General features: G+C 45.9%; 1 protein-coding gene across 1 annotated transcript; it reads left to right on the plus strand.

Annotated features, from left to right (window-relative positions):
* Window positions 1–15256: 15256 nt before the first annotated feature.
* Window positions 15257–24372, plus strand: LOC116969259 (SUN domain-containing protein 2-like). Its single transcript, XM_033016145.1, has 4 exons — window positions 15257–15352; window positions 17701–17913; window positions 19074–19158; window positions 24335–24372. The coding sequence occupies exons 1-4, from the start codon at window positions 15257–15259 to the stop codon at window positions 24370–24372; spliced, it is 432 nt and encodes a 143-aa protein (XP_032872036.1).
* Window positions 24373–72089: the final 47717 nt, after the last annotated feature.

Here is a 72089-nt window from a genome sequence, read left to right on the forward strand (position 1 = left end):
TGCCTCTGCAGGTGTTGGCCTCTTGATGTCATCCAGAGGTATCTGGTCTCGTCCCGAGAAGCTGGACGCGCTGGAGAGCACTCAGGTGAGCCCCTGACCGTCCCATCCTCGTGCACTCTCGCTCTTCCTCCTGGAGCCGTCACCTCCGCAGGTCATGGCTGCCCGTGAGCAGTCCGGGTGTCTGGGGTTATGGGGAGAAGGCAGGAGAATGGGGTTAGGATGGAGAGATAGATCAGCCATGATTGAATGGCGGAGTAGATGGGCCGAATGGCCTAATTCTGCTCCTATCACTTATGGCCTTGCCAAGCAAGTTGGCAAACTGGGCTCATGTGGCCCACAGTCCTCTAAACCCTTTGTCAATATTTCTGTCCAATTGTCTTTTCAGAGTGTCAGAAACCAGTGAGTACCTGGTGGATTTTGGCATTCACTGAAACTCTTCCACAGAGCTTCTAATGCATATTTAAAATTCCATGTGTGGGTTTTAGTAGATTAGAAGTTGTTCATCGTCCTTCCGCGGCCAAGTCTGACTTAATCGGCCATCCTGTCGATCAGAATTGGCTGTCCTCCCTGCCAATACACTATAATAGACCATCCCTCTTGCCAATCACAAAACCAAATACATTTTGCTGACCCTCCCTCCTTATTGTGCATGGGCTTCAATCAGCCATCCATCCCGGCTTCTCACTGTGCCTTTGTCTAGTTGCCCGTTCACTTACACTGGAGGCCTGTCCTCTTGATGCAGCTGATGCTTGCAGTGGGAATGGCATGTGAATTGGCTGCAGCACTAGTGCAGCTAGTGTCATGTGCTTCGCAGATCTGAAAGGGAAGGGTGGGAGAGAGAATGGGAGGAAATCCCGTGGGGGTGGGGGGCACAGCCCCCATGTTTTGAGAGGTGGGGGGCAATCACCCACCCCCATGTTTTGTCATTTGGATTTTGAAATTCGGTTAAAAAAAATCTAAAAAATCTCTGCTTTCCACGAGACAGTGGGGATTGTTAATTGTCTCTAATAACATCGTATTAACACGATGTGTTACCAATTGTGTTTTGACCTTCAAGTATTACTGAAGGTATTCACGGGGAATTTCTTAAAGCTGTCTGATGCGGGTACAGTTACCATTTGAACTAATTGGATGTATTGGTGGATGGGAAAGATTTAAACGGTTCGAACGGGTTTCCTGGCTCGCTTGGAAGTAGGTCCTTCATTCAGGTAACTAACGTTATTTAGTATTTTTTTCCCATATCTCTCTCTCTTTCCCCCTCCGAGGTCGGTTCTGTTTGCCTTTATTTGCTTCAGTTTTATTTGTTTAAGTGTTATTTATCACATTGTAGCTTTTGAAAGATTCAAGCGGGTATCAGACGTTTTCTCAGGGCTGAATTGGCCGATTCGTGGGGCCTTTCATCGCCCGGCTCGGCTTAAAATCAATCTGCTGCATCAAGGCGATTGAGGCTCCTGCAGGCCGATTTTAAACCATGCCGGGCAATGAAAGGCCCTGCAAACGGGCCAATTCAAGCCCCACGATTCGGGGTGGATGAAGCTGCTGTTCTGCTGCTGGACTTCGGAGTCGGTCACCAACCAGGTCAGCTCCCAATGTTACCGTCCACATGGCCCACGGCCAAAGCCTTGCATGTGTGTGTGTGTGTGCGTGCATGCACGTGGCTACCAAGGAATTGTGTCCCCGCCCCCCTTGTTTTCATCGCGATTTCCGCCCCTGGGAGAGAGAGAGAGAGAGAGTACCCAAGAATGACAGCGGGGCAGTGCACCTCCTTGAATTCACCCTCTGAATCCCACTCCAGCCTGCCCTAACTGATTTCTGAATGAAGTACAAAGCTGCCGGTTCAGTTTAGTTTAGAGATAGAGCATGGAAGCCGCCCCTTTGGCCCACCGAGTCCGCACTGACCAGAGATGCTCGCACATTAACACTACTCGACACACACCAGGGACAATGTTACATTTATACCAAGCCAATTAACCAACAAACCTGTACGTCTTTGGAGTGTGGCAGGAAATCAAAGATCTTGGAGTAAACCCATGCAGATCACGGGGAGAAGGTACAAACTCTGTACAGACAGCACCCGTAGTCAGGATCGAAACCAGGTCTCTGGCGCCCCTCAGATGTGGGAGGAAACCAGAGCAACCGGAGGAAACTCCCACGGTCATAGGGAGAATATACACAAGAGAGCACCCAAGGTCTGGGTCAAACCCAGATCTCTGGCACTGTGAGGTAACTTGGTCGGCTTCGATGTTGGGCGGAAGGGCCTGTCTCCGTGTTGTATGATTCTGCAGACCTGAGACCTGTGCTTCCAGATCAGCAGCAAGGACCCATACTGCAGTCGTCCAGGTTCCCAACACCACTGAACCGACCACTGTGCACAACTGCACAGACTTGCTACACATTAAATGCTGGAGTAACTCAGCATATCAGGCTGATTCACTGGAGAAAAGGAATAGGTGATATTTCTGGAAGGTCTCGTCCCGAAACATCACCTATTCTTTCTCTCCGGAGATGCTATTGACTCGCTGAGTTACTCCAGTTTTTGTGTCTATCTTCGGTTTAAACCAGCATCTGTAGTTCCCTCCTATGCATTCTGACAGCTTGCTAGCTGGTTTCTCCACATTAGCTATGCTGTGCAGCTTTGAGCTCCACGTCCGTGTGTGTGGTTTGCACACCCTTCGTTAGCTGCCCGCTTCTGTGTGGCCAGCTCACCTCCCTCGTGAGAAAAATCCATGGGCCAACATACTTATTTAGATCTAAAGCATTCTCGGGGTAATCTTTGTCATTTGACGGTTACCGCACATGGTATAGATGTCTGCTCCGGTCAATAAATGTGGAATCAAGGACGGCACAGTGGCATAGTGGTAGAGCTACTGCCTTAGAGCGCTTGCAGCACCAGAGACCAGGGTTCAATGCAGATTACGGGTGTGACTGTACGAAGTTTGTAAATCAGAGCATTGAGTATAGAAGTTGGGATGTAATGTTAAAATTGTACAAGGCATTGGTGAGGCCAATTCTGGAGTATGGTGTACAATTTTGGTCGCCTAATTATAGGAAGGATGTCAACAAAATAGAGAGAGTACAGAGGAGATTTACTAGAATGTTGCCTGGGTTTCAGCAACTAAGTTACAGAGAAAGGTTGAACAAGTTAGGGCTTTATTCTTTGGAGCGCAGAAGGTTAAGGGGGGACTTGATAGAGGTTTTTAAAATGATGAGAGGGATAGACAGAGTTGACGTGGAAAAGCTTTTCCCACTGAGAGTAGGGAAGATTCAAACAAGGGGACATGACTTGAGAATTAAGGGACTGAAGTTTAGGGGTAACATGAGGGGGAACTTCTTTACTCAGAGAGTGGTAGCTGTGTGGAATGAGCTTCCAGTGAAGGTGGTGGAGGCAGGTTCGTTTTTATCATTTAAAAATAAATTGGATAGTTATATGGATGGGAATGGAATGGAGGGTTATGGTCTGAGCGCAGGTATATGGGACTAGGGGAGATTATGTGTTCGGCACGGACTAGAAGGGTCGAGATGGCCTGTTTCCGTGCTGTAATTGTTATATGGTTATATGGTTATGGTTATTTCTCTTCGAGACCACATGGGATTTCTCCGAAATCTTCGGTTTCCTCCCACATTCCAAAGACATACAGCTTTGTTGGTTAATTGGCTTGGTAAAATTGTCCCTAGTGTGTCTGGGACAGTTAGTGCATGGGGATCGCTGGTCGGTGTGGACCGGGTGGGCCAAAGGGCCTGTTTCCTTGCTGTATCTCTAAACTAAACTAAACTGCACAAAATCCCCAGGCAGAAAGAGCAGTGAGACTTGCAGCTTTGTGGCTGTGGTTGGGAGGTGTTGCCCAGAGCTGCCACCTAGGGACAAGGCAGCGTTTAATTTCACACCTGAGAGGTGTCGCACGCACACACACACACACACACACACACACACACACACACACACACACACACACACACACACACACACACACACACACACACACACACACACACACACACACACACACACACACACACACCCACACAAACTCACGCCCAAGGTGGGATTTGACCTTCCTGTCGCCCGTAAGTGTTGTTGCTGGGACGACTTGAACCTGAGCAGTCACTGGAGAAATGTTGATCAAAGCTTTCCCATGGGGGAATGGGTGAGCAGACATGAAAGGCAGAGGAGTGCTGGAAATGTGGGTGAGAGGAAGGAGCAGCAGGGGAATAGCCTTTCAGCTTCCAATGTCAATGTGGAACATGATGCAAAGATGACTAATCTTGCTTACCTGCACACAATCCATATCCCGCCATTCCGTGCATGTCCATACGACTATCAAAATGCCTCTATCGTATCTGCCTCCACCGCCTATCCTGGCAGAGCCTGTTCCAGGCATCCACCTGGTATAAAAAATCAATCACTTTTATACTTTATCCCTCTCATCGTAAAGCTATGCCTCTGGTCTTTGACATTTCCACCCTGCTACCACTGCGCCACCATACTGCCCAAGCTGACTGTCTTGCTCTGTTCCTAGGCTGGCCTGCAGGTGCGTGTGCAGAGAATGTAGAAGGAGCTGGAGTTGCTGACCGCTGACCGGGCTTGGCTGGACTGGGGCGGTGGACCGTCTGAAACCATATGCCTCCCTCCCCCACTGACACCAGCCCACATCATCAAGCTGCTGGGCAAGGTAACCCTTCAGAGACTGGATGAGCTTCGGAACATGCTGCCCTTCGAGTCGCTGGAGTCGCAGATGAGTGTCAGATGCTGGCAGCTTGGCTTCTTCCTCCACCCCTGCCTGGCCGTGATGTGTAGAGTCTGTACGTAGCGGGGTGAGCAGAGCCTTGATTGACGTATTGATGTATTGCCTTTCTGCTGACTGGATAGCATGCCACAAAAGATTTTCACTGTACATGTGACAATAAACTAAACTGAACTGAACTTTATTCTTTCCATATTGTCTTCAATCCCCTCGCCCCCCAGATTCTCCACGTGCCGACATGGAAGAGGCAATTTACAATGGCCAATTAACCTACGAATCTGCACACATTTGGTTTTCTCTGTCTACAAAGGCTCTCACTCTGTGTTGGACAGGGGTGGGGTGGGTGCGTGCCCCTGGTGAGACTGTAACGCTGCGTGTGTTTGCTTCCAGGCTGACATCACCGCCATCCAGCAGATGCATGAGGAGCGGACGGAGCCGGCGCTGCGGGCAGTTGGTTGCAATACCAAGGTGGGTGCGGGGAGAGAGAGCTGGTGCTGGTGTGGGAGAAGGGGTAGAGAGGGCACAGGGAGTCATGGTTCATAAGTGATAGTAGCTGAATTAGGCCTTTCGGCTCATCAAGTCTACTCCGCCATTCAATCATGGCTGATCTATCTCAACCTCTTAACCCCATTCCTCTGCCTTCTCTCCATAACCTCTGACACCACCATATGACACTCTGACACTAACCAATAATCTATCTACCTTTTCCTTAAAAAGATCCACAGCCTATTGTGGCAGCGAATTCCACAGATTCACCACATTCTGATTAAACAAATTCCTCCTCATCTCCTTCCTAAAGGAACGTCCTTTTATTCTGAGGTTAAGGCCTCTGGTCCTAGCACGGCAAGCTTTCCTTCACATTCTGCCTGAAATGGCCGCTTTTAGTCTTTTTTAAAATTTGTTTTAGCGATACAGCATGGAAAGTCTGCGCTGACTAGCGATCCACACACACGACCATCATCGTGCACATACTAGGGACAATTTACAATTTTACTAAGCTATTTAGACTACAAACCTGTACGTATTTGGAGTGTGGGTGGAAGCTGGAGCACCTGGAGAAAATCCATGCAGGTCAAGGGGAGAACGTACAAACTCTGTACAGACAGCACCCATAGTCGGAATCGAACCTGGGCCTCTGGAGCTGTGAGGACTGGCCTCCGTAACCACTTGGGCAGAGAATTCCCTGCATTTCCCATCCTCTGGGTGTTAAGCTGCTACAGTTCAGTGAAGTTTGCTTTATATTGAATGGTGGATTCTGCGGGCAATTGATGGGAGTTTGTGAGGAACTAGTTTCAAGGAAAATTCGTGAAGGACTGGGATTCTCTGAGAGCTGGCATTGATTTGATGGGCTGAAATGGCCTATATCATTAGGAAATATGAAGTATGGAAAAGTGACTTCTGCTTTACATATTTGTAAATTTGCCTTATGTTGTGAAAAAAGTCGCTGCGAGTAGAATTAAAAAGCCTCCGAACTTGAAAATAAACTTTTTTATAATTTTATTCTTAGATGTTGTTGCAGAAGGTGAAGGAAATGGAATCTGCTGTGGGAAAGGTACAGAGTGTTTCCAGCCAGGAGTGAAACAGCAGAAGACCCTTGGGGGGGGGGGGGGGGGAGGGGGGGAGGGAGGGGGGGGGGGAGGAGGGCTTCGTCGGTTGCTGCGTGAAACAGGTCAACGTCGTTTTAGTTTAGAGGTACAGCGTGGAAACAAGCCCTTCGGCCCACCGAGTCCTTACACCAGTATTGAACCCAAGTCTCTCGCGCTGGTAAGGCCGTAGCTCTACTGCTGCACCACCATGCCGCGTCTGTTCCTGTATAGGGAAGGGATTATTTGTTTTATTCAACGGTGCATAAACATACTCACGAATAGACTATTTTCTTGTGGATACAAAATTAATTCCGCACACTATGAACCCTAAATACCACACTAATGCGATCTCAGACCACTCTCCGTTAACTTTTGTTTTAAAACTAGAAGGAATGTCTATGAATAAATCGTTCTGGAGGTTTAACTCGCAAATTTAAAAGACCCACAAGGGAGTATATATCTAAAAAAAACAGATGGACCTATTTTTTGAGATAAATGATACACCAGATATATCCCCCACGCTATTATGGGAATCCTTCAAAGCATTTATTAGAGGAGTCATTATTTCATTTCAAGCTTATCAAAATAAAAAGAATAAAAATGAACAAAGACATTAGAAGAACAAATAAACAATTAGATACAGATAATGCTAAGATCCAACTATGGATAAACATAATAAAATCCTACTATTGAAATTCAAGCTAAATAAATTACTGTCAGAGAAAGTTATAACATTATTTCAAATCACAAAACAAGAACACTTCGAATTCGGGGACAAACCCCACAAACTTCTAGCACGCCAACTGAAAAAACGGGAAAAAGAGAATGCAATATTAAAGATTAAATCAGACAGAGGGGAATTATTAACATTACCCAAGGATATCAATAAAAGATTTGCTCAATTTTACCAGAATCTATACACATCTAAAACGTTAATAGACAATAATAAAATGTCAGAATTTCTAGATAACTGTAACCTACCACAATTAGAACTGAGGGAACAAGAGGAACTGGGAGCACAAATTACTTGACACAATAAAAACACTAAAGAATGGAAAAACACCAGGACCAGACGGATTTAGTAATGAATTTTATAAATCTTTTTACGACATAGTTACTCCATGATTACAAAAAATGTATACATATGCCTTCAAAGAGCAAAGCTTACCTGAAACACTAGCAGAATCAACTATCATATTAATACTTAAAAAAGATAAAAATATAGAAGAACCAGGATCATATAGAGCTATCGCTTTGTTAAATACGGATCAAAAAATAATAGCGAAAACACTAGCCAGTAGACTAAGCAGATATGTTAGTAGACTAATAAATGAGGATCAAACAGGATTTATACCTAAGAGACATTCATTCAATAACTTGAGACGTTTGCTTAACACAATGCACTCACATAAATCTCATGACCAAGAGTTATCTATCATCTCACTGGACGCAGAAAAAGCGTTTGATCAAGTAGATTGGGATTTTACTTCGGAGTCACGTGAGTGACTACGTGAAGAACCCGCTTCCAACGCATGCGTGCCATATCGCTACACGCATTGCACGAGTCAACAGAAGGGTGGAGGACATCCACCAGTAACGGGAGAAGGAACAAAGGACCAGCAAAAGGCAGGTAAGGACTCTGCATTTTTATTGACAGAAAAATGGACAGAGTGAAAAGGAAGCGGTCTGCAAAAAAGCTGCCCGAGAAACGCGTTGTAAACGTGGATGAACGGCAGAGACAGCAGCCGTCGGCTCTAGAGGCCTCGGTAGAGGAATCAGCTGTGCCAGAAATCATTCTGGCACCGACGAAACTTACTCACCGGCCGGGAGGCAAAGTTCAAACAAAAAACGCACCATCTAGCAGAGCCCGACTTGGAGCAGCAGCGGGCGACCAGCCCGTATCAATATCGGACCAGGGCTGAAAGGGTGCGGCAGACGGAACAAACCCGCTATGAGTGGCTGCATACGGAGCAGCCAGGAGAAACGGCTGACCGGGAACAGACGTGGACCGACAGTCAGGACTCTATAAGAAACGGCTGACCGGGAACAGACGTGGACCGACAGTCAGGACCGGTGTGGCCAGCGGCGGGACGAGGAAAGCCCGCAAACCAGCACCCGTGAGTACCGGGGACGGGAACAGCTGGGATACAAAGAGCAGCACACTGCTGAAAGGCTGCAGGAATGGGAGCAGCCAAAAATAGCAAGTGCAGCTCACCGTCTAAAGGAGCTGCTGGAGGAGCTCATTCACAGTGGCAGTCCCATGAATGTGGAGACTAGCCACAGTGGGCAGACAAGCCCCATATGGGTACCCCGCGAGGGACCCCCTGAAATCTCGACCTCTTCGGAGGAGAGTGGGCAGGACCCTGATGGGCCAGACCCTGATCACACAGCTTCCCATGATCCTGAATCTGCAGAAAAACATACACTGCTGGACATGGTGGCTGATTACTTCAAACCAAGTCAAACAGGGGCAGACTTGGATTCCAGGATGGCAGCCAGTATTAACTACATGTCTGGCCATCAACTCCAACAACAAATATTCACAGAGACACTGGCCAGACATATGCCACCTGGTAACTGTGATGTATTACAAATCCCCAGTGTCAACCAATGCATTTGGAAGCATATGGGGAAGGAAATCAGGAACCATGATCTCAAAATCCAGAAAGCCTTAAAGGGGCTTACGGCAGGGATCACAGCTTACATCCGCACCCTGGACAAAACAGAGCAAACTAAAGGCCACCAAGACGCACTAGCCCTGTTCTGTAATGTACAATATGAGCTGAATAGCATGCGGAGGGCGGCTATTCAGCCAGCACTGGATCCTAAATATGCAACAATTTGCAAACAAAGAGCCGTTAAAACCCCAACCCTTTTGTTTGGGGAAGCCAAGACACTGGGGCTCATCAAAACCAGCGCAAAGGCTTATTTTGGATCACGGTACCAGCCACATGGAAGACCGAAAAGTGTGGCTTATATCAGTGGCAGTGCCAGAACCCAATATAACCTGCAGCAGCCTTCTTTTAGGGTATGGCCAGGGACGGCCACCCTGGAAGATGCGGAAGCCTAAACCTCCAGTACAACCACGAATAAAAACAAAACCCCCTTTTTTTCAAAAAACAAAGAAAATAATACAACCACCAGTAACCATGGAGGTAGGTGGGTGTGGTTCTTTTGTAAAAAAGGGACCCACGACGGTGGGAGGGAGGTTGCAATACTACAGTGACGAATGGTGTAAAATCACTACAGACTCGTATGTTCTAAGCAGTATTCAGGGTTATCTGATAGAATTTACTCATCCCAATAACCCCCCAGTACAACATACACCAGAAAGGCATTTCGTCCTTACAAAAACCGAACAATCTAAAGCCCACATGGAGCTACAACGATTGTATACAAAAGGTGTGATTGAGCATACTACTCATGAACAATTAAAATTTGTATCAAACATATTTATTAAAAATAAAAAAGATGGGGGTTGCAGGATTATCATTGACCTTTCAACCCTAAACACATTCGTTCAATATGTTCATTTTAAGATGGATACCTTTATCACTGCTAAAGAATTAGTATCAGCTGGTTTCTATATGACAAGCATTGACTTAAAAGATGCATACTATACAGTACCCATCAAAGGGGAACACAGACGGTAGTTAAGTGTAAATTGATACCAGAAACGAATATGGATTATCTAGGATTCACCATTAACACGGTCAATATGTTAGTAATTACCAATAAATAAAGCCGCAGCCCTACAGGAGGATTGCAGCGAGCTTCTTAACGCCAACAGACCCTCCATTAGACGGGTAGGCGGATAATTGGGAAGATTGTGGCTACATTCCCGGCCACACATTTTGGGCCATTACATTATCAAAATTTGCAAAGAGCAAAAATTAGAGCACTCAAATTTAACAAAGGTCATTTTGATAGACCTATGGAGCTGCCTACGGAAGCTATAATTGAACTACAGTGGTGGGAACATAGCATTAGGTATTGCTCCAACCCCATCATTATTGACAACTCGTCTATGGTATTACAAAATGGTGTATCCAAAGAAACATTTGGATATCGGCAACATAAAGGTAAGCTAAATTCAGTGGCAGACACCAGGTCACGTAAATTTAATGAAAACACGGAATGGATGTTAAATAAAATGTATTTGCTGTAATTTCAGCAAATATGGTAGACCAGATATTGATATTTTTGCGTCCAGGTTGAATCACCAATTACCAAGGTATGTGTCCTGGGAACCAGACCCTGGGGCAGAAGCTACAGATGCTTTCTCACTGCATTGGGGGAAATGGCGTTTTTTATGCTTTTCCCCCATTCTGCATCATCAATCGGGTACAAAGGAAAATTCAACAATATTCGGCATCTGGGATTCTCATAGTACCCGATTGGCCTACTCAAACCGTGGTATTCGGTCATACAGGGGATGGTGTTAGAACCATGTTCCATTATTGGACATAGCCCGAATTTATTAATTCATCCAGTAACTGGAGGGGGGCAGTCACCCATGCCATAAGACTATGGATTTGTTGATTTGTAGAGTCTGAAAGACCCACTACACGGCATGGGGCTGTCAGACAGGACGATGAATCTCATCACATCCACACAAAGACTGTCAACACGGAAGCAGTACCTCGGACACATCAAGAAATGGGGCATATACTGCTTTGACAACAACCTAGACCAAAGGGCCAAGAATATTCCGGCCGTATTGGAATTCTTAACAAACCTCCATTATGATAAACGATTGGGCTACAGTGCCATCAATAGTGCCAGAAGTGCACTCTCCAATTACCTATCACAAGGAACGGAGTGGCACACGGTGGGAACGCACCCCCTGGTAACAAAACTTATGAGGGGCATATTCAATGCAAATCCCCTAAAACCAGGTACTACAAAATCTGGGATGTGGGTGTCGTTTTAAACATGCTGAGGAGCTGGTAGCCCATAAACAGCATTATCACTGCAGAAACTGACCATGAAGATGGTTATGCTCATGGCGTTAGTTACTGCACAACGAGTCCAGTCATTAAGCAAACTGAGCCTGGACTCCTTGATCATCTCACGAGAGAAACTGGTGTTTGTCATACATGAGTTAATAAAACAAACAGACCAGGTTCATCGGGTCAAGTGATTGAATTTATGGCATATCCATATGACGAACGTCTGTGTATAGCAAGACATATCCAATTATACATGGAATATACTAAGAGCATTCGAGGCCAGGAAATGGCTTTGTTAATTTCTTACAAGAAACCGCACAAAAGGGTCACGACCCAAACTATCTCAAGGTGGCTCAAATGTGTCCTAAAGATGGCAGGAATAAACACTAATGGTTTTAAATCTCATTCCACCAGGGCTGCAGCAAAATCCGCAGCAAAATTCTGAGGTACCCACGGACCAAATCCTCAGAATAGCAGGATGGTCATCCGAAAGGACTTTCCAAAGGTTTTATAATAAACCAGTTTTTGGAGCCATCATCATTTTCGGAAAGCATTTTACGTTCAATATTATAATTTGCCCGAAGGGTTACAGGGCTATGATTTCAATTAATAAATGTATTTACTCGTTATATCACACAAGTCTTTGTATAAGTGTGTCTAAAATTGCTAATGATACTCTCTCCCGATACCCAAGGCAGTTGTGAAGCATGGACTCGTTCCACGGCATGAGGTCACAGAGCTTTGAAATCTTCACGTAGTCACTCACGTGACTCCGAAGTAAAATAGTAAGATTAAACGAGAACTTACCAGTTTGAAGTTTGATCTGTATTTTATGAGGAGGAACGTTGAGGGAATACGTGCCCTCCGCTCCCACCCTCCTATGATCATATCAAAACTGGTATCTCTTTGATAATCTTACTATGTTAGGTCATTATAGTTTCTGTGACCTCACACCGCTGCTTTGAAGAATGGCACGCATGCGTTGGAAGCGGGTTCTTCACGTATTCCCTCAACGTTCCTCCTCATAAAATACAGATCAAACTTCAAACTGGTAAGTTCTCGTTTAATCTTACTATTATATGATTAAAGTATTGCAAAAATTCCAATTGGGAGAGAACTTCATTGCATGGATAAAACTATTATATAACAAACCTACGGCTAGAATACTAATTAATAATATATTATCCTCGAAATTTGAACTATCAAGGGGCAATAGACAAGGTTGTTCATTATCTCCGCTGTTATTTGCTTTGGTAATTGAACCCCTTGCTGAAAAAATAAGAACACACCTGGATATTTACGGTTATAATACAAAATATTCAAATAACAAAATATACCTATATGCCGATGATGTACTACTGTACATCACAAAACCACAAATTAGTATACCGAATATATTAAATTTAATTGAGGACTTTGGATCCTTCTCAGGATATAGAATAAATTGGAACAAAAGTGAAATTATGTCGATAAAACCAAAAGACTCAACACACCTCAGGAAATTCCCCTTTAAAATAGCTACAGAAAAATTTAAATATTTGGGAATTGAAATTACTAGAAATTACCAGGATATGTTTAAAGCCAATTATAATCCCTTACTTAAGAAATTAAATAATTTGATTAAATTCTGGAAAACACTTCCGATGTCCTTAATAGGCAGAATAAACGCTATAAAAATGATTTTCTTACCACAAATTCTATACCTATTTCAATCAATACCTATATATCTCCCAAAAAAGTTTTTCAAAAAATTGGACTCAGACATTACAAATTTTATATGGGATTATAAATCCCATAGAATACAAAGAACACACCTTAATAAACGAAAAGAGTTGGGGGGTCTAGCGCTCCCTAACTTTATGTATTATAATTGGGCAGTAAATATTAAAAATATGATTCACCTGCTGGACAACTCTACCCAGCAGGCGGACTGGATTGTAATGGAAAAAGGGGACTGCTCCCCGAGTAATATAGGAGCGATTATCCTCTCACCAATAAATCTGAATAATAAAAATTATAATAAAAACCCAATTATACATAGCACAATTAGAACATGGAATCAAATAAAACAGAATCTAAAATTAAGAAACCTATTTCTCTCAATACCAATTGCCAATAACCCATCGTTTAAACCATCAATCATAGACAAATCATTTATACAATGGGAAAGAATGGGAATCAAAACGCTCGAAGATCTGTATGAATTGGGAAAATTACTATCATTTCAACAACTACAACTGAAATATAATTTGAAAAATAACCAATATTTTAAATATCTTCAAATTCGTGATTATCTGAAAAAATACACAAAAGACTTACATAATATGCCTTCCGACTTACTGGATGAAGCAATGAAGACAAAGGCGGAATCAGCTAATCTAATATCGTACTTATATAATATCATTTTAAACATAGAAATACCCACAACAGATGGAATTAGAAGAGACTGGGAACAAGAATTAGCTATAAAAATTTCAAAAGAGAGCTGGGATAATCATTTACTACAGGTGCATAAATGCTCGATCAATGTACGACATACGCTTATCCAATTCAAAACATTACATAGACTATATTATTCAAAAACTAAATTAAATAAAATCTTTCCTAATGTTTCACCAATCTGTGATAAATGTCTGTGTCAAGCAGCTACCATAGCGCATTTTTTAGTTTTTTGTACAAAAATCCAAAAATTCTGGTATGGAATATTTGATATTTTTTCAAAATTAATTAAAATAAAACTGGTACCAAAACCAGAATGGATAATTTTTGGAATATCGGAAGGGATCCCTGAATTAAACGTGTATTAGAAGAATTTATTTAATTACGGGTTAATAATGGGAAAAAAGCTCATACTTAAATTTTGGAAAAATGCGCCCACACCAACAATAAAAATGTGGACATCAAATATGTTTGAAACATTACATCTGGAAGAGATGAGATTCCTCTTAGCAGGTAAAGCAGACCAATTCCAAAAGACGTGGTCTACGTTTATGGACCTATTACAAGCATGAGGTGCAATAGTAATTTTAAAAATAAATAAATAAATATATGGTATCAGGACCTGGTAATGGGAGGTAAAACAACAAAAACAGACTTGGTTGGTAGTCCCCTTTCTGCGGAGTTTAATGTTATAATAGAGCGATTGTTCCTACTTTCTTTTTCTTTCTTTTCTAGGGTCTACTTTCTTACTTTACTTCTAAGGGGCTTTCTTTTCCCAACACTCTCTTGCACTTCACGACTCTTGCGCACTTTCTTTACTTTCCTTACTTCTATCTTTTTCTTAAAGCTCAAAAAAATGAAGCGGTACAAAAAATGTATTAAGATATATGTGTTGTGTATTATTGTAATTTACCGTACTTCTAATAAAAATAAAAATAAATAAAAACAGTATTTTGCCATAAGCAGTAGCTCTACTCAACAGCCAAAAGTCTGCAGGCTCTTTTTACTCTGGTACTTTATTTCCACGTGTTTAAATTATAATGTTTTATTTTTAATTGTCTACTGTATATCACATTTTTATCCTTGCAAGCAAAGCACCAAGGCAGGTTCCTTGTATGTATACACACTTGGCGAATAAAATTATATTTATTATTATTATTATAGGTTAACAGATGAACTGAAGCAGCTACTGACTGCACTGGCGCTGCTGGAGGAGCAGCTCAGCCAGACACGGCTGGAGTTGCAGGCTGCACGTGCGGCAAACAAGGACATGGACTCCAGCATGCGAGTGTGAAAAGTATAACCGATGTAAGTTTTCCCAAATAGTTTGTATTTAACTGTAAAAGGCCAAAACTTAGCACTTCTCCTGCCTTGGAGATGATCAAAGAGATTGAGGTGAAGTGGAAAGTAACTTCCCCTCTTCCCTCCCCTTCTCTAACACACAACTCTCACTCTCTCCCTCCCTCTCTACTGCCTTCTTCCCTTTCTCTCACTGTCTCTCCTTTTCCACCTCTGCTCCTTTCCCTGTGTTTACGACATGGTATCCTCTACATTGGAGAAACCAAACAGGCATTGGGTTTCTACTTTTGCAGAGCACCTGTGTTCAATCCATGGGGCACTCCTGAGCTTCTTGGTATCTCATTCTGACTCTTGGATGTGGGAGTGACCGAACAGTCTGTGACTTCCTGAGCTGTTGCAATGAGGCTCAAGTAATCTTGAGGAATGGCATCTCATCTTCCATTTGGGCTCATGGCAGTCGTCTGGGCTAAAACAAAATTTGATAATCTTGGGTGACTTGATTCCTCTGTTAGTATCAGTTGTCCATTTGTGATAATAGGGTTGGCTTGTTTAAAAAAATATCCAATAGTGGAGGGCATGTGCATGCTGACCTGCCAGACATGTCTTGTCTGAAAAGCGTCTCCACCTGAAACGTCACCCATTCCTTCTCTCCAGAGATGCAGCCTGTCCCGTTATCTATCTTCGGTTGAATCCAGCTTCTGCCGTTCCTTCCTAGACATGTCTTCTTGCTCTGTATTTTGCAACTGCTATGATCTTTTGTCTATTTTTATTATTACCCAACCGCTCTTATTCACTCCTTGACCAGATATCTTTGCTTGCAGCTTATCCCCATGGTCACCTGGTTTTACACTATCAGAGCCATCCACCCACCTGTGCAGCTTTACAGGTTTATTTTGTCGCCTCCCCAGTGCTGACGAAGGGTCTTTGACTTGAAACATGATTTCTGTTTCTCTGGCTACAGATGCAGCCTGACCCGAGTGCTCCCAGCATTTTGTTTATCAGATATATTCCATCAGTAGTTTTCATGCATTTATTCTAAATTGTTTTCCTATATGACTGCCACCTTTCAGTCCATGTTTGCACGCTTCCTCCAAAATCTTGGGCTCTTAATTTTTTTGCAGCAGCCTCATATGTGGTAAATGCCTTTTGGAGATCAAAATACACACTACATTTACAGGAGATAGACACTAAAAGCTGGAGTAACTCAGCGGGTCAGATATAGAACAAATAGAAAATTACTTTTCTCCAGAGATGCTATCTGACTCGCTAAGTTACTGCAGTGTATTGTATCTATCTTTGGTTTAAACCAGCATTTACAGTTCCTTCCTACTACATTTACAGTTCCTTCCTACTACATTTACACGTTTCCCTTATCAACTCCCTATCACATCCTGTCAAGTTTTGTCAAACATGATTTTCATTAAACCATGTTGGCTGCATTTGATTAGATTCAGCTTACCAAATGATTGGTTATTTCCTCTTGCGAACTATGAGTGCTGGATGAATTAGAATCATGGTGATACAGTGTGGAAACAGACCCTTCGGCCCAAATCGCCCACACCCGCCAACATGTCCCAGCTGCACTAGTCCCACTGCCTGCGTTTGGCCCATATATACCTCAAAACCTGTCCTATCCATGTACCTGTCAATTGACCTATAGTTCCCAGCTTCTGTTTTACGTGCTGGGAGGCCAGGTGAATCTCTGCTGGTCCAGGTGCCCAGTAAATGTGAGTTCTGCTTCCAACAACCATTCAGGCAGTGAACCCTTGGCCCAATGTACTAATTGCATCAAACCTTTGTGCCAAACGAATTACATTTCCAATTTTGTGTAGGAAAGATGGTTACCTTGTTTACTCTGAATGGACCAGTCAGAATATCATAATATTATGTGTAGGAAGGAATTGCAGATGCTGGTTTACACCACAGATAGACATCAGCGAGACAGGCAGCATCTCTAGCGGGGGAGGAATGGATGACATTTCGGGATCAGACGTCTGAAGAAGGATCTCAATCCAAAACATGATCCATTCCTTCTCTCCAGAGATGCTGCCTGTCCCGCTGAGTTACTCCAGCATTTTGTCTCTTTTTCTATAATATTATAACCACTCAAACTTTCTACCTGCTGCAGTTCCTGGCGACTCTCTCCTTGCAACCTTTCTTCTCCAGTCCTGCCAATGTCGTAAACCTTTCTTGTGCCTCTCTAGTGTACTCCCATCAATCCTGTATAGAGGCAACCAGAATACACACAATGTTACTGGTACTGAGCTACCAATTTCCACAGTTCCAAGATGACTGTTCCACTACTTTCAAAGACCCATGAACAAGCTCTCCAAAGATAGACAAAGATAGACACAAAATGCTGGAGTAACTCAGTGGGACGAGAAGCATCTCTGGAGCATTAAATGCTGCCTGGTCCGCTGAGTAACTCCAGCATTTTGTGTCTATCTTCAGTGTAAACCAGCATCTGCATTTCCTTCCTACACAACATTCTCTCCAAGATATTTCTGTTCCCCACCACGGTTCAATATCCTTTCAGCTATAATGTATTCCCTTGCCTTGTCTCCCTCACCAAAGGATCAACAACTGTAAAATCATGTTTTTTTACGATGACAAAAATACTGCTGTGCATTGATTTCAATGTTACAAGGAGGAGTACTGACTATCCTGCTCTTGTGTGTTTAGAAGGAGACGGTGTTGCTCCCACTTGTCAACAAGCTGCTGTTTGGTTCATCACAAGACAGCACAGGGGAACCTCTGACAGCACAGCTGGTACCAAGCAAGGAACTTGAGGCCCTCCTTGCTGGCTTGGAGAAGAAGATCCGCTCAGATGCTTCACTATATCCTGGTCTGGCAATGGAGGCACACTCGGCAACTGTCAGAGCAGGGATTCTTAAGGTACAAGCATGCAAGCAGCCAGTGGCTCTAACTCTGGAACACACTATTGTATTTCAGAAAAGTAATTTATTCATAATATATACAGTTAATGAAATTGGGGCATGTCTTGCTCTACGTTCCATCAATTCAGCACTTTCGCTTGCAATGTGTCAATGAACACCACATCCTTAAACAGTGCTCCCATGAAGTGTCTGAGAGTCCCTCAGTGTCTAGTGATGGCTGGACCTTAGACCAAGGCCACTCCCCCACAGCATCTGCGGTGACTGCACTGAGCTTCAGTGTGTCCCACACACCCACATACTCTCGCACCCTGGAATGTGCCAGTCGGCAGCAATTCATTTACCGACATCTTATGCAGGAAGATCAATTTTTGGGCACACCAAAGCGAGTCTTCCGCTGAGATAATGATCTTCCAGCAGCAGTTGATATTTATCTTGTTGTGAATCCGAGATCACTGATGCACAACTGCTCAGGATGAACCATGACAAGAGCCCTTGCATTCTTCTTCTGACCTTCCTGTCAAACACCCAGTGCATAAGGAGGTGAATATTGTCCACACCACAACCATCTCAATGGCAGCGTGCAGTGGGGTGCTTTTCTGACCGAGCAGGCAGGGTCTGACTGGGAAGGCGCCTCACATTACTGTTGGCGAGTTCCTCTGTCTGCTTGGGGAACCATCTGATGGGATCCATCGAGTCCTTCTCCCACAGTGCCTGTAGCTTGTTCTACTATGCTCACTTGTGGTCAAAGGTAGTTTTCTTCAGGAACCTTTCTGTGAAGGACAGGTAGTAAGGCAATGTCAAACTGAATGGAACATTGTATAAGTCTACATCGGCCAACAGCTACACTAGTCCCACCTGCCTGCGTTTGACCCATATCCCTCCAAAGCTGTCCTATCCATGACAATGTACTTTAATAATTATTGACCTAATCACATGATCCTGCCGCCTTCTATGCAGTATACTTGGGCTCTCCATTTCTCACTTTTATTACACCTTGCTAATTCCAGATTATGGGAAAGGATAAGAGTGAACATTTTGTGGGAACTGTTGAAGGGAACATTGCACGTCTGGTTTCTGTACGTGTGTGGGCTCTGCACTCTATTGCACTCTACTGCCCACTTCTTATCCCAGATTATTGTTATTTTTTTCCTTTGGTAGGAAGTGGAAAGCATTGTGGAGCAAGCCCTGAAACTGTACAGCGCTGACAGGGTTGGATTGGTGGATTATGCACTGGAATCTGCTGGTAAGTATCAGATAAAAGCCGGGCCAAGTAAAACTGTGAATGTAACAGACTGAAAGCGTGTTGTGTGGGCTAGCACTTTAGTCATGTCTGACTTACTCCCAAGGAATGGGGTGCTCTTTCACACTGGGCGATATGTCCCGAATAGGCAAGTACAAATCTATGTTCACAGTACACGTTTCCCCAGACCTGCTGAGGTTCACACTGCAGAATGTTAATTTAACTTGTAACTGTTTGATGTTGCACCAGCCACAACTCATTTAAAGGCTGAGCCATCGGTTGGATGGCATTGCCCTGGGGCACCATCGGTCATCTTCATTCTGTCCACTGCTCCACCATCCCTGCAAACACATTGGTTAATCTCTTGTGCACTCTCTCCAAAGCTTCATGCCTTTCTGAGGGCAAGGCAGCCAGGACTGGATGCACTACTCCAGCTGTGGCCAGGACTGGATGCACTACTCCAGCTGCAGCCAAGCCTGTGTTTTACAAAGTTCCCCCGTCACTTCTTTGCTCTTGTACCCTGAGCCGTTATTTATAAAGTACAGGAGTTTTTAAACAACATCCTAAACTTCCTTCTTTCAGTAAACTAGGCACATATATCACCCACGTGTGTAAGAAGATATGAAGGTCTGATGAAGCGTCTCAACCCGAAACGTCACCCATTCCTGAGACACTGTTGTTTCTTCACTCCTTTTAGAATTGTGCCCTCTAGTTTACATTGCCTTATTCCTCCTCCCAAAATGAAATATTTCACATTTGAATTAGAGCTGTAACCAGCCTGTTCAAACCCTAGTCTGTATTTGCCTCGAATTCCATTAATATCCCCAGCTCGCAGTATTATCTGCAAATCTGGAACTCAAAGTCATTTAAATGCGCATGAAGAAAAGGTGCATCTTATTCTGCCCGCTGGCCAATTTTACAACTTACAATTAACCTACAAACATGTACATCTTTGGAGTGTGGAAGGAAATGGGAGAAAACCCATGCGGTCACAGCGAGAATGTACAAACTCCGTACAGGCAGCACCCATAGTCAGGATCAAACCCAAATCTGTGGTGTTGTCAGGCAGGAGATCTACCGATCCATCACTTTGCTTCCCTATGCTGTGCTCTTCTGTTGGTTAGCCAGTTTTATTCCTTGAAGCAAAGTTTAAGTTGCAGAGAAAGTGAGAACAAAATAGATAGGCTGGAGACCAGGAGACATTTGAGATGAACGTCGATACCAGCTGGATCGGTGGAGATGCAACTAGTGGCAGACGAATGAAATCTTAAACACCTGTAGAAGTGCAAGAAAAGAAGACAAGCTCATGGTTTGAAATGTGGATAGAAGCTTGGGTCTTCTCAAGCTAACATTGGATTTAATTGGAATTGTGTAGAAAGCTGAAGATCTACTTTAGGTTTCAGCCATCTGCAGAATGACCAGGATACTGCCTGGATTAGACAGAATGCTAGAATAGAATGTTAGCTATAAGGGGAGGTTGGACAAACGGAATGTTTTTGCTGGAGTGTCAAAGGCTGAGACGAGTTAGAAGTATATAAAATTATGAGAGATATATAGATGGAGTCGGCAGTCTTTTCCCCATGGTGGAAATGTCAAATACGTGAGGGCATCGAGTTAAGGTGAGAGGGGGAGATGTTTAAAGGAGATGTGTGAGGCAAGTTTTTCTTGCACAGCTGAAGGTGTGCTGTCAGGGGAGGTGGTGGAAGCAGATACAATAGTAATCTTTAAAAGGCATTTGGACAGATACATGTACAGACAGGGGGTAGAAGGATGCAGACCATGTCAGATGGGATGCGTTAGGCTGACATCATGGTCGGTGCAGACACAGTGGGCCAAAAGGGCCTGTTCCTGCGATGTAAATATATGTTCTACAATATATAAATATATATGTTCTACAATATAAATTGTCCTTTCTGGTAAGTCTCTAAACTAGGTCAGATGTAATGCTATATGGCTTTATATAATTGAGAAAATAACCTATGCAGCCAGCAGTCATTTGTTGCACATGTTCCCAGCTAACTGCCCACAAATAACAATATTTTTATACCTTGGTCAGCTGGTGGAAGTATTGCTTCCATTTTATGTTATAGAAATCTTTCTCATTGTACTTAATATTTTGCAAAAGTAGCTCCTTGTTTATTATAGTTGTATTGAATGAAAAAATTATGAGTGCAAGTAAATGGTTAAGATTTGGGAGGGTACTTATCCAACTACTGCCACCTGGTGGCCATTCAGCTGTACATTTAAAGTTTCAGCTGGATTCTGTGCAACCTGTTGGACATTGTATGAAAATTAGCTTTCAGGTTTAATTAAACAATTGCGATTGTAACATTAAATTATTTCTGCAGTTGTGCTGGATGTGTTGAGTTCTTGGACACATTGGTAAGTTCTTCTTAACAGGTGGGGGACCAGCATTCTGGCAGGCAGGTTTGCCACTGCTACACGGGTGGTTTTAAACTGAATAAGGGGGGGGGGGTGTAAAATGGGATAGTCAAGGACGGATTTAAAGGGAAAGAGAGTAAAGGGATAGTTGGATGCTGGGGTACAGCATTAATGGGAAAGAAAGCTAACTAAGGGATAGGAGAATATGGCCAAGTATAAGAAGTAAAGTAGATGAGCTTGAGGCTCAGTTAGAGGTTGGTAGATATGACATTGTGGGGATTACTGAGGTGGCTGCAGGAGGATCGGGCTGGGAACTTAATACACAGGGTTATACATCCTATAGAAAGGACATGTAGGTGGGCAGAGGTGGGGGGGGGGTAGCTCTGCTGGTGAGGGATGGAATTCAGTCCCTTGTGAGGGAAGACATAGGGACTGATGAGGTAGAGTCACTGTGGATTGTGTTGAGGAACTGTAAAGGCAAGAAGACACTAATTGGTGTTATCTACAGACCCCCAAATAGTAGCCCGGATGTAGGGTGTAAGTTGCAGCAGGAGTTAAAACTGGCATGTAACAAAGGTAAGGCCACTGTGGTGATGGGGGATTTCAATATGCACGTAGACTGGGAAAATCAGGTCGGTTCAGGACCCCAAGAAAGAGAGTTTGTAGAGTGCCTCCGAGATGGATTCTAAGAGCAGCTTGTAATGGAGCCGACCAGAGAAAAGGCAATTCTGGATTTAATGTTGTCCAATGAACCAGATTTGATAAGAGAACTCGAGGTAAAGGAACCGCTTGGAAGTAGTGATCATAATATGATTAGTTTTAATCTGCAATTTGAGAAGGAGAAGGTTAAATCGGAACTGCCAGTGATGCAGTTGAACAAAGGGGACTATGAAGGCATGAGAGAGGAGCTGGCCAAGGTAGACTGGAAAGGGATCCTAGCAGGAATGACGGTGGAACAGCAATGGCAGGAATTTCTGGGCATAATCTGGAAAACGCAGGATCATTTCATTCCAAAGAGGAAGAAAGATTCTAAAGGGAGTAGGAGGTAACCGTGGCTGACAAGAGAAGTTAAGGACAGAATAAAACTAAAAGAAAAGATGTATAACACAGCAAAGAGTAGCCGGAAGCCACAGGATTGGGAAACTTTCATAGAACAGAAGGAAACAAAATGGGCAATACGGGCTGAAAAGATCAAGTACGAGGGGAGGCTGGCCAGGAATATAAAGAAGGACAGTAAATGCTTCTTTAGATACATTAAGGGGAAAAGAGTAGCAACGTCAAATGTGGGTCCCTTGAAGGCAGACACAGGACAAATTATTTTTTATGTTTAAGAAGGAACTGCAGATGCTGGAAAACAAAGGTAGACAAAAATGCTGGAGAAACTCAGCGGGTGCGGCAGCATCTATGAAGGAAGGATTATTTGTTGTACATGATGGCTGATAGGGTGGAAGGTGAGGACCAGGGGGACTGCCCTTGTTACGAGTGGGGGGATGGGGAGAGAGAGTAAATGTGACGGGGTATGGAAGAATTCCTGGTGAGAACCTCATCTATGGTAGAAGATGGGAACCCCCGTTCCCTGAAGAATGAGGACACCTCCGATGCCCTGGTGTGGGTAACAAGGAAATGGCAGAAGAGTTGAACAGGTACTTCGGATCTGTCTTCACAAAGGAAGACACAAACAATCTCCCAGATGTACTGGAGGACAGAGGATCTAAGGGGGTAGAGGAACTGAACAAAGTTTTCATTGGGCGAGAAATAGTATTGGGTAGGCTAATGGGACTGAAGGATGATAAATCCCCTGGGCCTGATGGTCTGTATCCCAGGATCCTCAGGGAGGCGGCTCTAGAAATAGTATTGGTGATCAAAACCTTTGATAAGGTCCCGCACGGGAGTGGTGACTAAAATTAGAGCGCATGGTATTCGGGTAAGTTTTTAACATGGATAGAACATTGGTTGGCAGACAGGGAGCAAACAATAGGAGTGAACGGGTCCTTTTCAGAATGGCAGTCAGTGGCGAGTGGAGTGCCGCAAAGCTCGGTGTTGGGGCCGCAACTGTTTACCATATATATTAATGATTTGGAAGAGGGAATTAGGAGCAACACTAGCAAGTTTGCAGATGACCCAAAGCTGGGTGGCAGTGTGAACTGTGAAGAGGATGTTAGGAGGTTGCAGGGTGACCTGGACAGGTTGAGTGAGTGGGCAGATGCATTGCAGATGCAGTATAATATGGATAAATGTGATGTTATCCTCTTTGGCGGCAAAAACAAGGGGGCAGAATATAATCTCAATGGCAGGTAAGGTGGAGGTGCAGCGAGACCTGGACGTCCTAGTGCACTAGTCACTGAAAGTTGGCTTACAGGTACAGCAGTGAAGAAAGCTAATGGAATGTTGGCCTTTATAACAAGAGGATTTCAGAATAGGAGTAAAGAGGCCCTTCTGCAGTTGTATAGGGCTCTGGTGGGACCACATCTGGAGTATTGTGTACAGTTTTGGTCTAATTTGAGGAAGGACATCCTTGTGATTGAGGCGAGATTATTCCCTGGGATGGCGGGACTGTCATATTAGGAAAGATTGAAAAAACTTGGCTTGTATTCACTGGAGTTGAGAAGGATGAGGGGAGATCTTATGCAAACATATAAAATTATAAAAGGACTGGAGAAGCTAGAAGCAGGAAAAATGTTCCCAATGTTGGACGAGTCCAGAACCAGTTCACTGCAAACCTGCATATTTCTTGAAGGATTCATGATTAACTTTGTCCATTCAGTGATATGATTATAATTATTTTTTATCTTGTTAGGTGGCACTGTGATCCACACGCGCTGCACAGAGACGTAGAGACCAAGACTATTCATAGTCTGTTTGGCATTCCACTGTGGTACCAATCTCACTCACCCAGAGCTGTCATTCAGGTATATAATCCTTGTACTGCTGCTCCCTACTGTCTTGAAAGCAGTGACCTTCGAATCCTCTCCTAGAGGCAGAAAGGTACAGGGACGCTATATGTCCACAACTTCAAGATTTGCTGTTGGGGGCACCACAACTAGTATGTGTCTTCTGCTTTCCCCAGGTTTATGTCAAACATACTATGTCTGCATAACAGTTCTTCCCAGTCAGAAGAATGCAAGGTATTGATATATATGTCAAAAAAAGTCATGTATTGGCCCATCATGCGTGCTTGTTCAGTACCACAGTTCTGGGATATGGAATAGAAACATGGAAATTATGAACAGGAGTAAGCAATGTGGCCCTTCAAGCCCACTCAACCCCTCAGTGTGATCATGGCTGATCATCCAAATTGATTCCCAGTTGGGGGACTCCCCATATCTTTCTCCCCATACCTCTTGGTCCCTCTAGCTACAAAAACAATATTTAACATGAGTATATTCAACGATCTGATTTCAATTGCATTCCATGATAGAGAATTCTTGGTTCTTGGTTTCTTGGTCCTCCAAAATATTCCAAATGGAATTTAAACTGGAGGTGGTAGTTCACTACTCTGGATGAAGAGATTTCTCCCCCTCTGAGTTCTACATGACCTCGCCTTATCCTTGCACTGTGAAACTGGTCCTGAATCTCCCCAGAATCAGGAACATCTCACCTCTAATCTTCCCAGTCCTGTTAGAAACATAGAAACATAGAAATTAGGTGCAGGAGTAGGCCATTCGGCCCTTCGAGCCTGCACCGCCATTCAATATGATCATGGCTGATCATCCAACTCAGTATCCCGTACCTGCCTTCTCTCCATACCCTCTGATCTCTTTAGCCACAAGGGCCACATCTAACTCCCTCTTAAATATAGCCAATGAACTGGCCTCAACTACCCTCTGCGGCAGAGAGTTCCAGAGATTCACCACTCTCTGTGTGAAAAAAGTTTTTCTCATCTCGGTTTTAAAGGATTCCCCCCTTATCCTTAAGTTGTGACCCCTTGTCCTGGACTTCCCCAACATTGGGAACAATCTTCCTGCATCTAGAACTTCTAAATTGTGTAGGTTTCTCTAAAATGATCATTCCTTCCAAACCCCAGTGAATATTGACCAGATTGCTCTTCAGACGTCAGCCCTGCCATCCCTACAGTTAATCTGCTGCACTTTTGATGTGATCCCTCCGTAGCAAAAATATCCTTCCTGAAGGAAAAGTGGGCTCCTTCCATCTGCTTTAACCAAACTACAATGCTTTATGCTCCCCATTCCTCTCACCTGAATGTTGATTGTCAGTGTGTTTGTCAAATCTGCAATTGAGTTTAGATTTTAAAAATCTACTTATGGAGTCATATAGCAGAGAAACAGGCCCTTTGGGCCCAACACGTCCACGTCAGCCATCAAGTACCCGTACAACTAATCCCATTTGCCAGCTTTTGCCTGTAGCTACAGAGGTGCCTAAATCCAGAGGGTATAGGTTTTTAAGAAAAGCATCAGGCCTGGAGCTAAAGCTCCAGAAGTTGTTGTTGACGTACAAAGTCACACCTCAAGAAATGACTGGAAAGTCACGCAGTGAACTGATGTTCAGATGAAAGATCCGCACTAAACTAGACAGTCTGCGACCCGATCTCAGCAAATCTGTCCGAAGGAAGCAAGCTTCAATGAAACAGGCAGCAGATCGAGGAAGCAAAGAACGAGTCTTTGAGGTGAATGATCATGTCATGGTCAAGAACTTCACATCAGGTCCTACTTGGCTTTACTGAATGATAGCAGAAGTCATCCGTGAAGTCATGTACAATGTAAAGTTGAGGGAGGGAAGAGTTGTGCGTCGTCATGTCGATCAAATTAGAGCAAATTTGCCAAAAGGTGACGAGCACAACAACCTCCAGCAAAGAGAAGTGGTTCAACCAAGTGAGGAGCCAATGATAGTTCTGCCTACTCCAACCGAACGTGTAGATTCTGAAAGAACTTCAGAGAATGACGAACCTCTAGCCCATAGTGATAACACAACATCACAACCAGACCCTGATATCTCAGGTCACATGCAAAGTCCAACACAGACAGAGACGCATGTCTAATAGAACTAAAAGAATACCTAAAAGATATGAGGACTTTGTGCTTTATAAGTGAAAACACATAAAGCAACGTGTCATTTATTTGGTTTGCTGCATCATGTTTATGGAAGATGGGTGGAATATTATGAAAAAATCATAAATGCCAAGTTTAGTTTATGCATGTTTATTACAGCTATGATGATCTAATTGTAAGATGACTTTCATAATACGACTTGGAGAACAGTGTATTATTCAATTATAATTGTGTAAAAGATCATATACTTGCCTCCAAGTTCAAGTTCAAATTCAAGCGAGTTTATTGTCATGTGTCCCTGTATAGGACAATGAAACTATTGCTTTGCTTAAGCACACAGAAAAAAAATAGTAGGCATTTACTACAATAGAGATAAATGTGTCCATACACCATGATATAAATATATACACACATGAATAATTAAACTGGTAAAGTGCAAATAACAGATAATGGGTCATTAATAATCAGAGTTTTGTCCGAGCCAGGTTTAATAGCCTGATGGCTGAGGGGAAGTAGCTATTCCTGAACCTGGTTGTTGCAGTCTTCAGGCTCCTGTACCTTCTACCTGAAGGTAGCAGGGAGATGAGTGTGTGGCCAGGATGGTGTGGGTCTTTGATGATACTGTCAACCTTTTTGAGGCAGCGACTGCGATAAATCCCCTCGATGGAAGGAAGGTCAGAGCCGATGATGGCCTGGGCAGTGTTTACTACTTTTTGTAGTCTTTTCCTCTCCAGGACGCTCAAATTGCCGAACCAAGCCACAATGCAACCGGTCAGCATGCTCTCGACTCTCCAAGTTAAAGGGGGAGGGGTGTTGTGTATGAGAATATGATTCACATGTTTGAATGACTTGTGCGATTGTACACAGACTCAAGATGGCGATCACAATACAACAAGCATGTAAAGTACTTATGTGTTCCGAGTCTTATTTAAGGCCGTTTCCAGCACAAATACATAACAACCCCTCTCCACTCCTCCCCTCTTCTCCTCCCCTCTCTAATCCCCTCCTCTCTCCCCCCTCAAATCCAGCACCAGATAATTGCAATATTGACTAGGGGAGAGAATGTCTCCTCTCCTCTCTCCTCCTCTCCTCTCCACACTCCCCCTCTCCTCTACTCTCTTCTCAAACCATCCTCCCCTCCCCCTCCCTTCCTCACCTCTCCTCTACTCTCCTCCCTTCCCCTCCAATCCTCTCCTGTTCTTCCCTATCCTCCCCTCTCCCCGCATTTACTCCTCTCATCTCCTCCTCCCCTTCACCTCTCCTCTCCCCTACCTCCCCTCTCCATCCCTATCCTCTCCTCGCACATCCTTCCCTCTCCTATCCCCTCTCCCCTCTTCTCCTCCAGTCCTCACTCCTCTCCTCCACCCCCCATCCTCACTACCCTTCAATCCCCTCCTGTTCCCTCCTCTGTTGTCCTTTTCCCAATTCCCCTTTCCCCACCAGTTGTCCGGTCTCCTCTCTTATATTCCCCTCTCCTCTCCCCAACACCCTCACCTCTCCACCAAACTCAGCTCCTCTCCTCTTTCCTCTCCTCTCCTCTACTATCACCTCCTTCCCTCCCCTCCCCTCCTATTGTCTCCTCTTACCCCCTCCGAACTCTTCCCTCCTCTCCTCTCATCACCCATTTCATCCCCTCCTCTCCACTTCTCTCCTCCTCTTTCATCCCCTCCTCTCCACTCTCTCCTCTTCTTTTCTCCCCTCCCCTCCCTCTCCCTCTCTCTCCCCTCCCCACCAATGCAGCACCAAAGAGAATTGTAATATGGTGCAGGTGAGAGATTGTCTCCCCTCCTCTCTCCTCCCATCTCCTCTGACCTCTCCTCCCCTCCCCTGTAATCCCCTCCTCTCCAACCCGCCCCCCTCTCTGTCTTTCCTGCAGGGGCGGAAAACCCGGGGGGGCGGGGGGGCGGCAGGAGGGACACGTACCCCCCATGTTTTAAGAGTTGGGGGACATCCCCCCCAAGTTTTTGTGATCCCGATTTTAAAATCTCCCTTCCCCACCCTATTCCACTCCTTTCCTCTGCTCCCCTTCCCTTCTCTCTCTCTTCCCCCCTCTACTGCTCTCCTCTCCTCTCCTCTGTCTCCTCTCCTCTCCTCTGTCTTCTCTCCTCTCCTACCCTCTCCACTTCTCCCATCTTCTCTCTTCACCTCTCCTCCCTTCTCCGTTCTCCTCTCCTCCCCTCTCTTCTCATCCCCACCTTTCTCCTCTTCTCCCCTCGACTCCCCTCCCCTTTCCTCTCCACACATCCTCCCCTCCTCTCATCCCCTCCTCTCCTCTCCTTTCCTCTACTCTCCACTCCTCTCCTTTCCTCACTCCCCTTCCATCCTCTCCCCCTTCTCTCCTCTATCCTCCCTTCTCTTCCCGCACCTCCCCTCCGCTTTTCTCGCTCCTGCTCTCCTTTACTTTACTCTATTCTCCTCTCCTCTGCCCTCCCCTCATCCACTCCCCTCTCCACTATCCCCCCTCCTACCCACATCCTCTCCCCCTCCCCTCCCCTCTTCTCTACTACTCTCCTCTCATCCCCTACCATCTCCCCTCTCCCCCTTTCCACCCTGCCCTCCTATCTCCCCTCTTCTCTCTCCTCTCCTCCATTCACCCCTCCTCTCCTCTCCTCCCCTCATCTCTCCTCCCCTCCCTCCCTCCTCACCTGCACTGGTCTCCTCTCGTCTACCCTCTTCTCTCCTCCCCTGCCCCTCCCTCCCTCCCTCCCATCGTCTCTCCCCTCTTCTCTTCTCTCCTCTCCACTCCTCCACCCCTTTTGCTTCCCTCTGTAACTCTCCCTCTCTAGAAAAATGGCATCAAAAACAAATTTTATTTTTCTATATCCCTTTTTCATAATGTATATAGTGACCCCAGATGTATAGAATTACAACACACAAAAAAAGATAATTGTAATATGGTGCAAGTGAGAGATTGTCTCCTCTCCTCTCTCCTCCCCTCCCCAGTCATCCCCTCCTCTCCAACCCCCCCCCCCCCCCCCCCCCTCTCTCTCTCTCTCTCTCTCTCCGCTGCCCTGAAATCCAGCACCAAAGATAAATGTAAAATGGTGCAGGTGAGAGATTGTATACACTCCTCATCTCGTCTCCTCCTTCCACACCTCTCCTCTCCTCCCCTCCTCTCCGCTCTGATCTCCTCCCCTCTCCTCTCCTCCCCTCCTCTCTCCTCCATTCCCTCTCCCACTCTCTCCCCTACCCTTGAAACAGGGTGGACCATGTGAAGTTTGCAATCACCCACCCCGATATTAAACTTAAATTAATGGTTCCTTCATAGGATTTTTGTAACTAAAATAACTAAGTTGAACATAATGCCAAGACCAACTCTTATCTATCTGCACATAATCCATATCCCTCCATTCCCTGTATATTCATTTGCCTATCTAAACATGTCTCTTAAATGCCACTATTATATTTGCATCCTCCACTAACTCTGGCAGTGTGTTCCAGATACTCTCCGAACTCTGTTTTAAAAACCTGCATTGCATATCTACTTTAAGCTTTGCCCCTCTGCCCCTTATATCTATGTTCTCTACTATTTGATATTTCCATCCTGGGAAGTGTTGATGGTCTCCCCAACACCCATCAGGCTATTGAACACAACAACTCCAACTAAACTCCAGACTATGAACACCTTGGGTTGTTCTCAGGACTTCCAGCCTTGTTTTTTTATTGTTTATTTTATTTGAAAAACAAATTATATTTTTCGATATCCCTCTTTCATAAGAAGTATATAATAAACCCAAATGTATAGAATTACTACACAAAAAAAATCTGTTTATTCAAAACAAAAATAGTTCGCTATAGCACTCCGAATTTTTGCCAGTTGACTCCTATGCTGTGAATCCACCAGGTTAATTCCCAGGATGGCAGGACTGTCATATGCTGAGAGAATGGAGCAGCTGGGCTTGTACACTGTGCTGTTTAGAATGATGAGAGGGATTCGCATTGAAACATATCAGACCATTAAGGATACACTAGATGCAGGATTCATATTCCCGATGTTGGGGGAGTCCAGAACCAGGGCCCACAGTTTAAGAATAAGGAGTGAGCCATTTAGAACAGAGACGAGGAAACACTTTTTCTCACAGAGAGTTGTGAGTGTGGAATTCTCTGCCTCAGAGGGTGGTGGAGGCGGGTTATCTGGATACTTCCAAGAGAGAGCAAGATAGGGCTCTTAAAGATAGCGGAGTCCGGGGATATGGGGAAAGACAGGAACGGGGTACTGATTGGGGATGATCAGCCATGATCATATTGAATGGCGGTGCTGGCTCGAAGGGCCAAATGGCCTCTACTCCTGCACCTATTTCCATTGTCTCCCTCCTCCCCTCTCCTCTCCCCCCCACTACAACCCCTCTCCCCTCTTCCCCCACCTCTCCTATCCTCTCCTCCTTTCTCCTCTTCACTCTCCTCATCTCCCTTCTCCTCTCCTACCCTCGCCTCCCCTCCTCTCCCCTTCCTCTCCACTCTCCTCACCTCTCTTCACCTCTCCCCTCTCCTCACCTCTCTTCTCCTCTCCTACCCTCTCCTCCCCTTCCTCTCCCCTCCTCCCCACTCCATACCTCTCCTCTCCCATCTGCCTCCCTCACCTTCCCTTCCCTTCCCTCCTCTCGCCCCAACCCCCACTTTCCTCGCTCCTCCTCTCCTATACTTCCCTCTCCTGTCTCCCCTTCCTTCTACTCTCCTCTCATTCTACTCTCCTCTCCACCCCTCACCTCTTCTCCTCCCCTCAGCTGTTCTCCTCTCCGGTCCTCTACCCTCCTTTACTCTACTTCCTTCTATCTCCTACCCTCCCCTCCTCTCTCCACCCCTCCTTTCTCCTCTCCTCTCCTCTACTTCCCCTTCCTTCCATGCTCCGCTCTTCTCCCCCTCATCTCTCAACACCCTTCTCTCCTACCCTCTCATCTCCTGCCCTCCCCTCTCCTGTCATCTATCCTCTCTCCTCTCCCCTCCTCCCCTCTCCTCTTCACCCTTCCTCTCCTTTCTTCTCCTCGCCAATCCTCTCCTCCCATCTCCACTGCTCTCATCTCCCCCTCCCTCTCCCTCTCCCTCTCTCTCCACACCGCTCAAAGCCTGCACCAAAGATAACTGAATATGGTGTAGGTGAGAGATTGTCTCCGCTCCTCTCCCTTTTCCTCTCCTCTTCTCCCCTCTATGCTTCCATCTCCTCTCCCCCTCACCTCTCATCCGACGTCCCACTCTTCTCTCCTCTCTTCAACTCCCCTCTCCCCACGCCTCTCCTCGCCCCTCCACTCTTCCCTCCCCTCCTCTCCAGGGCCGTCTTAACAGCACTCTAGGTCCCCGGGCAAAGCAGTGCACTAGGGCCCCGACACTTCCAGTACCTTTATGCCGAATCAAATATTCCGACTTGCACTTGCCATGTTCTTCTCTGTTTTCATGTTCTACAATAACATTCTACAATACATAGATTAGCGTGTGGCCCCAATGCTAGTGGACCCCGGGCAACTGCCCAGCGTACCCATGCGTTAAGATAGCCCTGCTCCTCTCCTCTCCTCTCTCTCTCCTCTCTCTCTCCTCCCCTCTCCTCTATTCCACTCTTCTCTATTCTCCTCTCCTCCCCTCCCTCTCCCTCTCTTCTCCCCTTTCCTCTCCTCTATTCGCCTCCACAACCCACCTCCACTCTCCTCCCCTCCCTCTCCCTCTCTTCTCCCCTCCCCTCTACTGCAGCACCAAAGATAATTGCAATATAGTGGAGGTGAGAGATTGTTCTTCACTACCCGCTGCTATACTCTGCACTCATCTCCTCTCACGCCCTCCCCTCCCCTCGCCTCCCCACATTCACTCATCTACTCCCCACATATCCTCTCTTTTCTTCCCCTCTCCTCTCCTCCCGTCCTCTTTGCTCCCTCCACCTCTCCTCCCCTCCTCTCTCCTCCCCTCTCTCCCCCACCCTCAAAATCAGCACCAAAGATAATTGCAAAATGGATAGGTGAGAGATTGTCTCCTCTTCCCTCCCCTCTCCTCTTCACCCTTCCCCTCTTCTCTCCTCTCCTGCCTCCTCTCTGGTCCTCTCAATCTCCCGCTCCCCTTCATTTACACAGAGAGTGGTGAATCTCTGGAATTCTCTGCCACAGAATGTAGTTGAGGCCAGTTCATTGGCTATATTTAAGAGGGAGTTAGATGTGGCCCTTGTGGCCAAAGGGATCTGGGGGTATGGAGAGAAGGCAGGTACAGGATACTGAGTTGGATGATTAGCCATGATCATATTGAATAGAGGTGCAGGCTCGAAGGGCCAAATGGTCTACTCCTGCACCTATTTTCTATGTTTCTATGTTTCATCTCCCCTCCTCTCCTCTCTCTCCACTACTGCCCTCCTCTCGCCTTCCCTCTCTCTTCCCTCACAACTAGCACCAAAGATAATTGCAAAATGGACTAGGTGAGAGATTGTGGCCTCTCCTCTATCCTCTCCTCTCTTGGTTCTTGGTTTCTTGGTCCTCCAAAATATTCCAACTGGAATTTAAACTGGAGGTGGTGAAGGGAGGGGTTAAGCCAGAAAGGGTTATTGGGAAGAAAGTGCTACTTTAAATTTATTTGCATCTGGTTGGGTAACTATAGTTTGGTGGAGATTATTCCATGCTTTAATTGTGCGTGGGAAGAATGAATTGTTGTACACATCTGCCTTTGTAGATGGGATCACAAATTGGATCGAATGCCTTGAATCTATTCTCATCTCCTCCCCTCACATTTCCTCCACATACCCTCCTCTCTCCCCTCCTTTCCTCTCTCCTCATTTCCTCTCCTCTCCTCTCCTCTCTTCTCCTCTCCTCTCCTCCACTCCCTGCTTCTCTTGTAAATCCTGGCCATAATAGAGCCAAAATAGAGCAGAGGATTCATGCATTCAAAAGGCCTTTTAGCCATTTGTGTATAAGAAGCCACATGCTGCTAGCTGGTGCCAGGAAGTCTAGGTCCCAGATCAGTAGCTCACATGAGGAAGGTCCAAGAATCTTTGTAATTGTTAGTATGTATGAGAATCTTGCAGATGAACTCCAATGTATTGTAAATGCATGAATTTGATTGGACTGCTGCAAAGGGATTGTAAATAATGTAAATAATGTTGTAAGACAGTTACTCTGCTGTTTGTTGCTTGACCAGAGTGTTAAAACCTGGCAGAATTGTTTTGTGTTCCAGGGTAAATGTCCTCACTGCCCTGCTTCTCTCTCCCCCTTCCACTCAAATCCAGCACCAAAGATAACTAATATAGTGGAGGCAAGAGACTGGTCTCTCCTCTCCTCTCCCCCCTCCCTTCCCCTCCCCTCGTCTCTCTCCTCATCCCCTCATCTATTCACCACATCTCCTCTCTTTTCTTCCCCTCTCCCCCTCTCCTCCCCTCCTCTGCTCCCTCTCCTCTCCCCATCACCTCTCATCTCTCCTCCTCACCTCTCATCTTGCTCCCCCCCTCCACTCTTCTCTCCCCTCCACACTTCCCTCCCCAACTCTCTCCACTCCACTCTCTACCCCTCTCCACTCTCCTCCTCCCTGCTGTTCTCCACCCAGTCACTCTTCTGCTCGCCTCGCTTCTAAGGAAGTGGTTCTAGAAATCGTGGATGCATTGGTGATAATTTTCCAATGTTCTATAGATCCAGGATCAGTTCCTGTGGATTAATATAGAAACTAGGTGCAGGAGGAGACCATTCGGCCCTTCGAGCCAGCACCGCCATTCATTGTGATCATGGCTCAATAACCTGTGCCTGCCTTCTCCCCATATCCCTTGACTACACTAGCCCCTAGAGCTCTATCTAACTCTCTCTTAACTTGGAGGGTAGCTAATATTATCCCACTTTTTAAGAAAGGTGGGACAGAGAAAACAGGGAATGATAGACCAGTTAGCCTGACATCAGTATTGGGGAAGATGCTGGAGTCAACTATAAAAGATTAAATAGCGGCACATTTGGATAGCAGTAACAGGATCGGTCCGAGTCAGCATGGATTTACGACGGGGAAATCATGCTTGACTAATCTTCTGGAATTTTTTGAAGATGTAACGAGGAAAATCAACAAGGGAGAGCCAGTGGATGTAGTGTACCTGGACTTTCAGAAAGCATTTGATAAGTTCCCACATAGGAGATTAGTGGGCAAAATTAGAGCACATGGTATTGGGGGTTTAGAGTGCTGACATGGATAGAGAAGTGGTTGACAAACAGGAAACAAAGAGTAGGGATTAACGGGTCCCTTTCAGAATGGCAGGCAGTGACTAGTGGGGTACCACAAGGCTCGGTATTCAAAGTAGCATTTGCAAATTTACAGATGACACAAAGCTGGGTGACCGTGTGAACTGTGTGGAGGATGCTATGAGAATGCAGGGTGACTTGGACAAGTTGTGTGAGTGGGCATATGCATGGCAGATGCAGTTTAATGCGGATAAATGTGAGGTTATCCACTTTGGTAGCAAAACCAGGAAGGCAGATTACTATCTAAATGGCGTCAAGTTGGGAAAAGGGGAAGTACAACGGGATCTGGGGGTCCTTGTTCATCAGTCAATGAAAGTAAGCATGCAGGTATAACAGGCAGTGAAGAAAGCGAATGGCATGTTGGTCTTTATAACAAGAGGAGCTGAGTATAGGACTAAAGAGGCCCTGCAGTTGTACAGGGCCCTAGTGAGGCCACACCCGGAGTATTGTGCGCAGTTTTGGTCCCCTAATTTGACGAAGGACATTCTTGCTATTGAGGGAGCCCAGCGTAGGTTTGCCAGGTTAATTCCCGGGATGGCGGGACTGTCATATGCTGAGAGAATGGAGCGGCTGGGCTTGTACACTCTGGAGATTTGAAGGATGAGAGGGTATCTTATTGAAACATATAAGATTATTAAGGGTTTGGATACGCTAGAGGCAGGAAACATGTTCCCGATGTTGGGGGAGTCCAGAATCAGGGGCCACAGTTTAGGAATGAGGGGTCGGCCATTTAGAACGGAGATGAGGAAACACTTTTTCTCACAGAGAGTTGTCAGAGGGCGGTGGAGGCCGGCCCTCTGGATACTTTCAAGACAGAGCTAGATAGGGCTATTAAAGATAGTGGAATCAGGGGATATGGGGAGGTCAGGAACGGGGTACTGATTGGGGATGATCTGCCTTGATCATATTGAATGGCGGTGATGGCGCGAAGGGCCGACTGGCCTCCTCCTGCAACTATTGTTTCTTGTCTATTGTCTCTCCACACTTCCCCTTCCTTTCTCTCCCCTCCCCTCAAAAGATGGGGCATGTTGGTCGGGGTGGGACTAGTGTTGATGGGGCATGTTGGTCGGGGTGGGACTAGTGTAGATGGGGCATGTTGGTCGGGGTGGGACTAGTGTAGATGGGGCATGTTGGTCGCGGTGGGACTAGTGTAGATGGGGCATGTTGGTCGGGGTGGGACTAGTATAGATGGGATATGTTGGTCGGGGTGGGACTAGTGTAGATGGGGCATGGTCCGGATGGGTCTAGTGTAGATGGGGCATGTTGGTCGGGGTGGGTCTGGTGTAGATGGGGCATGATGGTCGGGGTGGGACTAGTGTTGATGGGGCATGTTGGTCGGGTTGGGACTAGTGTAGATGGGGCATGTTTGTCAGGGAGGGACTAGTGTAGATGGGGCTTGTTGGTCGGGGTGGGACTAGTGTAGCTGGGGCATGTTGGTCGGGGTGGGATTAGTGTAGATGGGGCATGTTGGTCGGGGTGGGACTAGTGTAGATGGGACATGTTGGTCGGGGTTAGCCTAGTGTGGATGGGGCATGTTGGTCGGGGTGGGACTAGTGTTGATGGGGCATGTTCGTCGGGGTTAGCCTAGTGTAGATGGGACCTGTTGGTCGGGGTGGGACTAATGTAGATGGGGCATGTTGGTCAGGGAGGGACTAGTGTAGATGGGGCATGTTGGTCGGGTGGGACTAGTGTAGTTGGGGCATGTTGGTCGGGGTGGGACTAGTGTTGATGGGGCATGTTCGTCGGGGTGGGACTTGTGTAGTTGAGGTGTTGGTCGGGGTGGGACTAGTGTAGTTGGGACATGATGGTCGGGGTGGGACTAGTGTAAATGGGGCATGTTGGTCGCGGTGGGACTAGTGTAGATGGGGCATGTTGGTCAGGGTGGGACTAGTATAGATGGGATTTGTTGGTCGGGGTGGGGCTAGTGTAGTTGGGGCATGTTGGTCGGGGTGGGACTAGTGTAGATGGGGCATGTGGTCGGAATGGGTCTAGTGTAGATGCGGCATGTTGCTCGGGGTGTGTCTGGTGTAGATGGGGCATGTTGGTCGGGGTGGGTCTGGTGTAGATGGGGCATGTTGGTCGGGGTGGGATTAGTGTTGATGGGGCATGTTGGTCGGGGTGGGACTAGTGTAGATGGGGCATGTTGGTCGGGTGGGACTAGTGTAGATGGGGCATGTTGGTCAGGGTGGGACTAATGTAGATGGGGCTTGTTGGTCGGGGTGGGACTAGTGTAGATGGGGCATGTTGGTCGGGCTGGAACTAGTGTAGATGGGGCATGTTGGTCGGGGTGGGGCTAGTGTAGACGGGTGGTGTTGGTCGTGGTGGGACTAGTGTCGATGGGGCATTTTGGTCGGGGTGGGACTGGTGTAGATGGGGCATGTTGGTCGGGGTGGGGCTAGTGTAGATGGGGCATGTTGGTCGGGGGGGGGGCTAGTGTAGATGGGGCACGTTGGTCGGGGTGAGACTGGTGTAGATGTTTGGTGTTGGTCGGGGTGGGACTAGTGTAGATGGGCATGTTGGTCGGGGTGGGGCTAGTGTAGATGGGGCATGTTGGTCGGGGTGGGACTAGTGTAGATGGGGCATGTTGGTCGGGGTGGGGCTAGTGTAGATGGGGCATGTTGGGCGGGTTGGGGGCTAGTGTAGATGGGGCATGTTGGCTGGTGTGGCAAGTTGGGCCGAAGGGCCTGTATCCACGCTGTATCACTATGTCTCTCTCTCTCTCTCTGTATCTCTGTATGCCTCTCTCTGCCTCTCTCTGTCTCTCTCTGTGTCTCTCTGTGTCTCTCTCTGTGTCTATCTCTGTCTCTCTCTCTGCCGCTCTCTCTCTCTCTCTCTCTGTCTCTCTCTGCCTCTCTCTCTGTGTCTATCTCTGTCTCTCTGTCTCTCTCTCTGTCTCTCTGTGTATCTCTGTCTCTCTCTGTGTCTCTCTCTGTATCTCTCTCTGTCTCTCTCTCTGTCTCTCTGTCTCTCTGCCTCTCTCGCACTCTCTCTGTCTCTCTCTCTGCCTCTCTCTGCCTCTCTCTGTCTCTCTCTCTGTCTGTCTCTCTCTCTGCCTCTCGCACTCTCTCTGTCTCTCTCTCTGTCTCTCTCTGTATCTCTCTCTGCCTCTCTCGCACTCTCTCTGCCTCTCTCTCTGCCTCTCTCGCACTCTCTCTGTATCTCTCTCTGTATCTGTCTCTGTATCTCTCTCTGTGTCCATCTCTCTCTCTCTCTCTCTCTCTGCCACTGTATCTCTCTGTCTCTCTCTGTATCTCTCTCTGTATCTCTCTCTGTGTCTATCTCTGTCTCTCTCTATGTCTCACTCTGTATCTCTCTCTGTCTATCTCTGTCTCTCTGTCTGCCTCTCTCTGTCTCTCTCTGTCTCTCTCTGCCTCTCTCTGTCTCTCTCTCTGTATCTCTCTCTGTATCTCTCTCTGTGTCTATCTCTGTCTCTCTCTCTGTCTCTCTCTGTATCTCTCTCTGTCTATCTCTGTCTCTCTGTCTCTCTGTCTGCCTCTCTCTGTCTCTCTCTGTCTCTCTCTGCCTCTCTCTGTCTCTCTCTCTGTCTCTCTCTCTGTATCTCTCTCTGTATCTCTCTCTGTGTCTATCTCTGTCTCTCTGTATCTCTCTCTGTGTCTATCTCTGTCTCTCTCTCTGCCTCTCTCGCACTCTCTCTGTCTCTCTGTCTGCAAGTGGGGATTTGGGCAAACATAGACCCGATTCAGTCAATGCCAACTGCGGGCTGGCAGGGAGGAATGGGCCGAAGGGCCTCCACGCCGTTGACCCGCAAGGTCGGCTTGGTGAGTTTGGGGCGGGTTTGGGGCAAATGGTTTGGAAATGAGACAGGAATCGGCCAGAAGGGCCACATTAAGTGTGAATATGGGGTGAATTATAAAATGCGGGGATCGGCCTGCAAGCACCTGTGCATGCTTCCGCTTCTGCATTAATGGGAATGCATGCATCACTGGCTGCATTGCTGCTTCTCCCGCTGCATGGCAGCGCTTTTACCCTTATCTGGTTTTTATTGCAGCTGGATTCCAGCACCACTTCCGGTTGAATGGCGAAACTCTCGTCCACAGAGGCGCTTCCGGAGGCAGGGGGGACTCTTTAGAGCGGCGCACTTCCGCTGGCAAAGCGGGACGGCGGGTCTCAGGCTTCCGGGTGGAGCGCGAAACCCGCAATTGTGCTTCCGGGGCGTTTTTATCCTTGTTTTTGGTGCAGTGATGGTGGGATGGAGAGAAAAAGGGAAAGGAGGGAGGGAGAGGGGGAAGGAGAGAAGGAGGGAGAGGGGGAGAGAGAGAGAGAGAGAGAGAGAGAGAGGGGGAAGGAGAGAGCGGAGGAAGGAGAGAAGGAGGAGAGAGATAAGAGGAGGGGAGAAGGGGGAGAAAATAGAGAGAGAGAGAGAAGGGGTAGGAATTTTGGAGAGTTTTGAGGAATGAGTCAGACTTCTTTCATCGCTCTCTTCCACTCTCCTTCCTTCTGTCCCACCTTCCCTCCCTCTGTGTGTGTATCGGAGAAGGAGGGAGAGGGGGAAGGAGAGAAGGGGGGAGAGAGAGGGGGAGAGAGAAGGATAGAGGGAGGGAGAGAGGGATAGAGAGAGAGAGATAGAGAGAGAGGTGGGGAGAGAGGTAGGGAGATCGGGAGAGTATTCACCTCTCCCTCCCTCTCTGGTCATCACGGTGGCCCAGCGGTAGAGTTGCCACCTCACGGTGCCAGAGACCACGGTTCGATCCCGACCACGGGTGTTGTCTGTACGGAATTTGCACGTTCTCTCCCCGTGACCTGTGTGGGATTTCTCCGGGCACTCCGGATTCCAACCACACTCCATAGATGTGCGGGTTTGTAGGTTAATTGGCTTCTGGTAAAGATTGTAAATTGTGCCATAGTGTGTGTGTGTGTGTGTGTAGGATAGTGTTAGTATGCGGCGATCGCTGGTCGGCACGGACTCGGTGGGCCGAAGGGCCTGTTTCCACGCTGTATCTCTAAACTAAACTGGTTGAAGAACATAATTCAAACATCGAATTGTCCACTGAAGAAAACAGAGAAAGAGTTGAGTACAGGAGCAAATATGTCCTTCTGCAGTTGTACAGGGCCCTGGTGAGACCACACCTGGAGTATTGTGTACAGTTTTGGCCTGTTGGCCTTCATAACAAGAGGAGTTGAGTAGAGGAGCAAAGAGGTCCTTCTGCAGTTGTACAGGGCCCTGGTGAGACCACACCTGGAGTATTGTGTGCCCGCACACACGCACGCCCTTCACTCGCGCACGCAAGACCGCCACCACGCTGAAGTTAATTAACAAGTTAATTTAATAGGTGGTAGACACAAATGCTGGAGAAACTCAGCGGGTGAGGCAGCATCTAAGGAGAGAAGGAAATAGGCAACGTTTTGGGTTGAGCCCCTTCTTCAGACGCTGGGGACAAACTTGCAAATCTGCTCCGAAAGTGAAAACTGCAATTCCTTTAAAATTCATCCCTCTCTCTCCCATCTCCTCTCCCTCTATCTTTCCCTCTCCCTCCTCTCTCTCTCCCCCCTCCTCTCTCTCTCCTTTATCTTTCCCTCTCCATCTCTCTCTGTCTCTCTCTCTGCCCTCTCTGCTCCTCTCCTCACCTCTCTCCCTCCATCTCTCTTCTCTATCTTTCCATCTCCCTCCCTCCTTTCTCTGTCTCTCTCTCCCTCTCTCTCCTATCTCTTCTACCTTTCCCTCTCCTTCTCTCCCTCTATCTCTCCTTCCCTCCCTCCCACCTTCTCCCTCTCTTTCACTCAATTTTTCATTTTTCACTCAATTCTTCATTTCTCCTCAATTTTCACTCAATTCTTCATTTCTCTCCTCAATTTCTCTTTCCCTCCTTCCCTCCCTCCCCCAGCCCACACTCCTCTCTCTCTCTCTCCCTCTCTCTCTCCTTCTCCGTCTGCGACGCGGACCAGAGAGAGACAAGGGGGTGGGTTGTATGGTTGGGGGGAGGGACTCAAATAGGGAAAGCTAGCAGTCAGTGTGTGAGGCAGGAGGCAGAAAATGGTAGCACTCTGACCCAAAATGTAGGGGAGAGAGAAAAAAAAGACAATAAACAGAATAAGAGAGGGTGGGTTTCTTAAATGTGTATATTTTAATGCTAGGAGCATTGTAAGAAAGGTGGATGAACTTAGAGCCTGGATTGACACCTGGAAGTATGATGTTGTGGCGATCAGTGAAACATGGTTGCAGGAGGGCTGTGATTGGAAACTAAATATTCCAGGATTTTGTTGCTTCAGGTGTGATAGAATTGGAGGGGCAAGAGGTGGAGGTGTTGCATTGCTTATCAGGGAAGATATTACAGCAGTGCTTTGGCAGGTTATATTAGAGGGCTCGTCTAAGGAGGCTATTTGGGTGGAACTGAGAAATAGGAAAGGGGTAGCAACACTTTTGGGGTGTATTATAGACCGCCAAATGGGGATCGAGAATTGGAAGAGCAAATATGTAAGGAGATAGCAGATATTAGTAGTAAGCACAAGGTAGTGATTGTGGGAGATTTCAATTTTCCACACATAGACTGGGAAACACATTCTGTAAATGGGCTGGATGGGTTGAGGTTTGTAAAATGTGTGCAGGATAGCTTTTTGCAGCAATACATAGAAGTACCTACTAGAGAAGGTGCGGTGCTGGACCTCCTGTTAGGAAATGAGACGGGTCAGGTGGCAGAGGTATGCGTTGGGGAACAGTTCGGGACCAGTGATCACAATACCATTAGTTTCAATATAATTATGGAGAGGGTCAGAACTGGACCTAGGGTTGAGATATTTGATTGGAGAAAGGCTAACTTTGAGGAGATGCGAAAGGATTTAAAAGGAGTAAATTGGGACAGTTTGTTTTATGGGAAAGATGTGGAAGAGAAATGGAGGACATTTAAAGGTGAAATTTTAAGAGTACAGAATCTGTATGTCCCTGTTCGGTTGAAAGGAAATAGTAAAAATTGGAAAGAGCCCTGGTTTTCAAGGGAAATTGGACACGGTTCGGAAAAAGAGAGAGATCTACAATAATTATAGGCAGCATGGAGTAAATGAGGTGCTTGAGGAGTATAAATAATGTAAAACGAATCTTAAGAAATAAATTAGAAAAGCTAAAAGAAGATATGAGGTTGCTTTGGCAAGTAAGGCGAAAGTAAATCTAAAGGGTTTCTACAGATATATTAATAGCAAAAGGATAACGAGGGATAAAATTGGTCCATTAGAGAGTCAGAGTGGACAGCTAGCTGCAGAGCCAAAAGAGATGGGGGAGATATTGAACAATTTATTTTCTTCGGTATTCACTAAGGAGAAGGGTATTGAATTATGTGAGGTATGGGGAACAAGTAGAGTAGCTATGGAAACTATGAGATTCAAAGAAGAGGAAGTACTGACACTTTTGAGAAATATAAAAGTGGATAAGTCTCCAGGACCAGACAGGATATTCCCAAGGACATTGAGGGAAGTTAGTGTAGAAATAGCAGGGGTGACAGAAATATTTCAAATGTCATTAGAAACGGGAATAGTGTCGGAGGATTTGCGTACTGCGCATGTTGTTCCATTGTTTAAAAGGGGGTCTAAGAGTAAACCCAGCAATTATAGACCTGTTAGTTTGATGTCAGTGGTGGGCAAATTAATGGAAAGGATAATAATATATAAGCATTTGGATAAACAGGGTCTGATTAGGAACAGTCAACATGGATTTGTGCCTGGAAGGTCATGTTTGACTAATCTTTTTGAATTTTTTGAAGAGGTTACTCGGGAAATTGATGAGGGTAAAGCAGTGGATGTTGTCTATATGGACTTCATAAGGCTTTTGACAAGATTCCTCACGGAAGGTTGGTTAAGAAGGTTCAATTGTTGGGTATTAATGGTGGAGTAGCAAGATGGATTCAACAGTGACTGAATGGGAGATGCCAGAGAGTAATGGTGGATGGTTGTTTGTCAGGTTGGAGGCCAGTGACAAGTGGGGTGCCTCAGAGATCTGTGTTGGGTCCACTGTTGTTTGTCATGTACATCAATGATCTGGATGATGGTGTGGTAAATTGGATTAGTAAGTATGCAGATAGAAACATAGAAACATAGAAATTAGGTGCAGGAGTAGGCCATTCGGCCCTTCGAGCCTGCACTGCCATTCAATATGATCATGGCTGATCATCCAACTCAGTATCCCGTACCTGCCTTCTCTCCATACCCTCTGATCCCCTTAGCCACAAGGGCCACATCTAACTCCCTCTTAAATATAGCCAATGAACTGGCCTCGACTACCCTCTGTGGCAGAGAGTTCCAGAGATTCACCACTCTCTGTGTGAAAAATGTTCTTCTCATCTCGGTTTTAAAGGATTTCCCCCTTATCCTTAAGCTGTGACCCCTTGTCCTGGACTTCCCCAACATCGGGAGCAATCTTCCTGCATCTAGCCTGTCCAACCCCTTAAGAATTTTGTAAGTTTCTATAAGATCCCCTCTCAATCTCCTAATTTCTAGAGAGTATAAACCAAGTCTATCCAGTCTTTCTTCATAAGACAGTCCTGACATCCCAGGAATCAGTCTGGTGAACCTTCTCTGCACTCCCTCTATGGCAATAATGTCCTTCCTCAGATTTGGAGACCAAAACTGTACGCAATATTCCAGGTGTGGTCTCACCAAGACCCTGTACAACTGCAGTAGAACCTCCCTGCTCCTATACTCAAATCCATGATGATACTAAGATAGGTGGGGTTGTGGATAATGAAGTAGATTTTCAAAGTCTACAGAGAGATTTATGCCAGTTGAAGAGTGGGCTGAAAGATGGCAGATGGAGTTTAATGCTGATAAGTGTGAGGTGCTACATCTTGGCAGGACAAATCAAAATAGGACGTACATGGTAAATGGTAGGGAATTGAAGAATGCAGGTGAAAAGAGGGATCTGGGAATAACTGCACAGTTCCCTGAAAGTGGAATCTCATGTAGATAGGGTGGTAAAGAAAGCTTTTGGTGTGCTGGCCTTTATAAATCAGAGCATTGAGTTGGGATGTAATGTTAAAATTGTACAAGGCATTGGTGAGGCCAATTCTGGAGTATGGTGTACAATTTTGGTCGCCTAATTATAGGAAGGATGTCAACAAAATAGAGAGAGTACAGAGGAGATTTAGTAGAATGTTGCCTGGGTTTCAACAACTAAGTTACAGAGAAAGGTTGAATAAGTTAGGTCTATATTCTCTGGAGCGCAGAAGGTTAAGGGGGCACTTGATAGAGGTCTTTAAAATGATGGGAGGGATAAGACAGAGTTGACGTGGATAAGCTTTTCCCCGTGAGAGTAGGGAAGGTTCAAACAAGGGGACATGACTTGAGAATTAAGGGACAGAGGTTTAGGGGTAACACGAGGGGGAACTTCTTTACTCAGAGAGTGGTGGCTGTGTGGAATGAGCTTCCAGTGAAGGTGGTGGAGGCAGGTTCTTTTTTATCATTTAAAAATAAATTGGATAATTATATGGATGGGAAATGAATGGAGGGTTATGGTCTGAGCGCAGGTATATGGGACTAGGGGAGAATACGTGTTTGGCACGGACTAGAAGGGTCAAGATAGCCTGTTTCCATGCTATAATTGTTATATGGTTATATGGTTCCTTCTCCCTCCCTCTGACTGACGTACCTCTCCTCCAATCACCCGCCGCTTCCGGCCATCTGCAAGTCCCGCCTCATCGCCCGGTTGAGCAACGTCTCTCTACGCCAATAGGAACGTCTGATCCTTGCAGATAATGTGCAATGGGCTATTAATGTTCAGAGTTTGTTTGAGTCGAGTTCAATATCATGATGGCTGTGGGGAAGCGGCTATTCCTGCACCTGGATGTTGCAGATTTCAGGCTCCTGTACCTTCTACCTGAAGGTAGCGGGGAGATGAGTGTGTGGCCAGGATGGTGTGGGTCCTTGATGATGCTGGCAGCCTTTTTGAGGCAGTGACTGCGATAGATCCACTCGATGGAAGGGAGGTCAGATGCGATGATGGACTGGGCAGTGTTTACAGCTTTTGGAGTCTTTTCCTCTCCTGGGCACTCAAGTTGCCGAACCAAGCCACGATGCAACTGGTCAGCATGCTCTCTGCTGTGCACCTGTAGAAGTTAGAGAGAGTCCTCTTTGACAAACCGACTCTCCGTAATCTTCTCAGGAAGTAGAGGCGCTGATGAGCTTTCTTTATGATTGCATCAGTGTTCTCAGGACCAGGAGTGATTCTTGGGAATTTGCACGCCCAGGAATTTGTAGCTCTTGACCCTCTCCAACTTCGACCCGTTTAATGCATTTAACTTTGTGGGAGTGTGCAAAGGAGGGGAGTGAGGTTTGCAATATTACTTGAATATTACATGAATGCAACGCATTTGCTGCATTTAACTTTGTGGAAGTGTGCAAAGTTATTCCAATGCGATGCATTTGTTGCATTTAACATATAACCATATAACAATTACAGCAAGGAAACAGGCCATCTCGACCCTTCTAGTCTGTGCCGAACACATAATCTCCCCTAGTCCCATATACCTGCGCTCAGACCATAACCCTCCATTCCTTTCCCATCCATATAACTATCCAATTTATTTTTAAATGATAAAAACGAACCTGCCTCCACCACCTTCACTGGAAGCTCATTCCACACAGCTACCACTCTCTGAGTAAAGAAGTTCCCCCTCATGTTACCCCTAAACTTCAGTCCCTTAATTCTCAAGTCATGTCCCCTTGTTTGAACATCTGAGCTGTTTCACCCGATCTGAACCCGATCTGAACCCAATGGAACATGCCTTTTATATGCTGAAGAGAAAGGTGAAAGGGACTAGCCCCCAAAACAAGCATAAGCTTAAAGATGGCTGCAATGCAGGCCTGGCAGAGCATCACCAGAGAAGACACCCAGCAACTGGTGATGTCCATGAATCGCAGACTTCAAGCAGTCAATGCATGCAAAGGATATGCAACAAAATTCTAAATATGATAACACTCTAAATGGCGTCAAGTTGGGAAAAGGGGAAGTACAACAGGATCTGGGGGTCCTTGTTCATCAGTCTATTAAAGTAAGCATGGAGGTACAGCAGGCAGTGAAGAAAGCGAATGGCACGTTTGCCTTTATAATAAGAGGAGTCGAGTATGGGAGCAAAGAGGTCCTTCTGCAGTTGTTCAGGGCCCTGGTGAGACCTCATCTGGAGTATTGTGTACAGTTTTGGTCTCCAAATTTAAGGAAGGCCATTCTTGCTATTGAAGGAGTGCAGCGTTGGTTTACAAGGTTAATTCCCGGGATGGCGGGATTGTCATATGCTGAGAGAATGGAGCAGCTGGGCTTGTATACTCTGGAGTTTGGAAGGATGACAGGGTATCTTATTGAAACATATAAGATTTTTAAGGGTTTGGACACGCTAGAGACAGGAAACATGTTCCCGATGTTGGGGGAGTCCAGAAGCAGGGGCCACAGTTTAAGAATAAGGGGTAAACCATTTAGAACAGAGATGAGGAGAAACCTTTCCTCCCAGAGAGTTGTGAATCTGTGGCCATTTAGGACTGAGATGAGGAGAAACATTTCCACCCAGAGAGTTGGGAATCTGTGGCAATTTCGGACTGAGCTGAGGAGAACATTTTTCACACTGAGAGTTGTGAGTCTGTGGAATTCTCTGCCTCAGAGGGCGGTGGAGGCAGGTTCTCTGGATGCTTTCAAGAGAGAGCTAGATAGGGCTCTTAATGATAGCGGAGTCAAGGGATATGGGGAGGACAGGAACGGGGTACTGATTGGGGATGATCAGCCATGATCACATTGAATGGCGGTGCTGGCTCAAAGGGCCGAATGGCCTCTACTCCTGCACCTATTGTCTTTTGTCTATTATTGAGTACTTTCATTGACATGACATTGCTGTGTCCCAAATATTATGGTGCCCTGAAATGGGGGGGGGGGGGGACTGGAATAAACACAGCTGTAATTTCTACATGGTGAAACCAAAAGGTATAAAAATCGAAGGTAGACACAAATGCTAGAGAAACTCAGTGGGTGAGGCAGCATCTATGGAGCGAAGGAAATAGGCCATGTTTCGGTTCGAAACCCTTCTTCAGACTGATGTGAGGGTGGGGGAGGCGGAAGAAGAAAGGAAGAGGTGGAGCCAGTGGGCTGAGGAAGAGCTGAGAAGGGCTTTCATAGCAAAAGGATTTGAGTATAGGAGCAGGGAGGTTCTACTGCAGTTGTACAGGGTCTTGGTGAGACCACACCTGGAGTATTGCGTACAGTTTTGGTCTCCAAATCTGAGGAAGGACATTATTGCCATAGAGGGAGTGCAGAGAAGGTTCACCAGACTGATTCCTGGGATGTCAGGATTGTCTTATGAAGAAAGACTGGATAGACTTGGTTTATACTCTCTAGAATTTAGGAGATTGAGAGGATTTCTTATAGAAACTTACAAAATTCTTAAGCGGTTGGACAGGCTAGATGCAGGAAGATTGCTCCCGATGTTGCGGAAGTCCAGGACAAGGGGTCACAGCTTAAGGATAAGGGGGAAATCCTTTAAAACCGAGATGAGAAGAACTTTTTTCACACAGAGAGTGGTGAATCTCTGGAACTCCCTGCCACAGAGGGTAGTCAAGGCCAGTTCATTGGCTATATTTAAGAGGGAGTTAGATGTGGCCCTTGTGGCTAAGGGGATCAGAGGGTATGGAGAGAAGGCAGGTACGGGATACTGAGTTAGATGATCAGCCATGATCATATTGAATGGCGGTGCAGGCTCGAAGGGCCGAATGGCCTACTCCTGCACCTAATTTCTATGTTTCTAAGGGGAGGAGAAAGTAGGGACAACCTGAAATTGGAGAAGTCAATGTTCATACCGCTGGGGTGTAAACTACCCAAGCGAAATATGAGATGCTGCTCCTCCAATTTACGGTGGTGCTCACTCTGGCCATGGAGGAGGCCCAGGACAGAAAGGTCGGATTGGGAATGGGAGGGAGAGTTGAAGTGCTGAGTCACCAGCAGCATCAACTCGATGAAAGACGCTCTCTGGTCTGCCCGAGTGTTGTTCACCACCCAGCAGAGCGAGATGTCCGTCAGGGAATGTTGCCGACTGGCCCGCTGCAGACTGCAGGAGTACGTGCTAAGGGACTCGCTGAAGCTTGGTGCAGCCAACGCCAAGGCTCGGTGTGGGAGGACCATAGTCTACGGTCCTTCCGCTGCTGGACATGGGGGGCAGGGTTTGGTGGAGACACCCCTCATAACAAGGGAAGGTATCCCACGCCAGGGGGCCACATGAGTGGCACGGTTGGGGGACAGACTTGTGGAATTTGAAAAATGAATAAACTGTATTGAACAATTTGTGTAGCCTCCAGAAATGTCGGATGAATTTTTTGCACGGTTCACGTATTGTATATATTTATTACTTAAATAAAGTCTATTTTGAAATAAAAAAAATAAGGCGGACCGAGCAGAGGTGGTGGGCGAAGCGATCGCCAAGCCTACACTTGGTCTTACCGATGTAAATCAGCTGACATCTGGAGCAGCGGATGCAATAGATGAGGTTAGAGGAGGTGCAGGTGAACCTCTGTCGCACCTGGAACGACAGTCCTTGAATGGAGTCAAGGGGGGAGGTAAAGCGACAAGTGTAGCATTTCTTGTGGTTGCAAGGGAAAGTGCCCGGGGAGGGGGTGGTTCGGATGGGAAGGGAAGAATTGACCAGGGAGTTACGGAGGGAGCAGTCTCTATGGAAAGCCAACGGGGGGGGGGGAGATGGGAAGATGTGGCGAGTGGTGGGGTCACGTTGGAGGTGGCGAAAATGACGGAGGAATATTTGTTGCATGTGACAGCTAGTGGGGTGAAAGGTGAGGACTAGGGGGACTCTGCCCTTGTTGCGAGTGGGGGGATGGGGAGAGGGAGCAGTGTTACGGGGTATAAAAGAGACCCTGGTGCGAGCCTCATCAATAGTAGGGGTGGGGAACACCTGTTCCCTGAAGAATTAGGACATTTGCGATGCCCTGGTGTGGAACACCTCATCCTGGGAGCAGATGCGGCGTAGATGGGGGAATTGGGAGTAGGGGATGGAGTCCTTACAGGAAGCAGGGTGGGAAGAAGTTTAGTCCAGATAGCAATGGGAGTCAGTGGGTTTATAGTGGATGTCGGTCAGAATATCACCTGCAATGGAGATAGTGAGGTCAAGGAATGGTAGGGAAGTGTCGGAAATGGTCCAGGTGTATTTGAGTGCCGGATGGAAGTTAGTGGTAAAGTGGATGAAGTCAGTCAGTTGTGTGTAGGTGCAGGAGGTGGCACCAAAGCAGTCGTCGATGTAGCGGAGATAGAAGTCAGGGATGGGGCCCTGGTACGTATGGAACAAGGATTGTTCAACGTACCCGACAAAGAGGCAGGCGTAGCTGGGGCCCATGCGTGTGCCCATAGCTACGCCTTGTATTTGGGGGAAATGGGAGATTCAGATTCAGATTCAATTTTAATTGTCATTGTCAGTGTACAGTACAGAGACAACGAATAGGGAGGAGTCAAACGTGAAGTTATTGAGGTTGAGGACCAACTCCGCTAGGCGGAGGAGAGTGTCAGTGGCTGGGTATAGGTTGCTCCTCTGGTCGAGGAAGAACCGGAGGGCTTTGAGACCATCCTGGTGGGGGATGGAGGTGTAGAGTGAATGGACGTCCATGGTGAAGATGAGGGGGTGAGGGCCTAGAGAATGGAATGCCCGGAGACGACGGAGAGTGTCAGGTGTCTTGAACATAGGTGGGAGGGATTGGACCAGGCGGGATCGGATGGAGTTAAGGTATGTGGAAATAAGAGATGCTACACTTTTCACTCGTAACATAGAAACATAGAAAATAGGTGCAGGAGAAAGCCATTCGGCCCTTCGAGCCTGCAACGCCTTTTAATATGATCATGGCTGATCATCCAACTCAGTATCCTGTACCTGCCTTATCTCCATAACCCCTGATCCCTTTAGCCACAAGGGCTACATCTAACTCCCTCTTAAATATAGCCAATGAACTGGCCTCAACTACCTTCTGTGGCAGAGAATTCCACAGATTCACCACTCTCTGTGTGAAAATTGTTTTTCTTATCTCGGTCCTAAAAGATTTCCCCCTTATCCTTAAACTGTGATAAGCTTTGATAACCTTTGATAAGGTCCCACACGGGAGACTGGTGACTAAAATTAGAGCACATGGTATTGGGGGTAGGATCGATAATTGGTTGGCAGACCGGAAGCAAAGAGCAGGAGTAAACGGGTCCTTTTCAGAATGGCAGGCAGTGACTAGTGGGGTACCGCCAGGCTCAGTGCTGGGACCCCAGATATTTACAATATATATTAATGATTTGGACGAGGGAATTGAATGCAATATCTCCAAGTTTGCGGATGACACGAACCTGGGGGGCAGTGTTAGCTGTGAGGAGGATGCTAGGAGGCTGCAAGGTAACTTGGATAGGTTGGGTGAGAGGGCAAATGCATGGCAGATGCAGTATAATGTGGATAAATGTGAGGTTATCCACTTTGGTGGCAAAAAAACAGGAAAGTAGACTATTATCTGAATGGTGGCCGATTAGTAAAAGGGGAGATGCAACGAGTCCTGGGTGTCATGGTAGACCAGTCATTGAAAGTAGGAATGCAGGTGCAACAGGCATTGAAGAAAGCGAATGGTATGTTAGCATTCATAGCAAAAGGATTTGAGTATAGGAGCAGGGAGGTTCTACTGCAGTTGTACTTGGTGAGACCACACCTGGAGTATTGCGTACAGTTTTGGTCTCCTAATAACCATATAACAATTACAGCACGGAAACAGGCCATCTCGACCCTTCTAGTCCGTGCCGAACACATAATCTCCCCTAGTCCCATATACCTGCGCTCAGACCATAACCCTCCATTCCTTTCCCATCCATATAACTATCCAATTTATTTTTAAATGATAAAAACGAACCTGCCTCCACCACCTTCACTGGAAGCTCATTCCACACAGCTACCACTCTGTGAGTAAAGAAGTTCCCCCTCATGTTACCCCTAAACTTCAGTCCCTTAATTCTCAAGTCATGTCCCCTTGTTTGAATCTTCCCTGCTCTCAGTGGGAAAAGCTTTTCCACGTCAACTCTGTCTATCCCTCTCATCATTTAAAAAACCTCTATCAAGTCCCCCCTTAACCTTCTGCGCTCCAAAGAATAAAGCCCTAAATTGTTCAACCTTTCTCTGTAACTTAGTTGCTGAAACCCAGGCAACATTCTAGTAAATCTCCTCTGTACTCTCTATTTTGTTGACATCCTTCCTATAATTAGGCGACCAAAATTGTACACCAGGAGTAGGCCTGTAGGATTGTAATCTGAGGAAATACATTCTTGCCATAGAGGGAGTACAGAGTAGGTTCACGAGACTGCTTCCTGGGATGGCAGGACTTTCATATGAAGAAAGACTGGATAGACTCGGCTTGTACTCGCTAGAATTTAGAAGATTGAGGGGGGATTTTATAGAAACTTACAAAATTCTTAAGGGGTTGGACAGGCTAGATGCAGGAAGATTGTTCCCGATGTTGGGGAAGTGCAGAACAAGGGGGGTTACAGTTAAGGATAAGGGGAAGTCTTTTAGGACTGTGATGAGAATTTTTTTTTCTCACATAGACTGGTGAATCTGTGGAATTCCCTACCACAGAAAGTAGTTGAGGCCAGTTCATTGGCTATATTTTAGAGGGAGTTAGATGTGGCCCTTGTGGCTAAAGGTATCAGGGGCTATGGAGAGAAGGCAGGTACAGGATACTGAGTTGGATGATCAGCCATGATCATATTGAATGCTCGAAGGGCCGAATGGCCTACTCCTGCACCTATTTTCTATGTTTCTATGGATAAATGTGAGGTTATCCACTTTTGCAGCAAAAACAAGGGGGCAGATTATTATCTCAATGGGGTTAGGTTAGGTAAGGGGGAGGTGCAGCGAGACCTGGGCGTCCTTGTACACCGGTCACTGAAAGTTGGCGTGCAGGTACAGCAGGCAGTGAAGAAATCTAATGGAATGTTGGCCTTCATAACAAGAGGATTTCAGTGTAGGGGGTTTGCACGTAAAGTCACCGGGTCATAGGGCTCGACGCACAGAGCTGCTAAATCCAACTGGAAGACATCCGTCACTTCCGGTATATGTTATTAATGCTAGAAACGCGTACTTTCCTACCTGTTAAAAACCGCCAAAATGTTGATTTTCTGCGCTGAAAAAAAATTGTGGGAGTCGGGGTAAGTGTGAGAGATATGTACCCATCTTCAGAATTCCAAACGTGAAGCGAAATTAAGGTACAGAGAAGCGAGAACTGAAGGGACTACAGCTAAAGTGTTTGGTAAACATTGAAAATATTGGGAATTATCGTGTTTGCTCACTGCATTTCATCAAGTAAGGTATTATTTGTGTTTTTTCTTGATTCCTTTGGTATCTAAAAATTTTCAGAAGTGATAAATCTGTCTGTAAATTTTTCTTCAGATGCGTTTTCATTTTGTATGTAAAAACTCACGAGAACCATAGGCGATTAAAAAAGAATTACAGCCAGATTTATCACCTGGAACTTTTTAGATGCCAAAGGAATCAAGAAAAACACAAATAATGCCTTACTGTTGATGAAATGCAGTGAGCAAACGGCCAATGTTCGCTAAGCACTCTGTCTGTTGTTGTCCCTTCAGCTCTCGTTTCTATCTACCGTCATTTCTCCTCACATTTGGAATTCTGAAGTATGCCAAATGTCTCACACGCTTATCGCGATTTCCATAATTATTTACAGCGCAAAAATTGACAATTTCAGCGGGTTTTAACGGGTCCGCTACGCTGGAAACAATGGTAAGTGCCTACCTGCAGTTCATCGCGTGTAATCCATTTGGAGTAGCGTAGCAACAGTACGGGTCATGGGTCGTGACCCGACTGCCGTGAAACCTCCCTATAGGAGTAAAGAGGTTCTTCTGCAGTTGTACAGGGCTCAGGTGAGACCACACCTGGAGTATTATGTACAGTTTGTCTCCTAATTTGAGGAAGGACATCCTTGTGATTGAGGCAGTGCAGCGTAGGTTCACGGGATTGATCCCTGGGATGGCGGGACTGTCATATGAGGAAAGATTGAAAAGACTAGGCTTGTATTCACTAAAGTTTAGAAGGATGAGGGGGCATCTTATAGAAACATATAAAATGACTGGACAAACTTAGAAACATAGAAATTAGGTGCAGGAGTAGGCCATTCGGCCCTTGGCTGATCATCCAACTCAGTATCCCGTACCTGCCTTCTCTCCATACCCTCTGATCCCCTTAGCCACAAGGGCCACATCTAACTCCCTCTTAAATATAGCCAATGAACTGGCCTCGACTACCCTCTGTGGCAGAGAGTTCCAGAGATTCACCACTCTCTGTGTGAAAAAAGTTCTTCTCATCTCGGTTTTAAAGGATTTCCCCCTTATCCTTAAGCTGTGACCCCTTGTCCTGGACTTCCCCAACATCGGGAGCAATCTTCCTGCATCTAGCCTGTCCAACCCCTTAAGAATTTTGTAAGTTGATGCAGGAAGAATGTTCCCAATGTTGGGCGAGTCCAGAACCAGGGGCCGCAGTCTTAGAATAAAGGGGAGGTCATTTAAGACTGAGGTGAGAAAAAACTTTTTCACCCAGAGAGTTGTGAATTTGTGGAATTCCCTGCCACAGAGGGCAGTGGAGGCCAAATCACTGGATGGATTTAAGCGAGTTAGATAGAGCTCTAGGGGCTATGCGGTCAAGGGATATGGGGAGAAGGCAGGCACGGGTTATTGATAGGGGACGATCAGCCATGATCACAATGAATGGCGGTACTGTCTCGAAGGGCCGAATGGCCTCCTGCACCCATTTTCTATGTAAAATGAAACGAAAAAGCACCATCGGCCCACGATCTACTCAGTTTCATTGCAAATTGTCCCTAGTGTGTGCAGGATAGTGTTAGTGTGTGGGGATCGCTGGTCGGCGTGGACTCGGTGGGCTGAAGGGCCTGTTTCCGTGCTGTATCTCTAAACTAAACTAAAATGGAGTCCCATCCCGAGTAGGCAGAACCTTCCCATTGAAACACTTACTAGTTACTTGAATCCCAGTAGATTACGACACCACGTATCTGATCTCCTTTGATTCGTTGTTGGCAGATCACAACATCAAAATCAACGTGTAAAGCAAAGAACCGCAGCGGCTGAAAATCTGAAATAAAAATGGAAGAAAATTCAAAATACATTCAGCAGGTTAGACAGCATTTGTGGAGAAATAAACCGTTCAGTTTCAGATCAGAGACCCTTCACCAGAGTAGGAAACAACAACAAAAACAAGTTGTTTTTCACTTGTAGAGAGGGGTTGTGGTGGATTTAGGTATGTTGCAAAGCCTACCTGAAGCGTTGCTGAAAATCTGTCGCTGCGGGTGTGCGCGATTTTGGCGCCGTTTAGAGGGGGCGGGTTTAAAACGCGATTTTCTCTAGGCTGTTCCAATCGAAGATGTTTAGCCTTGTAAAATATTAACGAAAAATCGCTGAAAGACCCCGTCGCAAAAGCTATTATTAGTTTTAAAGGCCTTGAATAATAGTTATAGTAGTTTAATAATCAATCAATCTCTAAACCCGCGACCACCAGCAACCGCAGGGTCTCATAAAGCAGACAACTGAAGGTAAGCTGTATATTTTTACATTAAAAAGGGCTTCTAAAGATCCCTTTATACAAAGTTTAATATTGCGAGCAGCTCATTTTGGGCCCATTATATCCCGCAGTATTTTTCTCGGCATTTGGGGGCACAAATCTACCGCAATGTGAACGTTCTAAACCAGCGCGTTCCACAGAGACCCACTGGAAAGCTGATTTAAATGGGCATTTATTTACAGCAATTGAACACTAAATTCCTTCCATTTGGTCTATAAATTAATGTAAATGAGATTTAAAAATCATGTCTTATTGTGAATTATTTGTGAATATTATTTGGACATTTAGGATATTTAAAAATGTTAATCATTTATTAAGAAATGGATAGATGTTTAGATCTAGTAATTGAAGTCTGAAATTAGCTACACTTAGGTAACTAACTAATTATATGCTTTAATTTCAGGTCATCCAAGTAAGATTATGTTATATTTGTTTCAGAATGCTTCAATCTATGATAACTGAAAATTTCATTCGGTTCTCTTAATTTTTAAGAAAGTTATGGGCTTTTGACTGTTCACGATCACAGCTTTTTTGTTATGTCCATAGAAAATCAATAGGGAACAAGATGCTAATTTCCGAGTATGAAAATGGCCATAACTTTTTAAATACTTGAGATATGAAAGTGAATTAGGTGTCAAATTAGACTTATTTTTATGCTTTATCTGATGGGATAAATTGCAGACTTGATTTTTAAAATCTCAAAATTTTGTAACATTGCTAGTGGATTGGTGGAACAAAGGGGAGAATATCTCTGATGGGGCTAAAACTGATGAGAAAACGTAGTATTTGGAGTCAGCAATTAGAATAAGATAATGGAACAAGGAACTGCGGACCAGACTATACTAACAGAACAAGAAAACGGACGTGGATGAGATTAAACTCACCCAGAGGGTGGTTGCAATCTGGGACACGCTGCCTGAGGAGATGGTGGAGGCTTGAACTTTCCCTGCAGCTGCAGGAGCTGCTCCACTGTAGCAGGGGCTTCAATGTAGGAGATGCTCCACTGCGGGAGATGCTCCATTGCAGGAGATGCATCACTGCAGCAGCTGCTCCCCTGCAAGGTACAACTGCATTGCAGGAGATGCATCACTGCAGCAGCTGCTCCCCTGCAAGGTACAACTGCATTGCAGGATGCCATCACTGCAGAAGCTGCTCCCCTGCAAGGTACAACTGCATTGCAGGAGATGCATCACTGCAGCAGCTGCTCCATTGCAAGGTACAACTGCATTGCAGGATGCCATCACTGCAGCAGCTGCTCCCCTGCAAGGTACAACTGCATTGCAGGAGATGCATCACTGCAGCAGCTGCTCCATTGCAAGGTACAACTGCATTGCAGGAGATGCATCACTGCAGCAGCTGCTCCATTGCAAGGTACAACTGCATTGCAGGAGATGCATCACTGCAGCAGCTGCTCCATTGCAAGGTACAACTGCATTGCAGGAGATGCATCACTGCAGCAGCTGCTCCCCTGCAAGGTACAACTGCATTGCAGGATGCCATCACTGCAGCAGCTGCTCCCCTGCAAGGTACAACTGCATTGCAGGAGATGCATCACTGCAGCAGCTGCTCCATTGCAAGGTACAACTGCATTGCAGGAGATGCATCACTGCAGCAGCTGCTCCATTGCAAGGTACAACTGCATTGCAGGAGATGCATCACTGCAGCAGCTGCCACACAAGTCCCTGGATATTAATTATTTCATGAGGTCCCGTGGACAGCTCGAGCCCACGGCGGGAAAAGGCGGCAAAAGCCGCCGAGAGCTCGAGCTGTCCTCGCTGTCCCGCCGCCCGGGGGAGGGGCCGAGCGCGGAGATCGGCGCATGCGCACTGTCCGAGACAGCGCGCGGGGGGGGGAGACGCGCACGCGCTTGACGCTGACGTCTCCCCAAGCCCCGCCCCCGCGGCGGCCGCAGCCCCTCCCCCTCAGCGGGGCGGCGGCGGGTAAAGCGAGGATGGGGGGAGACGGGAAACTGGCGACGGCTTTTGGCGCCTTTTCCATCCGCGGGCTCGAGCTGTTGACGTCACCCGCGCTCTGGTTGGAGCCAAAGATCTATAAGATCAACCACCCTCTGGGTGAGTTTAATCTCATCCACGTCCGTTTTCTTGTTCTGTTAGTATAGTCTGGTCTGCAGTTCCTTGTTCCATTATCTTATTCTAATTGCTGACTCCAAATACTACGTTTTCTCATCAGTTTTTGCCCCATCAGAGATATTCTCCCCTTTGTTCCACCAATCCACCACAACCCCTCTCTACAAGTGAAAAACAACTTGTTTTTGTTGTTGTTTCCTACTCTGGTGAAGGGTCTCTGATCTGAAACTGAACGGTTTATTTCTCCACAAATGCTGTCTAACCTGCTGAATGTATTTTGAATTTTCTTCCATTTTTATTTCAGATTTTCAGCATCTGCGGTTCTTTGCTTTACACGTTGATTTTGATGTTGTGATCTGCCAACAACGAATCAAAGGAGATCAGATACGTGGTGTCGTAATCTACTGGGATTCAAGTAACTAGTAAGTGTTTCAATGGGAAGGTTCTGCCTACTCGGGATGGGACTCCATTTTAGTTTAGTTTAGAGATACTGCACGGAAACAGGCCCTTCAGCCCACCGAGTCCACGCCGACCAGCGATCCCCACACACTAACACTATCCTGCACACACTAGGGACAATTTGCACTGAAACTGAGTAGACCGTGGGCCGATGGTGCTTTTTCGTTTCATTTTACATAGAAAATGGGTGCAGGAGGAGGCCATTCGGCCCTTCGAGACAGTACCGCTATTCATTGTGATCATGGCTGATCGTCCCCTATCAATAACCCGTGCCTGCCTTCTCCCCATATCCCTTGACCGCATAGCCCCTAGAGCTCTATCTAACTCGCTTAAATCCATCCAGTGATTTGGCCTCCACTGCCCTCTGTGGCAGGGAATTCCACAAATTCACAACTCTCAGGGTGAAAAATTGGTTCTGGACTCGCCCAACATTGGGAACATTCTACCTGCATCAAGTTTGTCCAGTCATTTTATATGTTTCTATAAGATACCCCCTCATCCTTCTAACCTTCAGTGAATACCATATAACCATATAACAATTACAGCACGGAAACAGGCCATCTCGACCCTTCTAGTCCGTGCCGAACACATAATCTCCCCTAGTCCCATATACCTGCGCTCAGACCATAACCCTCCATTCCTTTCCCATCCATATAACTATCAAGCCTAGTCTTTTCAATCTTTCCTCATATGACAGTCCCGCCATCCCAGGGATCAATCCCGTGAACCTACGCTGCACTGCCTCAATCACAAGGATATCCTTCCTCAAATTAGGAGACAAACTACATAATACTCCAGATGTGGTCTCACCAGAGCCCTGTACAACTGCGGAAGAACCTCTTTACTCCTATAGGGAGGTTTCACGGCAGTCGGGTCACGACCCATGACCCGTACTGTTGCTACACTACTCCAAATGGATTACACGCGATGAACTGCAGGTACGATTGTTTCCAGCATAGCGGACCCGTTAAAACCCGCTGAAATTGTCCATTGTTGTGCTGTAAATAATTATGGAAATCGGGATAAAGCGTGTGAGACATTTTGCATACTTCGGAATTACAAACGTGACGAGAAATTACGGTAGATAGAAACGAGAGCTGAAGGGACAACAACAGACAGAGTGCTTAGCGAACATTGGCCGTTTGCTCACTGCATTTCATCAACAGTAAAGCATTATTTGTGTTTTTCTTGATTCCTTTGGCATCTTAAAAGTTTCAAAAGAGATAAATCTGTCTGTAATTTTATTTTAATCGCCTATGGTTCTCGTGAGTTTTTACATACAAAATGAAAATGCATCTGAAGAAAAATTTACAGACAGATTTATCGCTTCTGAAAATTTTTAGATACCAAAGGAATCAAGAAAAAACACAAATAATGCCTTCCTTGATGAAATGCAGTGAGCAAACACGATAATTCCCAATATTTTCAATGTTTACCAAACACTTTAGCTGTAGTCCCTTCAGTTCTCGCTTCTCTGTACCTTAATTTCGCTTCACGTTTGGAATTCTGAAGATGGGTACATGTCTCTCACACTTACCCCGACTCCCACAATTTTTTTTCAGCGCAAAAAATCAACATTTTGGCGGTTTTTAACAGGTAGGAAAGTACGCGTTTCTAGCATTAATAACATATACCGGAAGTGACGGATGTCTTCCAGTTGGATTTAGCAGCTCTGTGCGTCGAGCCCTATGACCCGGTGACTTTACGTGCAAACCCCCTACACTGAAATCCTCTTGTTATGAAGGCCAACATTCCATTAGATTTCTTCACTGCCTGCGGTACCTGCACGCCAACTTAAGTGAATGACCGGTGTACAAGGACGCCCAGGTCTCGCTGCACCTCCCCCTTACCTAACCTAACCCCATTGAGATAATAATCTGCCCCCTTGTTTTTGCTGCAAAAGTGGATAACCTCACATTTATCCATAGAAACATAGAAAATAGGTGCAGGAGTAGGCCATTCGGCCCTTCGAGCCTGCACCGCCATTCAATATGATCATGGCTGATCATCCAACTCAGTATCCTGTACCTGCCTTCTCTCCATAGCCTCTGATACCTTTAGCCACAAGGGCCACATCTAACTCCCTCTAAAATATAGCCAATGAACTGGCCTCAACTACTTTCTGTGGTAGGGAATTCCACAGATTCACCAGTCTATGTGAGAAAAAAAAATTCTCATCACAGTCTTAAAAGACTTCCCCTTATCCTTAACTGTAAACCCCCTTGTTCTGCACTTCCCCAACATCGGGAACAATCTTCCTGCATCTAGCCTGTCCAACCCCTTAAGAATTTTGTAAGTTTCTACAAAATCCCCCCTCAATCTTCTAAATTCTAGCGAATACAAGCCGAGTCTATCCAGTCTTTCTTCATATGAAAGTCCTGCCATCCCAGGAAGCAGTCTGGTGAACCTACTCTGTACTCCCTCTATGGCAAGAATGTATTTCCTCAGATTAGGAGACCAAAACTGTACGCAATACTCCAGGTGTGGTCTCACCAAGTACAACTGCAGTAGAACCTCCCTGCTCCTATACTCAAATCCTTTTGCTATGAATGCTAACATACCATTCGCTTTCTTCAATGCCTGTTGCACCTGCATTCCTACTTTCAATAGGTACACAAAATTGCTGGAGGAACTCAGCGGGTGCAGCAGCATCTATGGAGCGAAGGAAATAGGCGACGTTTCGGGCCGAAACCCTTCTTCAGCAATTTTGTGTACCTTCGATATTCCAGCATCTGCAGTTCCCTTTTGAACACCTTCCTACTTTCAATGACTGGTCTACCATGACACCCCGGACTCGTTGCATCTCCCCTTTTACTAATCGGCCACCATTCAGATAATAGTCTACTTTCCTGTTTTTTTGCCACCAAAGTGGATAACCTCACATTTATCCACATTATACTGCATCTGCCATGCATTTGCCCTCTCACCCAACCTATCCAAGTCACCTTGCAGCCTCCTAGCATCCTCCTCACAGCTAACACTGCCCCCAGGTTCGTGTCATCCGCAAACTTGGAGATATTGCATTCAATTCCCTCGTCCAAATCATTAATATATATTGTAAATATCTGGGGTCCCAGCACTGAGCCTTGCGGTACCCCACTAGTCACTGCCTGCCATTCTGAAAAGGACCCGTTTACTCCTGCTCTTTGCTTCCGGTCTGCCAACCAATTTTCGACCCTACCCCCAATACCACGTGCTCTAATTTTAGTCACCAGTCTCCCGTGTGGGACCTTATCAAAGGCTTTCTGAAAGTTTGCATCCACTGGCACCCCTTCATCCATTTTACTTGTCACATCCTCAAAAAATTCCAGAAGATTAGTCGAGCATCATTTCCCTTTCATAAATCCATATTGACTTGGACTAATCCTTTTGCTGCTATCCAAATGCCCCATTATTACCTCTTTAATAATTGACTCCAGCATCTTTCCCACCACCGAAGTCAGGCTAACTGGCCTGTAATTCCCCGTTTTCTCTCTCGCTCCTTTCTTGAAATGTGGGATAACATTAGCTATCCTCCAATCCACAGGAACTGATCCTGAATCTATTGAACATTGGAAAATAATCACCAATGCGTCCACTATTTCTAGAGCCGCCTCCCTGGGGACCCTGGGATACAGACCATCAGGTCCAGGGGATTTATCATCCTTCAGTCCCATTAGCTGACCCAATACTATTTCTCGCCAAATGAAAATTTCTTTCAGTTCCTCTACCCCCTTAGTACATCCAGTACATTTTGTGACCCAAATTACGTATCTACCTCGTAACAAAACCTGCACATATTTTTAAAATATCAGAGAAACCTTAAAAGGAGGCCTAAAGATTCTGAATCATTGGGAAAAAAAGTGACACATCAGCTCTGCTTTGGAGAAGCACAGACTGAATCTCAATAGTTTGGATATATCTAATGTAATTGAATTTAAAATAAGCAACATCTCATAAAAGTAAAAAATAGGTAAAGTAAATTTGCACTTAATGAATAACACAAATATTCCACCACTCAAAAGTTAAGAATACAATCGCCCTTGCAACAGATTTCATAGGCTAATGGCCAAATTGATGAGAATCAATTTTATTTGAAACACTATATAATATAATATATAATATTTCAAACAGATTTAAATTACGTTGTGGATTTCTTGTCAGAGGTGTCCAATCGTCATCTGACTCGCTAGATTCATAACCTTGGATTTGAAGCCCTCTGCTCCAATTTGCCATGAATTCTGGCTTTGGTACGTCTAATCCTGTGAAAAATAAAACATGTCCATCATCTGTTATGGCCACAACTTCAGGTATTTATCTTCATTGAACTTACCAGTGCAAAATATCTGTGGAAACATTGCTTTGCAATGTTATCATTATTACTATTTCCTCTGGAGTATTCATGCTTATTCAATTGATCATGTCTACTTGACAAAGACAGAAAACAACCTTAAAATCAACCAGCATGAAGAATATGACGGATGAGTAAGTGTCTATTTCCACGTCTGAAATCACAATGACCAATCTTTCAGCTTCACTCATCTGTGTGGTAAGTGAAATAGATCAGAATCCTTCTTTCTATTTCTCCAGGCTTAAAGTAATGGCTCATTCTTGCTGTCTGTACTGACAGTGACACTTTGTGCCATGGTTGGGTAAATGGATTGAATAATGAACAACCAGGCCAATCCACCTCTTCATCAATGGGAACATTGACCTTTGTCCAATCTCTGATTTCAGGACTGTGACTAGTTGCAACATTAAAAAGCATAACTGGGCCCCAATGTCTATGGGTTTGTGTTATCCATGGTCACCATCTTCTGAATGACATCAGGATTTGGTATTGATTGTAAAGTTAGTCCAATTTGAGATCAGTGATGGGAATTTTTGAATATTGGTGAGGAACCTCATCAGGAGGAAATCATATAAGTACTGTATATGAATGCGCGAAGTATAAGGAATTAAGTGGACGAGCTTGAAGCTCAGTTAGAAACTGGCAAGTATGATGTTGTGGGAATTACTGAGACATGGCTGCAAGAGGGCCAGGGCTGGGAACTGAATATTCAAGGGTATATCTCCTATCGAAAAGACAGACAGGTGGGCAAAGGGGGTGGGGTTGCCCTGTTGATGAGGAATGAAATTCAGTCCTTTGCAAGGGGTGACATTGAAACAGGAGATGTGGAGTCAGTATGAATAGAACTAAGGAATTGTAAGGGTAAAAGGATCCTAATGGGATTCATCTACAGGCCCCCAAACAGTAGCCTGGACATGGGGCACAAGTTGAATCAGGAGTTAAAATTGGCATGTAGCAAAAGTAATGCTGTGGTTGTTATGGGAGATTTCAACATGCAGGTAGACTGGGAAAATCAGGTTGGTACTGGACCCCAAGAAAGGGACTTTGTAGAGTGCCTTTGTGATGGATTCTTTGAACAGCTTGTATTGGAGCCTACCAGGGAGAAGGCAATTCTGGATTTAGTGTTATGTAATGAACTGGATTTGATAAAGGACCTCGAGGTTAATGAGCCATTAGGAGGCAGTGACCATAACATGGTCAGGTTTAATCTACAATTGGAGAGGGAGAAGAGTAGATTGGAGGTGTCTGTTGCCGTTGAATCAAGGGGCCATGAGGGATGAGCTGGCCAAAGTTGAATGGAAAGATACACTAGCAGGGACGATAGTGGAACAAAAATGGCAGGTGTTTCCAGGAATAATACAGAAGGTGCAGGATCAGTTCATTCCTAGGAGGAATAAGATTCCAAGGGGAGAAAGGGACGACCGTGGCTGACAAGGGACGTCAGGGACAGTATAAAAATTAAAGCGAAGAAGTACAACGTAGCAAAGATGAGCGGGAAGCAAGAGGATTGGGTAATGTTTAAAGAACACCAGAAGATAACCAAAAAGACAATACGGAGAGAAAAGATGAGGTACGAAGGTAAGCTAGCCAAGAATATAAAGCAGGATAGTAAAAGCTTCGTTAGGTATGTGAAGAGGAAAAAATTAGTTTAGAAAACGGGGAATTATAGAGCAGTTAGCCTGACATCGGTGGTGGGGAAGATGCTAGAGTCAATTATAAAAAATGATGTAGCCGCACATTTGGATAGCAGTAACAGGATCGGTCTGAGTCAGCATGGATTTACGAAGGGGAAATCATGCTTGACTAATCTTCTGGAATCTTTTGAAGATGTAACTAGGAAAATGGACAAGGGAAAGCCAGTGGACGTAGTGTACCTGGACTTTCAGAAAGTATTTGATAAGGTCCCACATAGGAGATTAGTGGGCAAAATTAGGGTACATGGTTTCGGGGGTAGAGTGCTGACATGGATAGAGAAGGGGTTGGCAGACAGGAAACAAAGGGTAGGGATTAACGGGTCCCTTTCAGACAGGCAGGCAGTGACTAGTGGGGTACCGCAAGGCTTGGTGCTGGGACCGCAGCTATTTACAATATACATCAATGATTTGGATGAAGGGATTCAAAGTAACATGAGCAAATTTGCAGATGACACAAAGCTGGGTGGCAGTGTGAACTGAGGAGGATGCTATGAGAATGCAGGGTGACTTGGACAGGTTGGGGGAGTGAGCAGATGCATGGCACATGAAGTTTAATGCAGATAAATGTGAGGTTATCCACTTTGGTAGCAAAAACAGGAAGGCAGATTACTATCTAAATGGTGTCAATTCATGAAAAGGGGAAGTACAACGGGATCTGGGGTCCTTGCTCATCAGTCTATGAAAGTTAGCATGCAGATACAGCAGGCAGTGAAGAAAGTGAATGGCATGTTGGCCTTTATAACAAGAGGAATTGAATATAGAAACATAGAAATTAGGTGCAGGAGTAGGCCATTCGGCCCTTCGAGCCTGCACCGCCATTCAATATGATCATGGCTGATCATCCAACTCAGTATCCCGTACCTGCCTTCTCTCCATACCCTCTGATCCCCTTAGCCACAAGGGCCACATCTAACTCCCTCTTAAATATAGCCAATGAACTGGCCTCGACTACCCTCTGTGGCAGGGAGTTCCAGAGATTCACCACTCTCTGTGTGAAAAAAGTTCTTCTCATCTCGGTTTTAAAGGATTTCCCCCTTATCCTTAAGCTGTGACCCCTTGTCCTGGACTTCCCCAACATCGGGAGCAATCTTCCTGCATCTAGCCTGTCCAACCCCTTAAGAATTTTGTAAGTTTCTATAAGATCCCCTCTCAATCTCCTAAATTCTAGAGAGTATAAACCAAGTCTATCCAGTCTTTCTTCATAAGACAGTCCTGACATCCCAGGAATCAGTCTGGTGAACCTTCTCTGCACTCCCTCTATGGCAATAATGTCCTTCTTCAGATTTGGAGACCAAAACTGTACGCAATACTCCAGGTGTGGTCTCACCAAGACCCTGTACAACTGCAGTAGAACCTCCCTGCTCCTATACTCAAATCCTTTTGCTATGAAAGCTAACATACCATTCGCTTTCTTCACTGCCTGCTGGACCTGCATGCCCACTTTCAATGACTGGTGTACCATGACACCCAGGTCTCGCTGCATCTCCCCTTTTCCTAGTCGGCCACCATTTAGATAATAGTCTGCTTTCATGTTTTTGCCACCAAAATGGATAACCTCACATTTATCCACATTATACTGCATCTGCCAAACATTTGCCCACTCACCCAGCCTATCCAAGTCACCTTGCAGTCTCCTAGCATCCTCCTCACAGCTAACACTGCCCCCCAGCTTAGTGTCATCCGCAAACTTGGAGATATTGCCTTCAATTCCCTCATCCAGATCATTAATATATATTGTAAATAGCTGGGGTCCCAGCACTGAGCCTTGCGGTACCCCACTAGTCACTGCCTGCCATTGTGAAAAGGACCCGTTTTCTCCTACTCTTTGCTTCCTGTTTGCCAGCCAGTTCTCTATCCACATCAATACTGAACCCCCAATGCCGTGTGCTTTAAGTTTGTAAACTAATCTCTTATGTGGGACCTTGTCGAAAGCCTTCTGGAAGTCCAGATACACCACATCCACTGGTTCTCCCCTATCCACGCTACTAGTTACATCCTCGAAAAATTCTATAAGATTCGTCAGACATGATTTACCTTTTGTAAATCCATGCTGACTTTGTCCAATGATTTCACCACTTTCCAAATGTGCTGCTATCCCATCTTTAATAACTGACTCTAGCAGTTTCCCCACTACCGATGTTAGACTAACTGGTCTGTAATTCCCCGTTTTCTCTCTCCCTCCCTTCTTAAAAAGTGGGGTTACGTTTGCTACCCGCCAATCCTCAGGAACTACTCCAGAATCTAAAGAGTTTTGAAAGATTATTACTAATGCATCCACTATTTCTGGAGCTACTTCCTTAAGTACTCTGGGATACAGCCTATCTGGCCCTGGGGATTTATCGGCCTTTAATCCATTTAATTTACCCAACACCACTTCCCGGCTAACCTGGATTTCACTCAATTCCTCCAACTCCTTTGACCTGCTATTTCCGGCAGATTATTTATGTCTTCCTTAGTGAAGACGGAACCAAAGTAGTTATTCAATTGGTCCGCCATATCCTTGTTCCCCATGATCAACTCACCCGTTTCTGACTGCAAGGGACCTACATTTGTTTTAACTAATCTCTTTCTTTTCACATATCTATAAAAACTTTTGCAGTCAGTTTTTATGTTCCCTGCCAGTTTTCTTTCATAATCTATTTTTCCTTTCCTAATTAAGCCCTTTGTCCTCCTCTGCTGGTCTCTGAATTTCTCCCAGTCCTCCGGTATGCTGCTTTTTCTGGCTAATTTGTACGCATCATCCTTCGCTTTGATACTATCCCTGATTTCCCTTGTTATCCACGGATGCACTACCTTCCCTGATTTATTCTTTTGCCAAACTGGGATGAACAATTTTTGTAGTTCATCCATGCAGTCTTTAAATGTCTTCCATTGCATATCCACCGTCAACCCTTTTAGAATTAATTGCCAGTCAATCTTGGCCAATTCACGTCTCATACCCTCAAAGTTACCTTTCTTTAAATTCAGAACCATTGTTTCTGAATTAACAATGTCACTCTCCATCCTAATGAAGAACTCAACCATATTATGGTCACTCTTGCCCAAGGGGGCACGTACAACAAGACTGCTAACTAACCCTTCCTCATTACTCAATACCCAGTCTAAAATAGCCTGCTCTCTCGTTGGTTCCTCTACATGTTGATTTATATAACTATCCCGCATACATTCCAAAAAATCCTCTTCCTCAGCACCCCTGCCAATTTGATTCACCCAATCTATATGTAGATTGAAGTCACCCATTATAACGGTTTTGCCTTTGTCGCACGCATTTCTAATTTCCTGTTTGATACCATCTCCAACTTCACTACTACTGTTAGGTGGCCTGTACACAACACCCACCAGCGTTTTCTGCCCCTTAGTGTTTCGCAGCTCTACCCATACCGATTCCACATCCTGCAAACTAATGTCCTTCCTTTCCATTGCGTTAATCTCCTCTCTAATCAGCAACGCTACCCCACCTCCTTTTCCTTTCTCTATATCCCTCCTGAATATTGAATATCCCTGGATTTTCAGCTCCCAGCCTTGGTCATCCTGGAGCCATGTCTCCGTGATCCCAACTATATCATAGTCATTAATAGCTATCTGCACATTCAACTCATCCACCTTATTACGAATGCTCCTTGCATTGAGACACAAAGCCTTCAGGCTTGTTTTTACAACACTCTTACCCTTTATACAATTTTGTTGAAAAGTGGCCCTTTTTGATTTTTGCCCTGGATTTTCCGGCCTGCCACTTTTACTTTTCACCTTGCTACCTATTGCTTCTACCCTCATTTTACACCCCTCTGTCTCTACGCTCACACATTTAAGAAACCCTTTCCCTTTAACTCCATCCTCCACTAGCCCATTCGACACCCCACCCCCCTTATTCAGTTTAAAACCACCCGTGTAGCAGTGGCAAACCTGCCTGCCAGAATGCTGGTCCCACACCTGTTAAGATGCAATCCGTCCCTTTTGTACAGTTCCCCCTTACCCCAAAACAGATCCCAGTGATCTAAGAATCTAAATCCCTGCCCCGTGCACCAGTTCCTCAGCCACACGTTCATGTCCCGTATCTCCCTGTTCCTGCTCTCGCCAGCACGAGGAACTGGAAGCAAACCGGAAATAACAACCCTGGAGGTCCTGCTTTTCAGCATTTTTCCGAGCTCTCTAAAGTCACGCTGCAGAATATTCATCCCCTTCTTTCCGACATCGTTTGTGCCGACATGCACTACCACTTCCGGATGTTCACCTTCGCCCTTGAGGATTTTCTGCACTCTGTCCGTGACATCCTGGATCCTGGCACCAGGAAGGCAGCACACCATCCTCGCATCCCGTCTGTTGCCGCAGAAACCCCTGTCCGTACCTCTCACAATGGAGTCTCCTACTACAATGGCGTTGCCTGCCTTAGGCCTTTTTGGTTTTGGCTCAACAGCCCTATTCGCATCACATGCCAGTCCGCCGCCCAGTGTAAACACCTCTTCTGTCCCGACAGCTTCTAAGTGGGTGAACCTGTTCACAAGAGGTACAACACCCGGGGATGTTGGCATTCCATGCTTCCCTCCCATTCTCACTGTCTCCCACCTTCTCTCTTCCAGTACCTTAGGTGTAACAATCGTACTGTAAGACTTGTCGAGGAACGACTCCGTTTCTCGGACGAACCGGAGGTCATCCACTTGCTTCTCCAGTTCCCCAACACGGCCCCTCAGGAGCTCTACCTGGATGCACTTTTCGCATTTGTAGCAGCCAGAGGCACCAGCGGTGTCCTTGACCTCCCACATACTGCAAGCATCACACTGAATCAGCTTGCCTGACATCTCCTTCTTTCGTCTCTCCCTCTGCAGTGTTTTGCGTAGTCTCCTCTCCGAAGACTCTCGAGCCAAAGACTCACACTTCCCTCACAGGGCACTTCCCTCACAAGGCCGCACTTCTTCTTCTTCTTCTTCTATGTGGTGTTTTTTGGCGGTTGGCAAACAACTTTTTTGGTGCATTACCGCCACCAACTGGCATGGAGTGTGGATCAAACAACACCATTACATATACTAATAACCTATATCCTTCCGAACAAATTGGTTACCCTAAGAAAATGCAACAGGATTTGATAGCACTTATATGAACTTCCTTGCAAAATATCTACCAAATCAAATTGTATTCTTTCTTTTCTGAACTGCTCACTCATCCGTTCTCTCTCCTCCTCATACCTCTCACAATGTACAATGACATGCTCTATTGTCTCTTCTTGCCCACAGTATTCACATCTACCTGTATTATGCTTGCCTATTATAAAAAGTGTACTGTTCAGACCAGTGTGTCCAAATCTAATTCTTGAGATTACTGTCTCCTCTTTTCTGTTTTTTCCTGCACATCTCATTTCTCCCACTTTCCTCTGGACTCTGTAGAACCACCGTCCTTTCCGCTCTTCATCCCATTGCTTTTGCCATCTTTCCTTCAGTCTTTGCTTAATAATGTCTTTGATTTCAGTTTTACCTATGTTAATACTTAAATCAATTTTACTTATTTTTGCTACCTCTTTTGCTACCTTATCTGCCATTTTGTTTCCTCTAATGCCAATGTGTGCTGGTACCTATAAAAATATGACTGTAAGCCCCATCATTTGAATTCTGAATAGTGTTTGTTGTATTTCAATCAAAATGTCTGGTCTACTGTCTGAATGGCTGTGCTGCAAACTCTTTATTGCTAAACTTGAATCTGAACAAATAACTGTCCTTAAAGGCCTAGTATCCTCGACCCACTGTACCGCTAACAATATTGCAATCATTTCACCTGTGTATACTGAGACCTCATTATTGATCCTCTTCCCTACTTTGATGTGAAATTCTGGTACAATAAATGCTACTCCTACTTTATCTACTGAATCTTTTGATGCATCTGTATAAATTTGGACAAAACTGTAGTATCTGTCAATGTATTCCTGTATGATGACTGAATTATACCTATGTTGTTTATCCTTGTTTTCCTGTTCTAATGTTGTAAAGTCTACTGTTGCATCTGGAAGTATCCAAGGTGGAATTGAAGGTAATGGAACTGTTGGAACCACATTTAATTGTGCTATGCCGATTTGTACTGCTCTCTGGGTCACTGTCCATCCAAAACTTTTTGTTTCCCTTCTCTCCTTTTCCCAGCATGGTTTGACAGTAACTTGTGCTGGGTGTTCTTGACTGTGGCCCTGTAGGTTAATCTAGTAATTTAATGAAAGCTGTATCCTTCTCATCTCTAGAGGCATCTCCCCCATTTCAACCTGTAATGCTGCTGTTGGAGTTGTTTTTATTGCACCTGTACATATTCTCAATGCCTGATATTGAATGTTGTCTATTTTCTTAAGAGAAGTACTTGATGCGGACCCATACACCACACAACCATAATCTAACACAGATCTAATTAACCCATTGTATTATAGCCTTCAAAGCTGTTCTATCTGCCCCCCAATCCACAAGGCCGCTCACTCACTCACTGCCGCTCCCTAAGAGCAGTCTTACTTAAATTGACTGATAAATTGCCTGATTTACCAAATTACAAACCAAATTCCTCAGTTTTCAGCTGTTTTCCCAGCACTGACTCACTTCTCTCCTCCCACTTGGGCTAGAGCCAATCAGTCGTATCTCTTGCTAATCTCCTCCTGCTGCTGCTGTTGTTGCTCCCAAAGCAATATAGGTGTAAAGAGGTCCTTCTGCAGTTCTACAGAGCCCTAATGGGACCACACCTGGAAGATTGGGTGCAGTTTTGGTCCCCTAATTTGAGGAAGGACATTCGTTCTATTGTGGGAGTGCAGCGTTGGTTTACAAGGTTAATTCCAGGGATAGCGGGACTGTCATAGGCTGAGAGAATGGAGCAGCTGGGCTTGTACACTTTGGAGTTTAGAAGGATGACAGGGTCTCTTATTGAAACATATAAGATTGTTAAGGGCTTGGACATGCTAGAGGCAGGAAACATGTTCCCGATGTTGGGGGAGTTCAGAACCAGGGGCCACAGTTTAAGAATAAGGAGAAAGCCATTTAGAACGGAGACGATGAAACACTTTTTTCTCACAGAAAGTTGTGAGTCTGTGGAATTCTCTGCCTCAGAGGGCGGTGGAGGCAGGTTCTCTGCATGCTTTCAAGAGAGAGAGAGCCAGATAGGGCTTTTAAAAATAGCCGGGGGATATGGGGAGAAGGCAGGAACGGGGTACTGATTGGGGATGATCGGCCATGATCACCAATTGAATGGCGATACAGGTTCGAAGGGCCAAATGGCCTGCTCCTGCACCTATTGTCTATTGTCTATTGAAATAGTCATTGGAAGCAAAACTACAATTACAATTGAGCTGCTGCTGTTACAATGGACCAGATATTGCAGGGGAGCAGATGCTGCAGTGGAGCAGGTTCCTGCAGTGAAGCATCTCCTGCAGTGAAGCAGGTTCCTGCAGTGAAGCATCTCCTGCAGTGGAGCATCTCCTGCATTGAAGCCCCTCCTGCAGTGGAGCAGGTTCCTGCAGTGGAGCATCTCCTGCATTGAAGCCCCTCCTGCAGTGGAGCAACTCCTGCAGTGTAGTATCTCCTGCAGCTGCAGGGAAAGTTCAAGCCTCCACCATCTCCTCGGGCAGCGTGTCTCAGATTGCAACCACCCTCTGGGTGAGTTTAATCTCATCCACGTCTGTTTTGTTGTTCTGTTAGTGTAGTCTGGTCTGCAGTTCCTTGTTCTGTTATTATTGGCCAAATTAGAGAATGTCACAAAATGGAGGATATTTGCATTTGCAAGACCTGCTTGGCCTCTTTCTGTGAAAAGTTTCAAGCTGCAAGACACAGCTTCAAAGTGTCTGGACCCTAGATGGAAGTTAAGGATGTTTTTTGCGGTTCTTTGCTTTACACGTTGATTTTGATGTTGTGATCTGCCAACAACGAATCAAAGGAGATCAGATACGTGGTGTCGTAATGTACTGGGATTCAAGTAACTAGTAAGTGTTTCAATGGGAAGGTTCTGCCTACTCGGGATGGGACTCCATTTTAGTTTAGTTTAGAGATACAGCACGGAAACAGGCCCTTCAGACATGGTCTAGTCTCCTTCAGCAGCTCCTCGCTCTCCCTGAGCTCAGACACCCACTTCTCCTCACCTACACCTGGACTAAACCCCTCGCCTCGACGATACCTCTCACCTCACTAAACTTCACCTCACACCTAAACCTCAACTCACTAAACTGCACCTCGACTAAACGTCCTCAACTAAACCTCGCACCTCGACTAAATCCTCACCTCGACCAAACTTTACCTCAACTAAACCCTCAATCACCTGGACCAAACTTCACCTCAGCTCAACCTCACCTCAGGTAAATTTCACACCTTCTAAACCTTGCTTCAATTAAACCCCTCGCTTCAACTAAACCTCACCTCGACTAAACTCCACCTCACGTCGACTAAACTCCACCTCACGACTAGACTCCGCTAGACGCCACCTCGCTGCTAGACTCCACCTCGCCGCTAGACGCCACCTCACCGCTAGACTCCGCTAGACGCCACCTCGCTGCTAGACGCCACCTCACCGCTAGACTCCGCTAGACGCCACCTCGCTGCTAGACTCCGCTAGACGCCACCTCGCTGCTAGACTCCGCTAGACGCCACCTCGCTGCTAGACTCCACCTCACCGCTAGACTCCGCTAGACTCCGCTAGACGCCACCTCGCCGCTAGACTCCGCTAGACTCCGCTAGACGCCACCTCACCGCTAGACTCCGCTAGACTCCGCTAGACGCCACCTCGCCGCTAGACTCCGCTAGACGCCACCTCGCCGCTAGACTCCGCTAGACGCCACCTCGCCGCTAGACTCCGCTAGACGCCACTTCGCCGCTAGACGTCATCTCGCCACTAGACTCCGCTAGACGCCACCTCGCCGCTAGAAACCGCTAGACTACACTAAACTCTACCTCACGACTAGACTCCACCTCAACTACTCGCCGTCTCTCTGCCGCTCCGCTATTTATAGCCCCTCCCTCCCTCTCCCCTCACGTGAGCGGCGGCTCCAACCAGAGCGTGCGTGATGTCAACGGATCGAGCCCGCAGATGGAAAAGGCGCCAAAGGCCGTCGCGAGTTTCCCGTCTCCCCCATCCTCGCTTTCCCGCTGCCGCGCCGCTGAGGGGGAGGGGATGCGGCCGCCGCGGGTGGGGGGGCTGGGCTTGGGGATACGGCAGCGTCAGCGCGTGCGCGTCCCCCCCCCCCCCCCCACGCTGTCTCAGGCAGTGCGCATGCGC

The sequence above is a fragment of the Amblyraja radiata genome, unplaced genomic scaffold (assembly GCF_010909765.2).
Source record: "Amblyraja radiata isolate CabotCenter1 unplaced genomic scaffold, sAmbRad1.1.pri S137, whole genome shotgun sequence".
Taxonomy (NCBI): Eukaryota; Metazoa; Chordata; class Chondrichthyes; order Rajiformes; family Rajidae; genus Amblyraja; species Amblyraja radiata.

Coding starts and splice junctions, on each gene's coding strand:
- LOC116969259 (XM_033016145.1), top strand. CDS start 15,257: ATGGTATCCTCTACATTGGAGAAACCAAACAGGCATTGGGTTTCTACT. Junction 15,353..17,700: donor GGGCACTCCTGAGCTTCTTG/GTATCTCATTCT, acceptor TTGTGTGTTTAG/AAGGAGACGGTGTTGCTCCC. Junction 17,914..19,073: donor TCAGAGCAGGGATTCTTAAG/GTACAAGCATGC, acceptor TTCCTTTGGTAG/GAAGTGGAAAGCATTGTGGA.